General features: G+C 40.0%; 1 long non-coding RNA gene across 1 annotated transcript; it reads left to right on the top strand.

The window, feature by feature from the left end:
- Positions 1 to 7,981: 7,981 nt before the first annotated feature.
- LOC139764964 (uncharacterized) lies at positions 7,982 to 42,651 on the top strand. The gene is made up of 3 exons (XR_011716526.1): positions 7,982 to 8,187; positions 41,871 to 42,000; positions 42,161 to 42,651. It is a non-coding gene; the product is annotated as an uncharacterized lncRNA (long non-coding RNA).
- The last annotated feature ends 23,768 nt before the right edge of the window (positions 42,652 to 66,419 follow it).

Here is a 66,419-nt window from a genome sequence, read left to right as displayed (position 1 = left end):
CCCCGATCATACAAGATCTTTTTCACTCCATCTTTCCACCTCCAATTTGGTCTCCCACTTCTCCTCGTTCCCTCCACCTCCGACACATATATCCTCTTGGTCAATCTTTAATCACTCATTCTCTCCATGCACCCAAACCATTTCAAAACACCTTCTTCTGCTCTCTCAACCACGCTCTTTTTATTTCCACACATCTCTCTTACCCTTACGTTACTTACGCGATCAAACCAAAGACAAGGGAGCAAATGGGAACTTCAGTGAAGGGGGCTAATGGGGAGGTGATAACAAGTAGCGGTTTGAGGGTTTGTTGAATGTGTTTGATGATAGAGTGGCAGATATAGGGTGTTTTGGTCGAGGTGGTGTGCAAAGTGAGAGGGTTAGGGAAAATGATTTGGTAAACAGAGAAAAGGTAGTAAAAGCTTTGCGGAAGATGAAAGCCGGCAAGGCAGCAGGTTTGGATGGTATTGCACTGGAATTTTGTAGAAAAGGGTGACCCTATTGTTGACTGGTTGGTAAGGTTATTCAATGTATTTATGATTTATGGTGAGGTGCCGGAGGATTGGCGGAATGCTTGCACAGTGCCATTGTACAAAGGCAAAGGGGATAAGAGTGAGTGCTCAAATTACAGAGGTATAAGCTTGTTGAGTATTCCTGGTAAATTATATGGGAGGGTATTGATTGAGAGGGTGAAGGCATGTACAGAGCATCAGATTGGGGAAGAGCATTGTGGTTTCAGAAGTTGTCGAGGATGTGTGGATCAGGTGTTTGCTTTGAAGAATGTATGTGTGAAGTACATAGAAAAGCAAGTGGATTTGTATATAGCATTTATGGATCTGGAGAAGGCATATGATAGAGATGATGGAGATGCTCTGTGGAAGGTATCAAGATTATATGGTGTGGGAGGCAAGTTATTAGAAGCAGTGAAAAGCTTTTACTGAGGATGTACGGCATGTGTACGTGTAGGATGAGAGGAAAGTGATGAGTTCTCAGTGAATGTAGGTTTGCGGCAGGGGTGTGTGATGTCTCCATGGTTGTTTAATTTGTTTATAGATTGGGTTGTTAGGGAGGTAAATGCAAGAGTTTTGGAAAGAGGGGCAAGTATGCAGTCTGTTGTGGATGAGAGAGCTTGTGGAGTGAGTCAGTTTTTGTTCGCTGATGATACAGCGCTGGTGGCTGATTCATGTGAGAAACTGGAGAACCTGGTGACTGAGTTTGTTAAAGTGTGTGAAAGAAGAAAGTTAAGAGTAAATGTGAATAAGAGCAAGGTTATTAGGTAAAGTAGGGTTGAGGGTCAAGTCAATCGGGAGGTAAGTTTGAATAGAGAAAAACTGGAGGAAGTAAAGTGTTTTAGATATCTGGGAGTGGATCTGGCAGCGGATGGAACCATGGAGGCGGAAGTGAATCATAGGGTGGGGGAGGAGGCGAATATTCTGGGAGCCTTGAAGAATGTGTGGAAGTCGAGAACATTATCTCGGAAAGCAAAAATGGGTATGTTTGAAGGAATAGTGGTTCCAACAATGTTGTATGTTTGCGAGGCGTGGGCTATGGATAGAGTTGTACGCAGGAGGGTGGATATGCTGGAAATGAGATGTCTGAGGACAATATATGTTGTGAGGTGGTTTGATCGAGTAAGTAATGTAAGGGTAAGAGAGATGTGTGGAAATAAAAAGAGTGTGGTTGAGAGAGCAGAAGAAGGTGTTTTAAAATGGTTTGGTCACATGGAGAGAATAAGTGAGGAAAGATTTACCAAGAGGATTTATATGTGAGAGTTGGAGGGAACGAGAAGTTGGAGACCAAATTGGAGGTGGAAAGACGGAGTGAAAAAGATTTTGAGTGATCGAGGCCTGAACATGCAGGAGGGTGAAAGGCGTGGAAGGAATAGAGTGAATTGGAACGATGTGGTATACCGTGGTCGACATGCTGTCAATGGATTGAAACATTGCATATGAAGCGTCTGGGGTAAACCATGGAAAGTTCTGTGGGGCCTGGACGTGGAAAGAGAGCTGTGGTTTCGGTGCATTATTACATGACAGCTAGAGACTGAGTGTGAACGAATGTGGCCTTTGTTTTCTTTTCCTAGCGCTACCTCGCACACATGAGGGGGGAGGGGGTTGTTATTCCATGTGTGTCGGAGTGGCGATGAGAATAAATAAAGGCAGACAGTATGAATTATGTACATGTGTATAGATGTAAATATCTGTGTGTGTATATATATGTACACGTTGATATGTATAGGTATGTATATTTGCATGTGTGAACGTTTATGTATATACTTGTGCATGTGGGTGAGTTGGGCCATTCTTTCGTCTGTTTCCTTGCACTACCTCGCTAGCGCGGGAAACAGCGACAACACTAAATAAAGATATATATATATATTTTTTTTTTTTGCTTTGTCGCTGTCTCCCGCGTTTGCGAGGTAGCGCAAGGAAACAGACGAAAGAAATGGCCCAATCCACCCCCATACACATGTATATACATACGTCCACACACGCAAATATACATACCTACACAGCTTTCCATGGTTTACCCCAGACGCTTCACATGCCTTGATTCAATCCACTGACAGCACGTCAAACCCGGTATACCACATCGCTCCAATTCACTCTATTCCTTGCCCTCCTTTCACCCTCCTGCATGTTCAGGCCCCGATCACACAAAATCTTTTTCACTCCATCTTTCCACCTCCAACTTGGTCTCCCTCTTCTCCTCGTTCCCTCCACCTCCGACACATATATTCTCTTGGTCAATCTTTCCTCACTCATTCTCTCCATGTGCCCGAACCATTTCAAAACACCCTCTTCTGCTCTCTCAACCACGCTCTTTTTATTTCCACACATCTCTCTTACCCTTACGTTACTTACTCGATCAAACCACCTCACACCACATATTGTCCTCAAACATCTCATTTCCAGCACATCCATCCTCCTGCGCACAACTCTATCCATAGCCCACGTCTCGCAACCATACAACATTGTTGGAACCACTATTCCTTCAAACATACCCATTTTTGCTTTCCGAGATAATGTTCTCGACTTCCACACATTCTTCAAGGCTCCCAGAATTTTCGCCCCCTCCCCCACCCTATGATCCACTTCCGCTTCCATGGTTCCATCCGCAGCCAGATCCACTCCCAGATATCTAAAACACTTCACTTCCTCCAGTTTTTCTCCATTCAAACTCACCTCCCAATTGACTTGACCCTCAACCCTACTGTACCTAATAACCTTGCTCTTATTCACATCTACTCTTAACTTTCTTCTTCACACACTTTACCAAACTCAGTCACCAGCTTCTGCAGTTTCTCACATGAATCAGCCACCAGCGCTGTATCATCAGCGAACAACAACTGACTCACTTCCCAAGCTCTCTCATCCCCAACAGACTTCATACTTGCCCCTCTTTCCAAAACTCTTGCATTCACCTCCCAACAACCCCATCCATAAACAAATTAAACAACCATGGAGACATCACACACCCCTGCCGCAAACCTACATTCACTGAGAACCAATCACTTTCCTCTCTTCCTACACGTACACATGCCTTACATCCTCGATAAAAACTTTTCACTGCTTCTAACAACTTGCCTCCCACACCATATATTCTTAATACCTTCCACAGAGCATCTCTATCAACTCTATCATATGCCTTCTCCAGATCCATAAATGCTACATACAAATCCATTTGCTTTTCTAAGTATTTCTCACATACATTCTTCAAAGCAAACACCTGATCCACACATCCTCTACCACTTCTGAAACCACACTGCTCTTCCCCAATCTGATGCTCTGTACATGCCTTCACCCTCTCAATCAATATCCTCCCATATAATTTACCAATAATACTCAACAAACTTATACCTCTGTAATTTGAGCACTCACTCTTATCCCCTTTGCCTTTGTACAATGGCACTATGCACGCATTCCGCCAATCCTCAGGCACCTCACCATGAGTCATACATACATTAAATAACCTTACCAACCAGTCAACAATACAGTCACCCCCTTTTTTAATAAATTTTGATAAATTTAATAAATTTACCAAAAGAAGGAACAGAGAAGTGGGACAAGTGAGGATATTCCTCTGCTTCTATTTTTTGATATTATTCGCCATTCCCGCGTTAGCGAAGTAGCGTTAAGAACAGAGGACTGAGACTCTGAGGGAATATCCTTGCCCCGCCTCTATTCCTTCTTATGGAAAACTAAAAAAGGAAGAGGAGGATTTCCAGTTTACAGGTCCACTCCCTTTTAGTCGTCTTCTACGGCACGCAAGGAGTACATGGGAAGTATTCTTTCTCCCCTATTCCCAGGGATGATATATATATATATATATATATATATATATATATATATATATATATATATATATATATATATATATATATATATATATATATATATATATATATATATATATATATATATATATATATATATATATATATATATATATATATATATATATATATATATATATATATATGTATATATATATATATATAATATATATATATATATATATATATATATATATATATATATATATATATATATATATATATATATATATATATATATATATATATATATATATATATATATATATATATATATATATATATATATATATATATATATGTATATATATATATATATATATATAAATATATATATATATATATATATATATATATATATATATATATATATATATATATATATATATATATATATATATATATATATATTTTTGCAGGGAAAAAATGCAATTGAGTGGGAGAAGTATAAAAGAAAGAGACAGGAGGTCAAGAGAAAGGTGCAAGAGGTGAAAAAAAGGGCAAATGAGAGTTGGGGTGAGAGACTATCAGTAAATTTTAGGGAGAATAAAAAGATGTTCTGGAAGGAGGTAAATAGGGTGCGTAAGACAAGGGAGCAAATGGGAACTTCAGTGAAGGGCGTAAATGGGGAGGTGATAACAAGTAGTGGTGATGTGAGAAGGAGATGGAATGAGTATTTTGAAGGTTTGTTGAATGTGTCTGATGACAGAGTGGCAGATATAGGGTGTTTGGGTCGAGGTGGTGTGCAAAGTGAGAGGGTTAGGGAAAATGATTTGGTAAACAGAGAAGAGGTAGTAAAAGCTTTGCGGAAGATGAAAGCCGGCAAGGCAGCAGGTTTGGATGGTATTGCAGTGGAATTTATTAAAAAAGGGGGTGACTGTATTGTTGACTGGTTGGTAAGGTTATTTAATGTATGTATGACTCATGGTGAGGTACCTGAGGATTGGCGGAATGCTTGCATAGTGCCATTGTACAAAGGCAAAGGGGATAAGAGTGAGTGCTCAAATTACAGAGGTATAAGTTTGTTGAGTATTCCTGGTAAATTATATGGGAGGGTATTGATTGAGAGGGTGAAGGCATGTACAGAGCATCAGATTGGGGAAGAGCAGTGTGGTTTCAGAAGTGGTAGAGGATGTGTGGATCAGGTGTTTGCTTTGAAGAATGTATGTTAGAAATACTTAGAAAAGCAAATGGATTTGTATGTAGCATTTATGGATCTGGAGAAGGCATATGATAGAGTTGATAGAGATGCTCTGTGGAAGGTATTAAGAATATATGGTGTGGGAGGCAAGTTGTTAGAAGCAGTGAAAAGTTTTTATCGAGGATGTAAGGCATGTGTACGTGTAGGAAGAGAGGAAAGTGATTGGTTCTCAGTGAATGTAGGTTTGCGGCAGGGGTGTGTGATGTCTCCATGGTTGTTTAATTTGTTTATGGATGGGGTTGTTAGGGAGGTAAATGCAAGAGTTTTGGAAAGAGGGGCAAGTATGAAGTCTGTTGGGGATGAGAGAGCTTGGGAAGTGAGTCAGTTGTTGTTCGCTGATGATACAGCGCTGGTGGCGGATTCATGTGAGAAGCTGCAGAAGCTGTTGACGGAGTTTGGTAAAGTGTGTGGAAGAAGAAAGTTAAGAGTAAATGTCAATAAGAGCAAGGTTATTAGGTACAGTAGGGTTGAGGGTCAAGTCAATTGGGAGGTGAGTTTGAATGGTGAAAAACTGGAGGAAGTGAAGTGTTTTAGATATCTGGGAGTGGATCTGTCAGCGGATGGAACCATGGAAGCGGAAGTGGATCATAGGGTGGGGGAGGGGGCGAAAATTTTGGGAGCCTTGAAAAATGTGTGGAAGTCGAGAACATTATCCCGGAAAGCAAAAATGGGTATGTTTGAAGGAATAGTAGTTCCAACATTGTTGTATGGTTGCGAGGCGTGGGCTATGGATAGAGTTGTGCGCAGGAGGATGGATGTGCTGGAAATGAGATGTTTGAGGACAATGTGTGGTGTGAGGTGGTTTGATCGAGTAAGTAACGTAAGGGTAAGAGAGATGTGTGGAAATAAAAAGAGCGTGGTTGAGAGAGCAGAAGAGGGTGTTTTGAAATGGTTTGGGCACATGGAGAGAATGAGTGAGGAAAGATTGACCAAGAGGATATATGTGTCGGAGGTGGAGGGAACGAGGGGAAGAGGGAGACCAAATTGGAGGTGGAAAGATGGAGTGAAAAGGATTTTGTGTGATCGGGGCCTGAACATGCAGGAGGGTGAAAGGAGGGCAAGGAATAGAGTGAATTGGAGCGATGTGGTATACAGGGGTTGACGTGCTGTCAGTGGATTGAATCAAGGCATGTGAAGCGTCTGGGGTGAACCATGGAAAGCTGTGTAGGTGTGTATATTTGCGTGTGTGGACGTGTGTATGTACATGTGTATGGGGAGGGTTGGGCCATTTCTTTCGTCTGTTTCCTTGCGCTACCTCGCAAACGCGGGAGACAGCGACAAAGTATAAAAAAAAAAAAAAAAAAATATATATATATATATATACATATATATATATATATATATATATATATATATATATATATATATATATATATATATATATATATATATATATATATATATATATATATATATATATATATATATATATATATATATATATATATATATATATATATATATATATATATATCATCCCTGGGAATAGGGGAGAAAGAATACTTCCCATGTACTCCTTGCGTGCCGTAGAAGACGACTGAAAGGGAATGGACCTGTAAACTGGAAATCCTCCTCTTCCTTTTTTAGTTTTCCATAAGAAGGAATAGAGGCGGGGCAAGGATATTCCCTCACAGTCTCAGTCCTCTGTTCTTAACGCTACTTCGCTAACGCGGGAATGGCGAATAATATCAAAAAACAGAAGCAGAGGAATATCCTCACTTGTCCCACTTCTCTGTACCTTCTTTTGGTAAATTAGAATAACGAGAGGGGAGGACTTCCAGCTCCCTGCCCATCCCCTTTTAGTCGCCTTTTACTATAAACAGGGAATACGTCAGAAGTACTCTTTGAAGGTATGTTAGAAGGTATAATGATCCAATGGATTTTGTATGGATGCGTGGCAGGGACTTTGGATGAGAATGTACGAAGGGGGATGCATGTGTTGGAAATGAGATATTTGAGGACAATATGTGGTGTGAGAAGGGTTGATCGATTAAACAATAATTGGGTAAGAGAGACATGTGGTAATAAGAAGAGTGTTGTTCAGAGCTGATGAAGGTCTACTCAAATGGTTTGGACTTATGGAGAGAATGAGTTAGGAAAGGTTGACAGAAGAGGATTTATATATCATAATGGAGGGGACAAGGAGAAAGTTGACACTAAATTGGAAGTGGAAGGATGGTGAGAGAAAATAGCTGAAGTGTTCCCTTCCTGAACATGCACAGGATAAAGTGAATTGGAGTGACGTGGCTTACAAGGGGCGACATGGTGTCAGTAGACTGAACCAGGACATATTAAGCATCTGGGGGAAGCCATGGAAAGGTCTATGGGGCGTTGTTGTTGTCTCTGGTTTCTGCACATTGCACATGACAGCTACAGAATGGATGTGAGCAAATGAGGCGTTTACTTCGTCTTTTACCGGGCTTACCTCGCTAACGCGGGAAAAGGCGAACAAGTATGAAGGAAAGAAAGAATTTCCTATCATCAGACAATAAAAAAGGATTCGATTACATATACAGATTATGAATACATAACCCATATACTCTTCTGTTTCAGGTGAATGCTACTTTTATGGATCTAAAGAGGAATTCCTGCCTTTGATAGGATCCATGATCACCCAAAAAGACAGCCCTCTTCTTCCAGCTCTTAATGAGAGGTACCATCATTTTATATAATTAAATACTCATCTAAGTGGTGTCAAGACAAATATCATTGTTTCGTTCGTGTTAAGATTTTAATCAGACTCTTTGTTAACCATAACACATATAATCGTTTTGCCCATAGGTCTGTTGTGTAGAGATGTGCAAATAACATCTTGAATACACTTAGTTAATGCTGTGCAGAATCTATCTCGAGAAGCCGAGAAAGAGGGCCTGATATCGCTTCAACAAAGCGGTAGCTAAATTTCCAATCGTATCCTGAGTTTAGTCCGAGACTGTGTAACATGGAAAATAATGTAATCTGCTCCAAAACAGATGAAGTATTATGCTACTTTTTGCAAGGAATACTAAATATATTTCACTGCAATTTATTACCATGCGAGAGGTTGCTGTTACGCCCAAGATGGAACAGATTTTGATGTTATTCATAGTTGTATTGGAGCAGGCCGGAAGAGGACATTAAATGTGAATGCTAGGGAAAAATTTTAAAAATATAGTAACTTTTTACTAACCCCTATTTGTGGATACAGGCGGAAATGCTACCGCCTGTTGCACGGGGGTCCCGCGTTCGATCGTGGCTGTGGGAGGTTTGTATGTTCTATAAAGGTGCGCGTTCATATGCACTTTATTCGAACATATATATATATATATATATATATATATATGACGGGGAAGATGGGAACTTTTTCGTGTTTCATTTTCCCCGTGGACTCATAGGAATATATATATATATATATATATATATATATATATATATATATATATATATATATATATATATATATATATATATATATATATATATTATTTTATTTATTTTGCTTTGTCGCTGTCTCCCGCGTTAGCGAGGTAGCGTAAGGAAACAGACGAAAGAATGGCCCAACTCACCCGCATACACATGTATATACATACACATCCACACACGCAAATATACATACCTATACATCTCAACGTATACATATATATATACACACACAGACATATACATATATACACATGCACATAATTCGTACTGTCTGCCTTATTCATTCCCATCGCCACCCCGCCACACATGAAAATAACCACCTCCTTACCCAAAATGTGCGCGAAATAGCGCTAGGAAAAGACAACAAAGGCCACTTTCGTTCACATTCATTCTCTAGCTGTCATGTAATAATGCACCGAAAGCACAGCTCCCTTTCAACATCCAGGCCCCATAGAACTTTCCATGGTTTACCCCAGACGCTTCACATGTCCTGGGTCAATCCGTTGACAGCACGTCGACCCCGGTATACCACATCGTTCCAATTCACTCTAGTCCTTGCACGCCATTCATCCTACTGCATTCTCGGGCGCTGATCACTCAAAATCTTTTTCACTCCATCTTTCCACCTTCCAATTTGGTCTCCCACTTCTCGTTCCCTCCACCTCTGACATATATATCATCTTTGTCAATCTTTTCTCATTCATTCTCTCCATGTGACCAAACTATTTCAACACACCCTCTTCTGCTCTCTCAAGAACATTCTTTTTATTGCTACACATCTCTCGTACCCTATTATTACTTACTAGATCAAACCACCTCACATCACATATTGTCCCCAAACATTTCATTTCCAGCACATCCACCCTCCTGCGCACAACTCTATCTATAGTCCACGCCTCGCAACCATATAACATTGTTGGAACCACTATTCCTTCAAACATACCCATTTTTGCTTTCCGAGATAATGTTCTCGACTTCCACACATTCTTCAACGCTCACAGAACTTTCGCCCCCTCCCCCACCCTATGATACACTTCCGCTTTCGTGGTTCTACCCGCTGCCAAATCCACTCCCAGATATCTAAAACGCTTCACTTCCTCCAGTTTTTCTCCACTGAAACTTACCTTCCAATTGACTTGCCCCTCAACCCTACTGTACCTAATAACCTTGCTCTTATTCACATTTACTCTCAGCTTTCTTCTTTCACACACTTTACCAAACTCAACCACCAGCTTCTGCAGTTTCTGACAAGAATTAGCCATCAGCGCTGTATTATCAGCGAACAACAACTGACTCACTTCCCAAGCTCTCTCATCCACAACAGACTTTATACTTGCCCCTTTTTCCAAAACTCTTGCATTCACGTCCCAAACAGCCACATCCATAAGCAAATTAAACAACCATGGAGATATCACACACCCCTGCCGCAAACCTACATTCACTGAGAACCAATCACTTTCCTCTCTTCCTACACGTACACATGCCTTACATCCTAGATATAAACTTTTCACTGCTTCTAAAAACTTGCCCCCCGCATCATATATTCTTGATACCTTCCAAAGAGCATCTCTATCAACCCTATCATATGCCTTCTCCAGATCCATAAATGTTACATACAAATCCATTTGCTTTTCTAATAATTTCTCACATACATTCCTTAAAGCAAACACCTGATCCACACATCTTCTACCACTTCTGAAACCACACTGCTCTTCCCCAATCTGATTCTCTGTACATCCCTTCAACCTTTCAATCAATACCGTCCCATATGATATCCCCGGAATACTCAACAAACTTATACATCTGTAATTTGAGCACTCACTCTTATCCCCTTTGCCTTTGCACAATGGCACTATGCAAGCATTCCGCCAATCCTCAGGCACCTCACCATGAGTCATACATACATTGAATAACCTTGTCAACCAGTCAACAATACTGTCACCTTCTTTTTTAACAAATTCCACTGCTATACCATCCAAACCCGCTGCCTTGCCGGCTTTCATCTTCCGCAAAGCTTTTATTACCTCTTCTCTGTTTGCTAAATCATTTTCACTAACCCTCTTACTTTGCACACCATCTCGACCAAAACACCCTATATCTGCCACTCTATCATTAAACACATTCAACAAACCTTCAAAATACTCACTCCATCTCCTCACATCAACAATACTTGTTATCACCTCCCCACTTGCCCTCTTTATTGAAGTTCCCATTTGTTCCCTTGTCTTACGCACTTTATTTACCTCCTTCCAAAACATCTTTTTATTATCCCTGAATTTTGATGGTACTCTCTCACCCCAATTCTCATTTGCCCTCTTTTTCACCTCTTGCACCTTTCTCTTGACCTCCTGCCTCTTTCTTTTATACATCTCCCACTCATTTGCATTATTTCCCTGCAAAATTCGTCCAAATGCCTCTCTCTTCTCTTTCACTAATAATCTTACTTCTTCATCCCACCACTCTCTACTCTTTGTAATCTGCCTACCTCCCACACTTCTCATGCCACAAACATCTTTTGCGCAAGCCATCACTGCTTTCCTAAATACATCCCATTCCTCCCCCACTCTCCTTACGTCCACTGTTCTCACCTTTTTCCATTCTGTAGTCAGTCTCTCCTGGTACTTCCTCACAAAAGTCTCCTTCCCAAGTCCACTTACTCTCACCACTCTTTTTACCCCAACATTCTCTCTTCTTCTCTGAAAACCTCTACAAATCTTCACCTTAGTCTCCACAAGATAATGATCAGACATCCCTCCAATTGTACCTCTCACCACATTAACATCCAAAAGTCTCTCTTTCGCGGGACTATCAACTAACACGTAATCCAATAACGCTCTCTGGCCATCTCTCCTACTTAAATACGTATACTTATGTATATATCTCTTTTTAAACAAAGTGTTCCCAATCACCATTCCTTTTTCAGCACATAAATCTACAAACTCTTCACCATTTTCATTTACAACACTGAACACCCCATGTACACCAATTATTCCCTCAACTGCCAATCACTTTCCCCTCTTCCTACACGTACGCATACCTTACATCCTCGATAAAAACTTTTCACTTCTCGTAACAACTTGCCTCCCACACCATATATTCTAGATACCTTCCACAGAGCATCTCTATCAACTCTATCATATGCCTTCTCCAGATCCATAAATGTTACTTACAAAACCAACAGAGGGTTAGAAACCCTCCCCTCCTTGTGTTTTATCTTTCTAAAAGGAGAAACAGAAGAAGGAGTCACGCGGGGAGTTGAGGTTTTGGCTCTGAGTGAAAAAAAAAGCTCAAGTGTAAAAGGGAAGAGCGGTTTGAAATGTCTTGGGTGTAAAGTCAGGGGTTAGTGAGAGGATAAGAGCAAGGGAAGGAGTACCACTACTCCTGAAACCGGAGTGGTGGGAGTATATTATAGAGTGTAAGAAAGTAAACTCCAGATTGATTTGGGTAAAACTGAAAGTGGATGGAGAAAGATGGATGATTATTGGTGCATATGCACCTTGGGCATGAGAAGAATGATCATGAAAGGCAAGTGTTTTGGGAGCAGATTAGTGAGTGTGTTAGTAGTTTTGATGTACGAGACCGAGTTATAGTGATGGGTGATTTGAATGCAAATTTGAGGAATATGGCAGTTGAGGAAATAATTGATGTACATGGGGTGTTCAGCGTTGTAAATGGAAATGGTGAAGAGCTTGTAGATTTATGTGCTGAAAAAGGAGTGGCGATTGGGAAAAACTGGTTTGAAAAGAGTGATATATATAAGTATACATATGTAAGTAGGAGAGATGGCTAGAGAGCGTTATTAGATTACGCGTTAATTGATAGGCTCGCGAAAGAGAGACTTTTGGATGTTAATGTGCTGAGAGGTGCAACTGGAGGGATGTGTGGTCATTATCTTGTGGAGGCGAAGGTGAAGATTTGAAGATGTTTTCAGAAAAGAAGAGAGAATGTTGGGGTGAAGAGAGTGGTGAGAGTAAGTGAGCTTGGGAAGGAGACTTGTGTGAGGAAGTACCAGGAGAGATTGAGTACAGAATGGAAAAAGGTAAGAACTAAGGACGTAAGGGGAGTGGGGTAGTAATGGGATTCATTTAGGAAAGCAGTGATGGCTTCCATAAAAGATGCTTGTGGCATGGGAAGCAGGGGAGGTGGGCAGATTAGAAAAGGTAGTGAGTGGCGAAATGAATAAGTAAGATTATTAGCGAAAGAGAAGAGGCATTTGGACGATTTTTGAAGGAAAACTATGCAAATGACTTGGAAATACAGAAATGAAATAGGGAGGTCAAGAGAAAGGTGCAAGAGGTGAAAAAGAGGGCAAATGACAGTTGGGGTGAGTATCATTAAATTTTAGGGAGAAAAAAAGATGTTTTGGAAGGAGGCAAATAAAGTGCGTAAGACAAGGAAACATATGGGAACTTCAGTGAATGGGGCTAATGGGGAGGTGATAACAAGTAGTGGTAATGTGAAAAGGAGATGGAGTGAGTATTTTGAAGGTTTGTTGAATGTGTTTGATGATAGAGTGGCGGATATATATATATATATATATATATATATATATATATATATATCAGATTGGGGAAGAGCAGTGTGGTTTCAGAAGTGGTAGAGGATGTGTGGATCAGGTGTTTGCTTTGAAGAATGTATGTAAGAAATACTTACAAAAGCAAATGGATTTGTATGTAGCATTTATGGATCTGGAGAAGGCATATGATAGTGTTGATAGAGATGCTCTGTGGAAGGTATTAAGAATATATGGTGTAGGAGGCAAGTTGTTAGAAGCATTGAAAAGTTTTTATCGAGGATGTAAGGCATGTGTACGTGTAGGAAGAGAGAAAAGTGATTGGTTCTCAGTGAATGTAGGTTTGCGGCAGGGGTGTGTGATGTCTCCATGGTTGTTTAATTTGTTTATGGATGGGGTTGTTGGGGAGGTGAATGCAAGAGTTTTGGAAAGAGGGGCAAGTATGAAGTCTGTTGTGGATGAGAGAGCTTGGAAAGTGAGTCAGTTGTTGTTCGCTGATGATATAGCGCTGGTGGCTGATTCATGTGAGAAACTGCAGAAGGTGGTGACTGAGTTTGGTAAAGTGTGTGAAAGAAGAAAGTTGAGAATAAATGTGAATAAGAGCAAGGTTATTAGGTACAGTAGGGTTGAGGGTCAAGTCAATTGGGAGGTAAGGTTTGAATGGAGAAAAACTGGAGAAAGTAAAGTGTTTTAGATGTCTGGGAGTGGATCTGGCAGTGGATGGAACCATAAAAGCGGAAGTGGATCATAGGGTGGGGGAAGGGGCGAAGTCGAGAACATTATCTCGGAAAGCAAAAATGGGTATGTTTGAAGGAATAGTGGTTCCAACAATGTTGTATGGATGCGAGGCGTGGGCTATGGATAGAGTTGTTCGCATGATGGTGGATGTGCTGGAAATGAGATGTTTGAGGACAATGTGTGGTGTGAGGTGGTTTGATCGAGTAAGTAACGTAAGGGTAAGAGAGATGTGTGGAAATAAAAAGAGCGTGGTTGAAAGAGCAGAAGAGGGTGTTTTGAAATGGTTTGGGCACATGGAGAGAATGAGTGAGGAAAGATTGACCAAGAGGATATATGTGTCGGAGGTGGAGGGAACGAGGAGAAGTGGGAGACCAAATTGGAGGAGGAAAGATGGAGTTAAAAAGATTTTGTGTGATCTGGGCCTGAACATACAGGAGGGTGAAAGGAGGGCAAGGAATAGAGTGAATTGGATCGATGTGGTATACCGTGGTTGACGTGCTGTCAGTGGATTGAATCAGGGCATGTGAAGCGTCTGGGGTAAACCATGGAAAGCTGTGTTGTTATGTATATTTGATGTGTAGACGTGTATGTATATACATGTGTATGGGGGTGGGTTAGGCCATTTCTTTCGTCTGTTTCCTTCCGCTACCACGCAAACGCGGGACTCAGCGACAACGGAAATAAAAAGAAATATATATATATATATATATATATATATATATATATATATATATATATATATATATATATATATATATATATATATATATATATATATATATACATAATATATATATATATATATATATATATATATATATATATATATATATATATATATATATATATATATATATATATATATATATATATATATATATATATATATATATATATGTATATATTTGTATATATACATACGTATATATATATATATATATATATATATATATATATATATATATATATATATATATATATATATATATATATATATATATATATATATTTGTATATATACATACGTATATATATATATATATATATATATATATATATATATATATATATATATATATATATATATATATATATATATATATATATATTTTTTTTTTTTTTTTTTTATACTTTGTCGCTGTCTCCCGCGTTTGCGAGGTAGCGCAAGGAAACAGACGAAAGAAATGGCCCAACCCCCCCCCCATACACATGTACATACACACGTCCACACACGCAAATATACATACCTACACAGCTTTCCATGGTTTACCCCAGACGCTTCACATGCCTTGATTCAATCCACTGACAGCACGTCAACCCCTGTATACCACATCGCTCCAATTCACTCTATTCCTTGCCCTCCTTTCACCCTCCTGCATGTTCAGGCCCCGATCACACAAAATCTTTTTCACTCCATCTTTCCACCTCCAATTTGGTCTCCCTCTTCTCCTCGTTCCCTCCACCTCCGACACATATATCCTCTTGGTCAATCTTTCCTCACTCATTCTCTCCATGTGCCCAAACCATTTCAAAACACCCTCTTCTGCTCTCTCAACCACGCTCTTTTTATTTCCACACATCTCTCTTACCCTTACGTTACTTACTCGATCAAACCACCTCACACCACACATTGTCCTCAAACATCTCATTTCCAGCACATCCATCCTCCTGCGCACAACTCTATCCATAGCCCACGCCTCGCAACCATACAACATTGTTGGAACCACTATTCCCTCAAACATACCCATTTTTGCTTTCCGAGATAATGTTCTCGACTTCCACACATTTTTCAAGGCTCCCAAAATTTTCGCCCCCTCCCCCACCCTATGATCCACTTCCGCTTCCATGGTTCCATCCGCTGACAGATCCACTCCCAGATATCTAAAACACTTCACTTCCTCCAGTTTTTCTCCATTCAAACTCACCTCCCAATTGACTTGACCCTCAACCCTACTGTACCTAATAACCTTGCTCTTATTCACATTTACTCTTAACTTTCTTCTTCCACACACTTTACCAAACTCAGTCACCAGCTTCTGCAGTTTCTCACATGAATCAGCCACCAGCGCTGTATCATCAGCGAACAACAACTGACTCACTTCCCAAGCTCTCTCATCTCCAACAGACTTCATACTTGCCCCTCTTTCCAGGACTCTTGCATTTACCTCCCTAACATATATATATATATATATATATATATATATATATATATATACATATATATATATATATATATATATATATATATATATATATATATTTTTTTTTCTTTCAAACTATTCGCCATTTCCCGCGTTAGCGAGGTAGCGTTAAGAACAGAGGACTGGGCCTTTTTTGGAATATCCTCACCTGGCCCCCTCTGTTCCTTCTTTTGGAAAATTAAAAAAAAAAAAAAAACGAGAGGGGAGGATTTCCAGCCCCCCGCTCCCTCCCCTTTTAGTCGCCTTCTACGACACGCAGGGAATACGTGGGAAGTATTCTTAATCCCCTATCCCCAGGGATAATATATATATATATATATATATATATATATATATATATATATATATATATATATATATATATATATATATATATAAATATATATATATATATATATATATATATATATATATATATATATATATATATATATATATATATATATATATATATATATATATATATATATATATATATATAGATAGATATGTAAATATATATATATATATATATATATATATATATATATATATATATATATATATATATATATATATATATATATATATATATATATATATATATATATATATATATATATATATATATATATATATATATATATATATATATATATATATATATATATATATTCATATATACATATATGTATATATATATATATATATATATATATATATATATATATATATATATATATATATATATATATATATATATATATATATATGTATATATATATATATATATATATATATATATATATATATATATATATATATATATATATATATATGAATAAAGTGCATATGAACGCGCACCTTCGTAGTACATACAAACCTCCAACAGAGGATCGAACCTGGGACCCCTGTGAAAATGGAAGGCATGTAACCGCTAGGCTATGGGACCGTATAATAGGAAACAACTATTCGAAATACTGAGTACTCGAATACCCTTCGTCTCACAATGGTGAGCAACGGGGTCTTGTTCGGAAACAACCAAGTATTATTCCTATTATAAAGTCCCATAGCCTAGCGGTTAGCATGCCTGCCTATTGCACAGGGGTCCCATGTTCGATCCTGCCTGTTGGAGGTTTGTATGTTCTATGAAAGTGCGCGTTTATATGCACTATATATGTATTCATATACCTCCGCATTATACAGTTAGGTTCGCCAAAACGCTATCAGCTGGCTATGTGTGTCTGTTCGGAAACAACCAAATATAGACCCCGTTGCTCACCATTGTGAGACGAAGGATATTTAAGTACTCAGTATTTCGAATAGTTGTTTCCTATTATACAGTCCCATAGCCTAGCGGTTAGCATGCCTTCCATTTGCACAGGGGTCCCAGGTTCGATCCTGGCTGTTGGAGGTTTGTATGATATATATATATATATATATATATATATATATATATAGTAGTATGTTTGAGGAAAGGAACATGGATGTTTTGGCTCTGAGTGAAACGAAGCTCAAGGGTAAAGGGGAAGAGTGGTTTGGGAATGTCTGGGGAGTAAAGTCAGGGGTTAGTGAGAGGACAAGAGCAAGGGAAGGAGTAGCAATACTCCTGAAACAGGAGTTGTGGGAGTATGTGATAGAATGTAAGAAAGTAAATTCTCGATTAATATGGGTAAAACTGAAAGTTGATGGAGAGAGGTGGGTGATTATTGGTGCATATGCACCCGGGCATGAGAAGAAAGATCATGAGAGGCAAGTGTTTTGGGAGCAGCTGAATGAGTGTGTTAGTGGATTTGATGCACGAGACCGGATTATAGTGATGGGTGATTTGAATGCAAAGGTGAGTAATGTGGCAGTTGAGGGAATAATTGGTGTACATGGGGTGTTCAGTGTTGTAAATGGAAATGGTGAAGAGCTTGTAGATTTATATGCTGAAAAAGGACTGATGATTGGGAATACCTGGTTTAAAAAGCGAGATATACATAAGTATACTTATGTAAGTAAGAGAGAGGGCCAGAGAGCGTTATTGGATTACGTGTTAATTGACAGGCGTGCGAAAGAGGGACTTTTGGATGTTAATGTGCTGAGAGGTGCAACTGGAGGGATGTCTGATCATTATCTTGTGGAGGCTAAGGTGAAGATTTGTATGGGTTTTCAGAAAAGAAGAGTGAATGTTGGGGTGAAGAGGGTGGTGAGAGTAAGTGAGCTTGGGAAGGAGACCTGTGTGAGGAAGTACCAGGAGAGACTGAGTACAGAATGGAAAAATGTGAGAACAATGGAAGTAAGGGGAGTGGGGGAGGAATGGGATGTATTTAGGGAATCAGTGATGGATTGCGCAAAAGATTCTTGTGGCATGAGAAGAGTGGGAGGTGGGTTGATTAGAAAGGGTAGTGAGTGGTGGGATGAAGAAGTAAGAGTATTAGTGAAAGAGAAGAGAGAGGCATTTGGACGATTTTTGCAGGGAAAAAATGCAATTGAGTGGGAGATGTATAAAAGAAAGAGACAGGAGGTCAAGAGAAAGGTGCAAGAGGTGAGAAAAGGGCAAATGAGAGTTGGGGTGAGAGAGTATCATTAAATTTTAGGGAGAATAAAAAGATGTTCTGGAAGGAGGTAAATAAAGTGCGTAAGACAAGGGAGCAAATGGGAACTTCAGTGAAGGGCGCAAATGGGGAGGTGATAACAAGTAGTGGTGATGTGAGAAGGAGATGGAGTGAGTATTTTGAAGGTTTGTTGAATGTGTTTGATGATAGAGTGGCAGATATAGGGTGTTTTATCGAGGTGGTGTGCAAAGTGAGAGGGTTAGGGAAAATGATTTGGTAAACAGAGAAGAGGTAGTGAAAGCTTTGCGGAAGATGAAAGCCGGCAAGGCAGCAGGTTTGGATGGTATTGCAGTGGAATTTATTAAAAAAGGGGGTGACTGTATTATTGACTGGTTGGTCAGGTTATTTAATGTATGTATGACTCATGGTGAGGTGCCTAAGGATTGGCGGAATGCGTGCATAGTGCCATTGTACAAAGGCAAAGGGGATAAGAGTGAGTGCTCAAATTACAGAGGTATAAGTTTGTTGAGTATTCCTGGTAAATCATATGGGAGGGTATTGATTGAGAGGGTGAAGGCATGTACAGAGCATCAGATTGGGGAAGAGCAGTGTGGTTTCAGAAGTGGTAGAGGATGTGTGGATCAGGTGTTTGCTTTGAAGAATGTATGTGAGAAATACTTAGAAAAGCAAATGGATTTGTATGTAGCATTTATGGATCTGGAGAAGGCATATGATAGAGTTGATAGAGATGCTATGTGGAAGGTATTAAGAATATATGGTGTGGGAGGCAAGTTGTTAGAAGCAGTGAAAAGTTTTTATCGAGGATGTAAGGCATGTGTACGTGTAGGAAGAGAGGAAAGTGATTGGTTCTCAGTGAATGTAGGTTTGCGGCAGGGGTGTGTGATGTCTCCATGGTTGTTTAATTTGTTTATGGATGGGGTTGTTAGGGAGGTAAATGCAAGAGTTTTGGAAAGAGGGGCAAGTATGAAGTCTGTTGGGGATGAGAGAGCTTGGGAAGTGAGTCAGTTGTTGTTCGCTGATGATACAGCGCTGGTGGCTGATTCATGTGAGAAACTGCAGAAGCTGGTGACTGAGTTTGGTAAAGTGTGTGGAAGAAGAAAGTTAAGAGTAAATGTGAATAAGAGCAAGGTTATTAGGTACAGTAGGGTTGAGTTTCAAGTAAATTGGGAGGTGAGTTTGAATGGAGAAAAACTGGAGGAAGTGAAGTGTTTTAGATATCTGGGAGTGGATGTGGCAGCGGATGGAACCATGGAAGCGGAAGTGGATCATAGGGTGGGGGAGGGGGCGAAAATTCTGGGAGCCTTGAAGAATGTGTGGAAGTCGAGAACATTATCTCGGAAAGCAAAAATGGGTATGTTTGAAGGAATAGTGGTTCCAACAATGTTGTATGGTTGCGAGGCGTGGGCTATGGATAGAGTTGTGCGCAGGAGGATGGATGTGCTGGAAATGAGATGTTTGAGGACAATGTGTGGTGTGAGGTGGTTTGATCGAGTGAGTAACGTAAGGGTAAGAGATATGTGTGGAAATAAAAAGAGCGTGGTTGAGAGAGCAGAAGATGGTGTTTTGAAGTGGTTTGGGCACATGGAGAGAATGAGTGAGGAAAGATTGACCAAGAGGATATATGTGTCGGAGGTGGAGGGAACGAGGAGAAGAGGGAGACGAAATTGGAGGTGGAAAGATGGAGTGAAAAAGATTTTGTGTGATCGGGGCCTGAACATGAAGGAGGGTGAAAGGAGGGCAAGGAATAGAGTGAATTGGAGCGATGCGGTATACCGGGGTTGACGTGCTGTCAGTGGATTGAATCAAGGCATGTGAAGCGTCTGGGGTAAACCATGGAAAGCTGTGTAGGTATGTATATTTGCGTGTGTGGACGTATGTATATACATGTGTATGGGGGGGGGGTTGGGCCATTTCTTTCGTCTGTTTCCTTGCGCTACCTCGCAAACGCGGGAGACAGCGACAAAGTATAATAAAAAATAAAATGATATATATATATTATATATATATATATATATATATATATATATATATATATATATATATATATATATATGTATATATATATATATATATATATATTGCTTTGTTGCTGTCTCCCGCGTTTCCGAGGTAGCGCAAGGAAACAGACGAAAGAAATAGCCCAACCCACCCCCATACACATGTATATAGACCCATGTCCACACACGCAAATATACATACCTATACATCTCATTGTACACATATATATACACACACACATACATACATATATACCCATGCACACAATTCACACTGTATGACTTTATTCATTTCCATCGGCACCTCGCCACACATGGAATACCATCCCCCTCCCCCTTCATGTGTGCGGGTTAGTGCTAGGAAAAGACAGCATAGGCCTCATTCGTTCACACTCAGTCTCTAGCTGTCATGCAATAATGCCCGAAACCACAGCTCCCTTTCCACATCCAGGCCCCACACACCTTTCCATGGTTATGGTTTACTCCAGACGCTTCACATACACTGATTCAATCCAGTAACAGCACGTCAGCCCGGTATACCACATCGATCAAAGTCACTCCATTCCTTGCCCGCCTTTCACCCTCCTGCATGTTCAGGCCCCGATCACTCAAAATCTTTTTCACTCCATCTTTCCACCTCCAATTTGGTCTCCCAATCCTCCTCGTTCCCTCCAACTACGACACATATATCCTCTTGGTCAATCTTTCCTCACTCATTCTCTCCATGTGCCCAAACAATTTCAAAACACCCTCTTCTGCTCTCTCAACCACGCTCTTTTTATTTCCACACATCTCTCTTACCCTTACATTACTTACTCGATCAAACCACCTCACACCAAACATTGTCCTCAAACATCTCATTTCCAGCACATCCACACTCATGCGCACAACTCTATCCATAGCCCACGCCTCGCAACCATACAACATTGTTGGAGCCACTATTCCTTCAAACTTACACATTTTTGCTTTCCGAGATAATGTTCTCGACTTCCACACATTCTTCAAGGCTCCCAGGATTCTCGCCTCCTCCCCCACCCTATGATTCACTTCCGCTTTTATGGTTCCATCCGCTGCCAGATCAACTCCCAGATATCTAAAACACTTTACTTCCTCCAGTTTTTCTCCATTCAAACTTACCTCCCAGTTGACTTGACCCTCAACCCTAGTGTACCTAATAACCTTGTTCTTATTCACATTTACTCTTAACTTTCTTCTTTCACACACTTTACCAAACTCAGTCACCAGCTTCTGCAGTTTCTCATGTGAATCAGCCACCAGTGCTGTATCATCAGCGAACAACAACTAACTCACTTTCCAAGCTCTCTCATCCACTGCAGACTTCATTCTTGCCCCTCTTTCCAAAACTCTTGCATTCACCTCCCAACCAACCCCTCCATAAAGAAATTAAACAACCATGGAGACATCACACACCCCTGCCGCAAACCTACATTCACTGAAAACCAATCGCTTCCTCTCTTCCTACACGTACACATGCCTTACATCCTCGAAAAAAAACTTTTCACTGCTTCTAACAACTTGCCACCCACAACATATATTTTTGATAAATTCCACAGAGCATCTCTATCAGCTTTATCATATGCCTTCTCCAGATCCATAAATGCTACATATAAATCCATTTGCTTTTCTAAGTATTTCTCACATACATTCTTCAAAGTAAACACCTGATCCACACATCCTCTACCACCTCTGAAACCACACTGCTCTTCTCCAATCTGATGCTCTATACATGCCATCACCCTCTCAATCAATACCCTCCCATATAATTTACCAGGAATACTCAACAAACTTATACCTCTGTAATTTGAGCACTCACTCTTATCCCCTTTGCCTTTGTACAATGGCACTATGCACGCATTTCGCCAATCCTCAGGCACCTCACCATGAGTCATACATACATTAAATAACCTTACCAACCAGTCAACAATACAGTCACCCCCTTTTTTAAAAAATTCCACTGCAATACCATCCAAACCTGCTGCCTTGCCGGCTTTCATCTTCCGCAAAGCTTTTACTACCTCTTCTCTGTTTACCAAATCATTTTCCCCAACCCTCTTGCACACTACCTCGACCAAGACACCGTATATCTGCCACTCTATCATCAAACACATTCAACAAACCTTCAAAATACTCACTCCATCTCCTTCTCATATCACCACTACTTGCTATCACCTCCCCATTACCGCCCTTTACTGAAGTTCCCATATGCTCCCTTGTCTTACGCACTTTATTTACCTCCTTCCAGAACATCTTTTTATTCTCCCTAAAATTTAATGATACTCTCTCACCCCAACTCTCATTTGCCCTTTTTTTCACCTCTTGCACCTTTCTCTTGACCTCCTGTCTCTTTCTTTTATACATCTCCCACTCAATTGCATATTTTCCCTGCAAAAATCGTCCAAATGCCTCTCTCTTCTCTTTCACTAATAATCTTATTTCTTCATCCCACCACTCACTACCCTTTCTAATCAACCCACCTCCCACTCTTCTCATGCCACAAGCATCTTTTGCGCAATCCATCACTGCTTCCCTAAATACATCCCATTCCTCCCCCACTCCCCTTGCTTCCATTGTTCTCACCTTTTTCCATTCTGTACTCAGTCTCTCCTGGTACTTCCTCACACAAGTCTCCTTCCCAAGCTCACTTACTCTCACCACCCTCTTCACCCCAACATTCACTCTTCTTTTCAGAAAACCCATACAAATCTTCACCTTAGCCTCCACAAGATAATGATCAGACATCCCTCCAGTTGCACCTCTCAGCACATTTACATCCAAAAGTCTCTCTTTCGCGAGCCTGTCAATTAACACGTAATCCAATAACGCTCTCTGGCCATCTCTCCTACTTACATACGTATACTTATGTATATCTCGCTTTTTAAACCAGGTATTCCCAATCACCAGTCTTTTTTCAGCACATAAATCTACAAGCTCTTCACCATTTTCATTTACAACACTGAACACCCCATGTATAACAATTTTTGCCTCAATTGCCACATTACTCACCTTTGCATTCAAATAACCCATCACTATAACTCCGTCTCGTGCATCGAAACCACTAACACACTCATTCATCTGCTCCGAAAACACTTGCCTCTCATGATCTTTCTTCTCATACCCAGGTTCATATGCACCAATAATCACCCATCTCTCTCCATCAACTTTCAGTTTTACCCATATTAATCGAGAATTTACTTTCTTACATTCTATCACATACTCCCACAACTCTTGTATCAGGAGTACTGCTACTCCTTCCCTTGCTCTTGTCCTCTCACTAACCCCGGACTTTACTCCCAAGACATTCTCAAACCACTCTTCCCCTTTACCCTTGAGCTTCGTTTCACTCAGAGCCAAAACATCCAGGTTCCTGTCCTCAAACATACTACCTATCTCTCCTATTTTCACATCTTGATTACATCCACACACATTTAGACACCCCAACCTGAGTCTACGAGGAGGATGAGCACTCCACTCGAGACTCCTTCTGTTTCCCATTTTTTTAGAAAGATAAAGACACAAAGAGGAAAGTTTATTTATGTATATATATATATATATATATATATATATATATATATATATATATATATATATATATATATATATATATATATATATATAGATATATATATATATATATATATATATATATATATATATATATATATATATATATATATATATATATATATATATATATATATATATATATATATATATATATATATATATATATGTATCTATATATATATATATATATATATATATATATATATATATATATATATATATATATATATATATATATATATATATATATATATATACATAAATAAACTTTCCCATCCTAGGATCTCATTGTCTGGGGCACTTGCTGCAACTAGGAAGCTTACTATAGCCAGCAGGTGGGATCACAGGTCAAGAACTATGTTTTGTGTGTGTCTTTGAGAAGAAAATGCACGACAGTTGAGAAGTTGTTACTGGACTTCATCTGCATTAGGCTACACTGCAGATGTGAAGGCTCTTTTAGCGTGGTTGTATCCTTGTGACAGGACGAAGACCTCACAACAAAGGAAGCCATCATTTCTCTACTAATGATTTTAGTTCAACCTGGGAGCTTCAGAAGCTCTGTAAAAGTGATTATAAGGTTGTGTAACATTGATGATAAATTAATATACACCTGGGGTTATATATTATTATTAATAGAATAATGTACATGTGTATATATGTATATGTCTGTGTGTGTATATATATGTATATATTGAGATGTATAGGTATGTATATTTGCGAGTGTGGACATGTATGTATATACATGTGTATGTGGGTGGGTTGGGCCATTCTTTTGTCTGTTTCCTTGCGCTACCTCGCTAATGCGGGAGACAGCGACAAAGTAAAATGAATATGAATATAAATAAAATAAAAAGTTCACTGTCCAGTATGGAATTTGCATCTCAGGCATGGGGGTGGGGGTCCTTGTGATATGAATCAGTTTTTAATGTTGGAGAGATGGGTGGTGTTCAGAATGCAGATGAGAAAGTGTAACTTGTGTATGCCTTTGGAGTAGTTCATCTAGTGGATGTTAGGCCATCCTCCTGAGTGCTAAAAGAACCGTACAGAGAGGGATCCTGGGGAAGGAAAGAAAGGTGTTTATATATATATATATATATATATATATATATATATATATATATATATATATATATATATATATATATATATATATATATATATATATATATATATATATATATATATATATATATATATATATATATATATATATATATATATATATATATATATATATATATATATATATATATATATATATATATATATATATATATATATATATATATATATATATATATATATATATATATATATATATATATATATATATATATATATATATATATATATATATATATATATATATATATATATATATATATATATATATATATATATATATATATATATATATATATATATATATATATATATATGTATATATATATTTTTTTTTTTTTTTTGCTTTGTCGCTGTCTCCCGCGTTTGCGAGGTAGCGCAAGGAAACAGACGAAAGAAATGGCCCAACCCACCCCCATACACATTTATATACATACGTCCACACACGCAAATATACATACCTACACAGCTTTCCATGGTTTACCCCAGACGCTTCACATGCCCTGATTCAATCCACTGACAGCACGTCAACCCCGGTATACCACATCGCTCCAATTCACTCTATTCCTTGCCCTCCTTTCACCCTCCTGCATGTTCAGGCCCCGATCACACAAAATCTTTTTCACTCCATCTTTCCACCTCCAATTTGGTCTTCCTCTTCTCCTCGTTCCCTCCACCTCCGACACCTATATCCTCTTGGTCAATCTTTCCTCACTCATTCTCTCCATGTGCCCAAACCATTTCAAAACACCCTCTTCTGCTCTCTCAACCACGCTCTTTTTATTTCCACACATCTCTCTTACCCTTACGTTACTTACTCGATCAAACCACCTTACACCACACATTGTCCTCAAACATCTCATTTCCAGCACATCCATCCTCCTACTCACAACTGTATCCATAGCCCACGCCTCGCAACCATACAACATTGCTTGAACCACTATTCCTTCAAAAATACCCATTTCTCCTTTCGGACATAATGTTCTCGACTTCCGCACATTCTTAAAGGCTCCCAGAATTTTCGCCCCCTCCCCCACCCTATGATCAACTTCCGCTTCCATGGTTCCATCTGCTGCCAGATCCACTCCCAAATATCTAAAACACTTCACCTCCTCCACTTTTTCTCCATTCAAACTTACCTCCCAATTGACTTGACACTCAAACATACTGTACCTTTCTTCTTTCACACACTTTACCAAACTCAGTCACCAGCTTCTGCAATTTCTCACATGAATCAGCCACCAGCGCTGTATCATCAGCGAACAACAACTGACTCACTTCCCAAGCTCTCTCATCCACAACAGACTTCATATTTGCCCCTCTTTCCAAAACTCTTGCATTTACCTCCCTAACAACCCCATCCATAAACAAATTAAACAACCATGGAGACATCACACACCCCTGCCGCAAACCTACATTCACTGAGAACCAATCACTTTTCTCTCTTCCTACACGTACACATGCCTTACATCCTCGATAAAAACTTTTCACTGCTTCTAACAACTTGCCTCCCACACCATATATTCTTAATACCTTCCACAGAGCATCTCTATCAACTCTATCATATGCCTTCTCCAGATCCATAAATGCTACATACAAATCCATTTGCTTTTCTAAGTATTTCTCACGTACATTCTTCAAAGCAAACACCTGATCCACACATCCTCTACCATTTCTGAAACCACACTGCTCTTCCCCAATCTGATGCTCTGTACATGCCATCACCCTCTCAATCAATACCCTCCCATATAATTTACCAGGAATACTCAACAAACTTATACCTCTATGATTTGAGCACTCACTCTTATCCCCTTTGCCTTTTTACAATGACAATATGCACGCATTCCGCCAATCCTCAGGCACCTCACCATGAGTCAATAATACAGTCACCCCCTTTTTTAATAAATATCACTGCAATACCATCCAAACCTGCTGCATTGCCGGCTTTCATCCTCCGCAAAGCTTTCACTACCTCTTCTCTGTTTACTAAATCATTTTCCCTAACCCTCTCACTTTGCACACCACCTCGACCAAAACACCCTATATCTGCCACTCTGTCATCAAACACATTCAACAAACCTTCAAAATACTCACTCCATGTCCTTCTCACATCACCACTACTTGTTATCACGTCCCATTTGCGCCCTTCACTGAAGTTTCCATTTGCTCCCTTGTCTTACGCACTTTACTTACCTCCCTCCAGAACATCTTTTTATTCTCCCTAAAATTTAATGATACTCACTCACCCCAACTCTCATTTACCCTCTTTTTCACCTCTTGCACCTTTCTCTTGACCTCCTGTCTCTTTCTTTTATACGTATCCCATTCAACTGCATTTTTTTCCTGCAAAAATCGTCCAAATGCCTCTCTCTTCTCTTTCACTAATAATCTTACTTCTTCATCCCACCACTCACTACCCTTTTCTAATCAACCCACCTCTCACTCTTCTCATGCCACATGCATCTTTTGCGCAATCCATCACTGATTCCCTAAATACATCCTATTCCTCCCCCACTCCCCATACTTCCATTTTTCTCACCTTTTTCCATTCTGTACTCAGTCTCTCCTGGTACTTCCTCACACAAGTCTCCTTCCCAAGCTCACTTACTCTCACCACCCTCTTCACCCCATCATTCACTCTTCTTTTCTGAAAACCGATACAAATCTTCACCTTAGCCTCCACAAGATAATGATCAGACATCCCTCCAGTTGCACCTCTGAGCACATTAACATCCAAAAGTCTCTCTTCCGTGCGCCTGTCATTTAACACATAATCCAATAACGCTCTCTGGCCATCTCTCCTACTTACATAAGTATACTTATGTATATCTCGCTTTTTAAACAAGGTATTCCCAATATATATAGGTATTCCCCATATATACCTTTCTTTCGTTCATACTATTCGCCATTTCCCAAGATAGCGAGGTGGCGCTAAGAAAAGAGGACTGGGGCTTTGAGGGAATATCCTCACCTAGCCCCCTTCTCTGTCCCTTCTTTTGGAAAATTAAAAATCCGATAGAGGAGGATCTCCAGCCCCCCGCCTCCCTTCCCTTTTAGTCGCCTTCTACGACATATATATATATATATATATATATATATATATATATATATATATATATATATATATATATATATATATATATATATATATATATATATATATATATATATATATATATATATATATATATATATATATATATATATATATATATATACATATATATATATTCTTTCTTTCTTTCAAACTATTCGCCATTTCCCGCATTAGCGAGGTAGCGTTAAGAACAGAGGAGTGGGCCTTTGAGGGAATACCCTCACCTGGCCCAATTCTCTGTTCCTTCTTTTGGAAAATTAAAAAAAAACGAGAGGGGAGGATTTCCAGCCCCCCGCTCCCTCCCCTTTTAGTCGCCTTCTACGACATGCAGGGAATACGTGGGAAGTATTCTTTCTCCCCTATCCCCAGGGAATATATATATATATATATATATATATATATATATATATATATATATATATATATATATATATATATATATATATATATATATATATATATATATATATATATATATATCTTTCTTTCTTTCAAACTATTCGCCATTTCCCGCATTAGCGAGGTAGCGTTAAGAACAGAGGAGTGGGCCTTTGAGGGAATACCCTCACCTGGCCCAATTCTCTATTCTTTCTTTTGGAAAATTAAAAAAAAACGAGAGGGGGGGATTTCCATCCCCCCCTCCCTCCCCTTTTAGTCGCCTTCTACGACATGCAGGGAATACGTGGGAAGTATTCTTTCTCCCCTATCCCCAGGGAATATATATATATATATATATATATATATATATATATATATATATATATATATATATATATATATATATATATATATATATATAATCTTTTTTTTCTTTTTTTGCGTTGTCGCTGTCTCCCGCGTTTGCAAGGTAGCGCAAGGAAACAGACGAAAGAAATGGCCCAGCCCACCCCCATATACATGTATATACATATGTCCAAACACGCATAGTATACATACCTACGCAGCCTTCCATGGTTTACCCCAGACGCTTCACATGCCCTGATTCAATCCACTGACAGCACGTCAACCCCGGTATACCACATCGATCCAATTCACTCTATTCCTTGCCCTCCTTTCACCCTCCTTCATGTTCAGGCCCCGATCACACAAAATCTTTTTCACTCCATCTTTCCACCTCCAATTTGGTCTCCCACTTCTCCTCGTTCCCTCCACCTCCGACATATATATCCTCTTGGTCAATCTTTCCTCACTCATTCTCTCCATGTGCCCAAACCATTTCAAAACACCCTCTTCTGCTCTCTCAACCACGCTCTTTTTATTTCCACACATCTCTCTTACCCTTACGTTACTTACTCGATCAAACCACCTCACAATCAAACCACCCTCAGGCCCCGATCACACAAAATCTTTTTCACTCCATCTTTCCACCTCCAATTTGGTCTCCCACTTCTCGCTCCCTCCACCTCCGACACATATATCCTCTTGGTCAAAATTTCCTCACTCATTCTCTCCATGTGTCCAAACCACTAAAAAGCACCCTCTTCTGCTCTCTCAACCACGCTCTTTTTATTTCCACACATCTCTCTTACCCTTACGTTAATTACTCGATCAAACCACCTCACACCACACATTGTCCTCAAACATCTCATTTCCAGCTCATCCATCCTCCTGCGCACAACTCTATCCATAGCCAACGTGTCGCAACCATACAACATTGTTGGAACCACTATTTCTTCAAACATACTCTTTTTTGCCTTCCGACATAATGTTTTCGACTTCCACACATTCTTCAAGGCTCCCAGAATTTTCGCCCCCTCCCCCACCCTATGATCCACTTCCGCTTCCATGGTTCCATCCGCTGCCAGATCCACTCCCAGATATCTAAAACACTTTACTTCCTCCAGTTTTTCTCCATTCAAACTTACCTTCCAATTGACTTGACCCTCAACCCTACTGTACCTAATAACCTTGCTCTTATTCATATTTACTCTTAACTTTCTTCTTTCACACACTTTACCAAACTCAGTCACCAGCTTCTGCAGTTTCTCACATGAATCAGCCACGAGCGCTGTATCATCAGCGAACAACAAATGGCTCACTTCCCAAGCTCTCTCATCCCCAATATACTTCATACTTTCCCCTCTTTCCAAAACTCTTGCATTCACCTCCCTAACAACCCCATCCATAAACAAATTAAACAACCATGGAGACATCACACACCCCTGCCGTAAACCTACATTCACTGAGAACCAATCACTTTCCTCTCTTCCTACACGTACACATGCCTTACATCCTCGATAAAAACTTTTCACTGCTTCTAACAACTTGCCTCCCACACCATATATTCTTAATACCTTCCACAGAGCATATCTATCAACTCTATCATATGCCTTCTCCAGATCCATAAATGCTACATAAAAATCCATTTGCTTTTCTAAGTATTTCTCACATACATTCTTCAAAGCAAACACCTGATCCACACATCCTCTACCACTTTTGAAACCACACTGCTCTTCCCCAGTCTGATGCTCTGTATATGCCTTCACCCTCTCAATCAATACCCTCCCATACATATATATATATATATATATATATATATATATATATATATATATATATATATATATATATATATATATATATATATATTTTGGCTTTGTCGCTGTCTCCCGCGTTTGCGAGGTAGCGCAAGGAAACACACGAAAGAAATGGCCCAACCCACCCCTATACACATGTATATACATACATCCACACACGCAAGTATACATACCTACACAGCTTTCCATGGTTTACCCCAGACGCTTCACATGCTCTGATTCAACCCACTGACAGCACGTCAACCCCGGTATACCACATCGATCCAATTCAATCTATTCCTTGCCCTCCTTTCAGCCTCATTCATGTTCGTTCCCCGATCACACAAAATCTTTTTCACTCCATCTTTCCACCTCCAATTTGGTCTCCCACTTCTCCTCGTTCCCTCCACCTCCGACACATATCCTCTTGGTCAATCTTTCCTCACTCATTCTCTCCATGTGCCCAGACAATTTCAAAACACCCTCTTCTGCTCTCTCAACCACGCTCTTTTTATTTCCACACATCTCTCTTACCCTTACGTTACTTACTCGATCAAACCACCTCACACCACACATTGTCCTCAAACATCTCATTTCCAGCACATCCATGCTCCTGCGCACAACTCTATCCATAGCCCACGCCTCGCAACCATACAACATTGTTGGAACCACTATTCCTTCAAACATACCCATTTTTGCTTTCCGAGATAATGTTCTCGACTTCCACACATTCTTCAAGGCTCCCAGAATTTTCGCCCCCTCCCCCACCCTATGATCCACTTCCGCTTCCATGGTTCCATCCGCTGCCAGATCCACTCCCAGATATCTAAAACACTTTACTTCCTCCAGTTTTTCTCCATTCAAACTTAACTCTCAGTTGACTTGACCCTCAACCCTACTGTGCCTAATAACCTTGCTCTTATTCACATTTACCATTAACTTTCTTCTTTCACACTCTTTACCAAACTCAGTCACCAGCTTCTGCAGTTTCTCACATGAATCAGCCATCAGCGCTGTATCATCAGCGGACAACAACTGACTCACTTCCCAAGCTCTCTCATCCCCAACAGACTTCATACTTTATATATATATATATATATATATATATATATATATATATATATATATATATATATATATATATATATATATATATATATATATATATATATCCTCGATAAAAACTTTTCACTGCTTCTAACAACTTGCCTCCCACACCATATATTCTTAATACCTTCCACAGAGCATCTCTATCAACTCTATCATATGCCTTCTCCAGATCCATAAATGCTACATACAAATCCATTTGCTTTTCTAAGTATTTCTCACATACATTCTTCAAAGCAAACACCTGATCCACACATCCTCTACCACTTCTGAAACCACACTGCTCTTCCCCAATCTGATGCTCTGTACATGCCTTCACCCTCTCAATCAATACCCTCCCATATAATTTACCAGGAATACTCAACAAACTTATACCTCTGTAATTTGAGCACTCACTCTTATCCCCTTTGCCTTTGTACAATGGCACTATGCACGCATTCCGCCAATCCTCAGGCACCTCACCATGAGTCATACATACATTAAATAACCTTACTAACCAGTCAACAATACAGTCACCCCCTTTTTTAATAAATTCCACTGCAATACCATCCAAACCTGCTGCCTTGCCGGCTTTCATCTTCCGCAAAGCTTTTACTACCTCTTCTCTGTTTACCAAATCATTTTCCCTAACCCTCTCACTTTGTACACCACCTCGACCCAAACATCCTATATCTGCCACTTTGTCATGAGACACATTCAACAAACCTTCAAAATACTCATTCCATCTCCTTCTCACATCACCACTACTTGTTATCACCTGTTAGAAGCAGTGAAAAGTTTTTATCGAGGATGTAAGTCATGTGTACGTGTAGGAAGAGAGGAAAGTGATTGGTTCTCAGTGAATGTAGGTTTGCGGCAGGGGTGTGTGATGTCTCCATGGTTGTTTAATTTGTTTATGGATGGGGTTGTTAGGGAGGTAAATGCAAGAGTCTTGGAAAGAGTGGCAAGTATGAAGTCTGTTGGGGATGAGAGAGCTTGGGAAGTGAGTCAGTTGTTGTTCGCTGATGATACAGCGCTGGTGGCGGATTCATGTGAGAAACTGCAGAAGCTGGTGACGGAGTTTGATAAAGTGTGTGGAAGAAGAAAGTTAAGAGTAAATGTGAATAAGAGCAAGGTTATTAGGTACAGTAGGGTTGAGGGTCAAGTCAATTGGGAGGTGAGTTTGAATGGAGAAAAACTGGAGGAAGTGAAGTGTTTTAGATATCTGGGAGTGGATCTGTCAGCGGATGGAACCATGGAAGCGGAAGTGGATCATAGGGTGGGGGAGGGGGCGAAAATTTTGGGAGCCTTGAAAAATGTGTGGAAGTCGAGAACATTATCCCGGAAAGCAAAAATGGGTATGTTTGAAGGAATAGTGGTTCCAACAATGTTGTATGGTTGCGAGGCGTGGGCTATGGATAGAGTTGTGCGCAAGAGGATGGATGTGCTGGAAATGAGATGTTTGAGGACAATGTGTGGTGTGAGGTGGTTTGATCGAGTAAGTAATGTAAGGGTAAGAGAGATGTGTGGAAATAAAAAGAGCGTGGTTAAGAGGGCAGAAGAGGGTGTTTTGAAATGGTTTGGGCAAATGGAGAGAATGAGTGAGGAAAGATTGACCAAGAGGATATATGTGTAGGAGGTGGAGGGAACGAGGAGAAGTGGGAGACCAAATTGGAGGTGGGGGACGGCGACGGGGCAAAGTGAATAAATAGATAAATATATATAGGGGAGAAAGAATACTTCCCACGTATTCCCTGCATGTCGTAGAAGGCGACTAAAAGGGAAGGGAGCGGGAGGCTGGAAATCCTCCCCTCTCATTTTTTTTTAAATTTTCCAAAAGAAGGAACAGAGGAGGGGGCCATATGAGGATATTCCCTCAAAGGCCCAGTCCTCTGTTCTTAACGCTACCTCGCTAATGCGGGAAATGGCGAATAGTATGAAAAAAAAATATATATATATATATATATATATATATATATATATTTTTTTTTCATACTATTCGCCATTTCCCGCATTAGCGAGGTAGCGTTAAGAACAGAGGACTGGGCCTTTGAGGGAATATCCTCATATGGCCCCCTCCTCTGTTCCTTCTTTTGGAAAATTTAAAAAAAAATGAGAGGGGAGGATTTCCAGCCTCCCGCTCCCTTCCCTTTTAGTCGCCTTCTACGACATGCAGGGAATACGTGGGAAGTATTCTTTCTCCCCTATATATATTTATCTATTTATTCACTTTGCCCCGTCGCCGTCCCCCACCTCCAATTTGGTCTCCCACTTCTCCTCGTTCCCTCCACCTCCTACACATATATCCTCTTGGTCAATCTTTCCTCACTCATTCTCTCCATTTGCCCAAACCATTTCAAAACACCCTCTTCTGCCCTCTTAACCACGCTCTTTTTATTTCCACACATCTCTCTTACCCTTACATTACTTACTCGATCAAACCACCTCACACCACACATTGTCCTCAAACATCTCATTTCCAGCACATCCACCCTTCTGCGCACAACTCTATCCATACCCCACGCCTCGCAACCATACAACATTGTTGGAACCACTATTCCTTCAAACATACCCATTTCTGCTTTCCGAGATAATGTTCTCGACTTCCACACATTCTTCAAGGCTCCCAGGATTTTCGCCCCCTCCCCCACCCTATGATTCACTTCCGCTTCCATGGTTCCATCCGCTGCCAGATCCACTCTCAGATATCTAAAACACTTTACTTCCTCCTGTTTATCTCCATTTAAACTTACCTCCCAATTGACTTGACCCTCAACCCTACTGTACCTAATAACCTTGCTCTTATTTACATTTACTCTTAACTTTCTTCTTTCACACACTTTACAAAATTCAGTCACCAGCTTCTGCAGTTTCTCACATGAATCAGCCACCAGCGCTATATCATCAGCGAACAACAACTGACTCACTTCCCAAGCTCTCTCATCCACAACAGACTTCATACTTAACCCTCCTTCCAAAACTCTTGCATTCACCTCCCTAACAACCCCATCCATAAACAAATTAAACAACCATGGAGACATCACACACCCCTGCCGCAAACCTACATTCACTGAGAACCAATCACTTATATATTTCTTTCTTTCAAACTATTCGCCATTTCCCGCACCAGCGAGGTAGCGTTAAGAACAGTGGACTGGGCCTTTGAGGGAATACCCTCACCTGGCCCAATTCTCTGTTCCTTCTTTTGGAAAATTAATATATATATATAAAGGGTAATGGTGGGTTGAAGGAGTCAGATTGTTAGTGAAAGAGAAGAGAAAGGCAAGTGGATGATTTTTGCATGGAAATATTGCAAATGACTAGGAGATTCATTAAATAAAGAGGCAAGAAGCCAAGAAAAAGGTGTAAGTGGTGAAAAAGAGGGCAAATGAGAGTTGGGTTGAGAGAGTATCATAAATTTTCGTTAGAGTAAAAAGATGTTTTACAAGGAGGTAAATAAAGTGTGTAAGACAAGAGAACAATTTGGAACATCGATGAAAAGGGATAACGGGGAGGTAATAACAAGTAATGTTGAAATGAGAAGGAGATGGAGTGAGAATTTTGAAGGCTTGTTGAATGTGTTTGATGATTGAGTGGCAGATATAGGATCAGGGAGAATGATTTGATAAATAGAGAAGAGGTACTGAAAGCTTTCAGGAAAATGAAATCCGGCAAAGCGGCTGGTTTGCATGGTATTGCAGTGGAATATATTAAAAAAGGGTGGTGACTGTGTTGATAACTGGTTGGAAAGGATATTGAATGTATCTACTATTCATGGTGAAGTGCCTAAGGATTGGCGGAATGCATGCATAGTGCCATTGTACAAAGGCAAACGGGATAAAGGTGAGTGTTCAAATTACAGAGGTATAAGTTTGTTGAGTATTCCTGGGAAATTATATGGGAGGTTATTGATTGAAAGGGTCAAGGCATGTACAGAGCATCAGATTGGGGAAGAGCAGTGTGGTTTCAGAGGTGGTAGAGGATGTGCGGATGTTTGTTTTGAAGAATGTATGTGACAAATACTTAGAAAAACAGATGGGTTTCTTTATAGCATTTATGGATCTGGAGAAGGCATATGAGTTAATACAGATGTTCTGTGGAAGGTATAAAGTGTATATAGTGCGGGAGGCAGGTTGGTAGAAGCAGTGAAAAGTTTTTATCGATGATGTACGGCACGTGTATGAGTTGGAAGGGAGGAAAGTGATTGGTTCTCAGTGAGTGTCAGTTTGCGGCAGGGGTGCATGATGTCTCCATTGCTGGTTAATTTGTTTATGGATGTGGATGTTAGGGAGGTGAATGCAGGAGTTTTGGCGAGAGGGGCAAGTATGCAGTCTGTTGTGGATGAGGGGGCTTGGGAAGTGAGTCAGTTGTTGTTCGCTGATGATGCAGCGCTGGTGGCTGATTCGTGTTAGAAACTGCAGAAGCTGGTGACTGAATTTCGTAAAGTGCGTGAAAGAAAAAAACTGAGTATATGTGAACAAGAGCAAGGTTATTAGGTACTATAGCGTTGAGGACAAGTCAAGTGGGAGGTAGGTTTGAATGGAGAAAACTGGAGGAAGTAAAGTGTTTTAGATATCTGGGAGTGGATCTGGCAGCGGATGGAACCAAGGAAGCGGAAGTGAATCATAGGGTGGGGGAGGGGGCTAAGGTTCTGGGAGCGTTGAAGAATGTGTGAAGTGCGAGAATGTTATCTCGGAAAGCAAAAATGGGTATGTTTGAAGGAATAGTGGTTCCAACAATATATATGGATGAGAGGCATGGCTATAGATAGGGCTGTGCGGAGGAGAGTGGATATGCTCGAATTGAGATGGTGGAGGACAATATGTCGTGCGAGGTGGTTTGATCAAGTAAGTAATGAAATGGTAAGAGAGGTGTGTGGTAATGTAATGAGTTTGGTTGAGAGAGCAGAAGAGGGTGTATTGAAGTGGTTTGGTCACATAGAGAAAATGAATGAGGAAAGATTGACAAAGAGGATATATGTGTCAGAGGTGGAGGGAACGAGGAGAAGTGGAAGACCAAATTGGAGGTGAAAGGTTGGAGTGAAAAAGATTTTGAGCTATCGGGGCCTGAACATGCAGGAGGGTGAAAGGCGTGCAAGGAATAGAGTGAATTGGAACGATGTGGTATACCGGGATCGACGTGGTGCCTGTGGATTGAACCAGGGCATGTGAAGCGTCTGGGGTAAACCATGGAAAGTTTTGTTGGGCCAGGATGAGGAAAGGGAGGTGTGGTTTCGGTGCATTACACATGACAAACAGAGACTAAGTGTGAATGAATGTGGCCTTTGTTGTCTTTTCCTTGCGTTACATCGCACGCGCGCGTGGGGAGGGTGCTGCTATTTCATATGTGGTGGGGTGGCGACGTGAATTGATGAGGGCAGTGAGTATGAATACGTACATGTGTATATATGTATATGTCTCTGCATATACTGTATATGTATGTATGCGTTGAAATGTATAGATATATATATGTGCGTATGTGGGCGTTTATGTATATACATGTGTATGTGGGTGGGTTGGGCTATTCTTTCGTCTGTTTCCTTGCACTACCTCGCTAACGCAGGAGACAGCGACAAACTATGATAAAATATAATACGATATGCATTTTTTCGTGCATACCTGAGGAAAGCCATCAAGTGCTCACCTTCCAACTTCTACACAATGAACTTCGAAGTGTCCGGCATATGTTAATTAACACTAGCTCATCAAATACTGAATTTGATGCCATTGTGAAGAACCTGCTAAAGCAACATCTCGTGACAAGCAGATACCTTAACGCGACAACATCAAAGTTTATTACAGGAACACATTTACGACAGCATATCAAAAAGACAAGAAAGTCGTGCTAGATATGTGCCCAGAAACAGCAAAGCGACCGCTGAAGACAAGGATATCTGTCTGATGATATATTACAACGGAGAGAATCAGACGAGCCCAAAGTGACCTCAGCTCCCTAACCGGACAATAACGGCCCTACTTTGTGCATTTAGTGATGGAATTTCTATACTCGTTTAATACTGTTCCTCTGTGTTTCCTCAACTGTACGTTTTTCTATATTTGTCTCAACAATTTCTATTTAGATTATAATTCATACTACCCTTCATAATATCGTTAATTTGTTTCGCTTGTAGAACTTTCCTTTACTCTTATGTGCTATATACTATGTTTTTTCTAATTTTTTTTTATTTTGGATGCCTTATACATATCATATATGATTTTCGTGACGCAGTTGTTTCTCTTTTTGTAGATTTCTACAAAATCCCTCAGTGAGGGAGAAAGGTTAACTGAAATAAATGGATAACTTTGGACAACTGGCGTTTGAGCACCCACCTAATGGTAGAATGATACTGAAAAAAATAGAGAACATCAGAAAGAAGCTTAATAACGCTGAATATGCTGTTGTTTTCAATTCTATGTGTGGAAGGCAAGAACGTTAACTCGGAGAGCAAGAATGGGTATGTTTGAAAAAATGATGGTTCCAACATATGTTATATGGTTGCGAGGCGTGGGCTATAAACAGGGTTGTGCGGAAGAGAGTGTATCTGCTGGAAATGAGATGTTTAAGGACAATATGTGGTGTGAGGTGGTTTGATCGAGTAAGTAATGAAAGAGAGATGTGTGGTAATAAAAGAGCGTGGTTGAGAGAGCAGAAGAGGTTGTATTGAAATGGTTTGGTAACATGGAGAGAATAAGTAAGGAAAGATTAACAAAGAGGATATATTTGTCAGAGGTGGAGGGAACGAGGAGAAGTGGGAGAACAAATTGGAGGTGGAAGAATAGGGTGAAAAAGATTTTGAGCGATCACGGCCTAAACATACATGAGGGTGAAAGGCCTGCAAGGAACAGAGTGAAATGGAACGAAATGGTATACCTGGGTCGACGTGCTGTCAATGAATTGAACCAAGGCATGTGAAGCGTCTAGGGCAAACCATGAAAGGTTTTGTGGAACTTAGATGTGGAAAGGGAGCTGTGGTTTCGGTGCATTATACATGACAGCTAGAGACTGAGTGTGAACGAATGTGACCTTTGTTGTCTTTTCCTAGCGCTACCTAGCGCACATTCGGGGGAAGGGGGTTGTCGTTTCATTTGTGGCGGCGTGACGACGGGAATGAATAAGCGCAGACAGTATGAATTATGTACATGTGTATATATGTATATGTCTGTGTATATATATATATATATATATATATATATATATATATATATATATATATATATATATATATATATATATATATATATATATATATATATATATATATATATATATATATATATATGGGGAGGTGAAAACAAGTAGTGGTGATGTGAGAAGGAGATGGAATGAGTATTTTGAAGGTTTGTTGAATGTGTCTGATGACAGAGTGGCAGATATAGGGTGTTTTGGTCGAGGTGGTGTGCAAAGTGAGAGGGTTAGGGAAAATGATTTGGTAAACAGAGAAGAGGTAGTAAAAGCTTTGCGGAAGATGAAAGCCGGCAAGGCAGCAGGTTTGGATGGTATTGCAGTGGAATTTATTAAAAAAGGGGGTGACTGTATTGTTGACTGGTTGGTAAGGTTATTTAATGTATGTATGACTCATGGTGAGGTGCCTGAGGATTGGCGGAATGCGTGCATAGTGCCATTGTACAAAGGCAAAGGGGATAAGAGTGAGTGCTCAAATTACAGAGGTATAAGTTTGTTGAGTATTCCTGGTAAATTATATGGGAGGGTATTGATTGAGAGGGTGAAGGCATGTACAGAGCATCAGATTGGGGAAGAGCAGTGCGGTTTCAGAAGTGGTAGAGGATGTGTGGATCAGGTGTTTGCTTTGAAGAATGTATGTGAGAAATACTTAGAAAAGCAAAAGGATTTGTATGTAGCATTTATGGATCTGGAGAAGGCATATGATAGAGTTGATAGAGATGCTCTGTGGAAGGTATGAAGAATATATGGTGTGGGAGGCAAGTTGTTAGAAGCAGTGAAAAGTTTTTATCGAGGATGTAAGGCATGTGTACGTGTAGGAAGAGAGGAAAGTGATTGGTTCTCAGTGAATGTAGGTTTGCGGCAGGGGTGTGTGATGTCTCCATGGTTGTTTAATTTGTTTATGGATGGGGTTGTTAGGGAGGTAAATGCAAGAGTCCTGGAAAGAGGGGCAAGTATGAAGTCTGTTGGGGATGAGAGAGCTTGGGAAGTGAGTCAGTTGTTGTTCGCTGATGATACAGCGCTGGTGGCTGATTCATGTGAGAAACTGCAGAAGCTGGTGACTGAGTTTGGTAAAGTGTGTGGAAGAAGAAAGTTAAGAGTAAATGTGAATAAGAGCAAGGTTGTTAGGTACAGTAGGGTTGAGGGTCAAGTCAATTGGGAGGTGAGTTTGAATGGAGAAAAACTGGAGGAAGTGAAGTGTTTTAGATATCTGGGAGTGGATCTGTCAGCGGATGGAACCATGGAAGCGGAAGTGGATCATAAGGTGGGGGAGGGGGCGAAAATTTTGGGAGCCTTGAAAAATGTGTGGAAGTCGAGAACATTATCTCGGAAAGCAAAAATGGGTATGTTTGAAGGAATAGTGGTTCCAACAATGTTGTATGGTTGCGAGGCGTGGGCTATGGATAGAGTTGTGCGCAGGAGGATGGATGTGCTGGAAATGAGATGTTTGAGGACAATGTGTGGTGTGAGGTGGTTTGATCGAGTAAGTAACGTAAGGGTAAGAGAGATGTGTGGAAATAAAAAGAGCGTGGTTGAGAGAGCAGAAGAGGGTGTTTTGAAATGGTTTGGTCACATGGAGAGAATGAGTGAGGAAAGATTGACCAAGAGGATATATGTGTCGGAGGTGGAGGGAACGAGGAGAAGAGGGAGACCAAATTGGAGGTGGAAAGATCGAGTGAAAAAGATTTTGTGTGATCGGGGCCTGAACATGCAGGAGGGTGAAAGGAGGGCAAGGAATAGAGTGAATTGGAGCGATGTGGTATACAGGGGTTGACGTGCTGTCAGTGGATTGAATCAAGGCATGTGAAGCGTCTGGGGTAAACCATGGAAAGCTGTGTAGGTATGTATATTTGCGTGTGTGGACGTGTGTATGTACATGTGTATGGGGGAGGGGGCCATTTCTTTCGTCTGTTTCCTTGCGCTACCTCGCAAACGCGGGAGACAGCGACAAAGTATAAAAAAAAAAAAATATATATATATATATATATATATATATATATATATATATATATATATATATATATATATATATATATGTATACGTTGAGATGTATAGGTATGTATGTTTGCGTGTGTGGACGTGTATATATATACATGTGTATGTGGGTGGGTTGGTCCATTCTTTCTTCTGTTTGCTTGCGCTTCCTCGCTAAGGCGGGAGACAGCGGCAAGGTATAATAAAATAATATAAGTAAAATGATATATATAAAGGCAAGGGGGTGATTAAAGACTTATATGAAGATCGAGATATTTGGTTCTGGGTGAACCATTGTTCCAACCGTGTTGTGCAGTGCTACATGTTTGTTGTCGTGCCGATGTGACGTGGTTGTTAGATTTATATCTGTTTTCTCTCACAGGATAATGACTGTGATGGAGGCAGGACTATTCTACTACTGGATGAGAAGAGACGAACCAAATTCCACTATATGCTATAACTCTCCCACCAAGATAGCAGTGAAAACCCCTCTCGCACTCAGTAACATATGGGTACTGTATATCTAGAATACAATTCATGGGGTAAACCTCCGGCGTAAATAATACATCCCTAGAAAAAACTGAAAGAATTAAAGAACAACATGTTTATTGTACTAATCATCTGTTATACGCCTTTCCCCGGTGTTCATGGAGTCATTTCTCTGTATTTCAGGGGATGTTTGTCGTTCTGATGGTTGGGTATGCCCTCGGGCTCTTTGTTCTGTGTCTTGAGCGCCTCAGACGAATTATTGTGCGACCATCCAACCTATGATATGATGAAGTGATCTCTTCTTCACCAACGTTTATACGAACTTCCAGTGAACTAGGATGAACTTGCTAAGCGTTTCATATACGCTATTTTCTCCAGCCAAAGAGATTACGAAGTTTTCCTTTAGTCTTCCAATCAACACATTAAGTACATATTTTTCATTCTGTTCACCTTTTTTCTCATTCCTTTCCCAGCCTTTATTCTCAATTTTACCATGGCATTTTAACATATTTTTGGCTAATACCATTCATTTACAAGATAGAAGTTAATGGCAATGATATATTATTTCCTGTATCAAATTAAAAAGAGATTTCATGATTTTTGTTTTTCCTCCAAGGTATCATGCAATAATGGTCGAGTTCATTACATATGTAGTCGGTGTATTCTGTTTTTCAACCGATCTGTCAATTGATGTGATTATGAATCTCTTTAAGTAAAGAATAACAGTGTGTGTGTGTGTGTGTGTGTGTGTGTGTATATTTTTCGATGTATAACTTTACTTATACACCTTCCTATATACTTTATTTTCATTTTATATCTCTCGGTGAAAGAATAACAAGAAAATGCAAGCCATCTTGCTTACGTAGCGTTCGAAAACATTCACCAGACCAACAAAACAAGCCAAGGAAATCCTATTACTTTACTGAGAGTTCGTATGGCAAGACATGCTGAACACTACTGGAAAAAAAAATGTAGTTAACCAATGGGATGACAGCATGCCAAGCGTTGACCAATGGGGTGATAGCGTGACTTAATAGTCACCAGTGAAAACAGAGCATGCCAGACTCTGACCAACGGGATGTGAGCATGACAAATGACATAATAGGTGAGTGGCGATGCTGTTCACCAGTAAAATCCATGACAAGAGACAACACGGCTCACTCCTCCCCAGCTGCTGGCGGTGTCAACACTCTAGACCTACCCTCACACCACTTTTCCTGTAAGCTACTATCATGGATTTTGTACATTTGTGTAATGGATGTAAAATGGCTTATTTTCATCATCTGTTCTATTATGAGTGAATGAATAGGAATTAGGATTTTTTTCTGTGCGACGATAAAGATTTTCTTTCTTGTCAAAAAGAAAAAGAAAAAAATAACACATGCGGGTCTATTTGGTGTTAAGGTCAGTTTCATTGACCATGTCAGAACGGGCCCTCCTAGGTTCGGCCAAGCATGGGGCCGGCATTAATTCCACAGCCAACTCAGGTGATCTAGTAGATGCAAAATGACACAAGAGAATGAAACACGATGAGTTCCCAAGTGCACTTTCGTGTAATGATCACATTGTCAGGGGAGATGCAAGAATGATATAGAAGACGTAGATAAGTCAGTTGATATACAAGGAAGAGACGTAGCTTAGACACCTTTGGTAAACAAGCATTACCGGATGATGGTGTTCGGATTGGTGTGTTTGGGTCTGTCAAATTTTATTATGTGGACAAGAAAGGGAACTGTTTACAAATTTTGTCAACAATAAAGCTATCTAACATGTTTATACCTTCACAAATATCAATGTTACGTTTTCTTTTTTTATTTAATGATGGCAGATTCTATTTCTCGCAAAGGAGTTACATTTAATAACTGAATTAACATTACTTCCGTCAACACAATGGTCATAATTTCTAACGTGACTTAGGGAAGCATTTGATTCTTGTCCTGTTTTTATGATTATTTATTTTGCTTAATTCTAACATAAAGATCCTTACCAGTATACCCAACATGGAAAATATTACAATTTTACAAGGTATTGTGTAAACACAGCCCACAGAAGTTTCTGGTAAGATTTTGTTTAAGATATTCCTTTAAGTATTGCTATTGCTGAAGGTTACATTTACATCAAAGAATTTATGCAACATGGGAAGTAAAGTGAAATTATCACAAAAAGGAAGAACTAAAAAAATTTTGTGTCAAGAATTTTGAGTTTAACTCTGTATAATGATTTCTTTGCAAACTTAAGGTATATATCGATAGAAGATCTAGGATACTTTAACTTAAGTCTAATGATATATATCTTCTCAAACTCATCAGTAATTTCTGGACTGCACATACGTAATGCATGCCCCAAGGAATATCGACTGGAATGATAATGTAACTGTCAGGTCGAGTTAGTAATAATGAATATATGAAGAAACATTGGTGGGTTTGCTGTATGTACTAAACTTAAATATGTTTCTCTCCCTATGGATCACGCAGTCTAAAAATGGTAACATATTATTTTCCACTTCTACAGGAAAGTTGTTAGAATGCACAATATTGTTAAGTAAAGGGAGTAATGTTTTTGATATTGTTTATTGGCGAAACGCAATGAATATCATCTACATACCTAAACCAAATTTCCTTAGAGGGTAAGATATCTATTAGAAATTTTGTCTGAAGGAATTCCGTGTAAAGATTATTTAATACTGGTGAAACAGGGTTACCCATCGCTACACCAAAATTTTTGGGGATATTATTCTCCATTAGATTGAAATACACACATTTATACAAAATTTTGATAATTCAATAAAAACAGAATTTTGGAGCGTAAATCATTAGTATCCAAGACATCAATCAAATATTCTAAGAAGTCATCAACTGGAACTTTTATGAACAAGGATGAAGCATAAAAGATAATCGCTTTGAAATCAAATTCAACATGACTGTCATTAAGCTTGTTTTCTAGATCTCCATTGTTCATGATATTAGAACTTGATATCTTACCCATTAAAGGGCTTAATAAAGAAACTAACTACTTTGATAGTTTATATGTTTGAGCCTAATGAACTCTCTGTGGGTCTTCCTGGAAAATTTGTCATGTGTTTTTAAAAGTCCATACATATATGGCAATAAAGGGGACAATTTAATACAAAAATAAATTGTAACATACGAAATTGGATGGCTTTATCGTAGGCAAAATTTGTAAACAGCTCCCTTTCTTGTCCACATATCAAAAATTTGAACGGTATAGTGCCAGACCCGAACACACCAAACTGAACACCACGATACGGTAACTCTTGTTGACCAATGGCTACGTCTCTTCCTTGTGTATCAAGTGACCGTTCTACGTCTTCCATTTTATTCTTGTATCTATCCTGACGATGTATACATTATAGCAAAGTGCACTTGGGATCTTATTGTTTCATTTTCCTATGGTTCTATGCATATACTAGATCACGTGCAGCGCTGACCTCTTGCAGTATATATGTACATACATATATATATCTTTTTCTTTCTTTCAAACTATTCGCCATTTCCCGCATTAGCGAGGTAGCGTTAAGAACAGAGGACTGGGCCTTTGAGGGAATACCCTCACCTGGCCCAATTCTCTGTTCCTTCTTTTGGAAAATTAAAAAAAACCGAGAGGGGAGGATTTCCAGCCCCCCGCTCCCTCCCCTTTTAGTCGCCTTCTACGACACGCAGGGAATACGTGGGAAGTACTCTTAATCCCCTATCCCCAGGGATAACATATATATATATATATATATATATATATATATATATATATATATATATATATATATATATATATATATATATATATATATATATATATATATATATATATTTATATATATATATATATATATATATATATATATATATATATATATATATATATATATATATATATATATATATATATATTTTTTTTTTTTTTTTTTTTTATACTTTGTCGCTGTCTCCCGCGTTTGCGAGGTAGCGCAAGGAAACAGACGAAAGAAATGGCCCAACCCCCCCCCATACACATGTATATACATACGTCCACACACGCAAATATACATACCTACACAGCTTTCCATGGTTTACCCCAGACGCTTCACATGCCTTGATTCAATCCACTGACAGCACGTCAACCCCGGTATACCACATCGCTCCAATTCACTCTATTCCTTGCCCTCCTTTCACCCTCCTGCATGTTCAGGCCCCGATCACACAAAATCTTTTTCACTCCATCTTTCCACCTCCAATTTGGTCTCCCTCTTCTCCTTGCTCCCTCCACCTCCGACACATATATCCTCTTGGTCAATCTTTCCTATATATATATATATATATATATATATATATATATATATATATATATATATATATATATATATATATATATATATTTGCGTGTGTGGACGTATGTATATACATGTGTATGGGGGTGGGTTGGGCCATTTCTTTCGTGTGTTTCCTTGCGCTACCTCGCAAACGCGGGAGACAGCGACAAAGCAAAAAAAAAAAGTATATATATATATATATATATATATATATATATATATATATATATATATATATATATATATATATATATATATTATCCCTGGGGATAGGGGAGAAAGAATACTTCTCACGTATTCCCTGCGTGTCGTAGAAGGCGACTAAAAGGGAAGGGAGCGGGGGGCTAGAAACCCTCCCCTCTCGTTTTTTAATTTTCCAAAAGAAGGAACAGAGAAGGGAGCCAAATGAGGATGTTCCCTCAAAGGCTCAGTCTTCTGTTCTTAACGCTACCTCGCCAACGCGGGAAATGGCGAATAGTATGAAAAAAAAAAAAAGATATATATATATATATATATATATATATATATATATATATATATATATATATATATATATATATATATATTCTATTTTTACAAATTTATATATATATATATATATATATATATATATATATATATATATATATATATATATATATATATATATATATATATATTATTATTATTATTATTTTGCTTTGTCGCTGTCTCCCGCGATAGTGAGGTAGCGCAAGGAAACGAACGAAAGAATGGCCAAACCCACCCACATACACATATATATACATACACGTCCACACACGCAAATATACATACGTATACATCTCAATGTACACATACATATACACTCACAGAAATATACATATATACACATGTACATAATTCATACTGTCTGCCTTTATTCATTCCCATCGCCACCCCGCCACACATGGAATAACAACCGCCTCCCCCTTCATGTGTGCGAGGTAACGCTAGGAAAAGACAACAAAGACCCCATTCTTTCACACTCAGTCTCTAGCTGTCATGTAATAATGCACCGAAACCACAGCTCCCTTTCCACATCCAGGCCCCACAGAACTTTTCATGGTTTACCCCAGACGCTTCACATGCCCTGGTTCAATCCGCTGACAGCACGTCGGCCCCGGTATGCAACATCGTTCCAATTCACTCTATTCCTTTCACGCCTTTCACCCTCCTGCATGTTCAGGCCCCGATCACTCAGAATCTTTTTCACTCCATCTTTCCACCTCCACTTTGGTCTCCCACTTCTCCTCGTTCCCTCTACCTCTGACACATATATCCTCTTGGTCAATATTTTCTCACTCATTCTCTCCATATATATATATATCCCTGGGGATAGGGGAGAAAGAATACTTCCCACGCATTCCTCACGTGTCATAAGAGGCGACTAAAAGGGACGGGAGCGGGGGCTAGAAACCCTCCCCTCCTTGTATTTTAACTTTCTGAAAGGGGAAACAGAAGGAGGAGTCACTTAGGGAGTGCTCATCCTCCTCGAAGGCTCACATTGGGGTGTCTAAATGTGTGTGGATGTAACCCAGATGAAAAAAAAGAAGAGATAGGTAGTATATTTGAGGAAACGAACCTGTATGTTTTGGCTTTGAGTGAAACGAAGCTCGAGGGTAAAGGAGAAGAGTGGTTTAGGAATGTCTTGGGAGTAAAGTCAGTGGTTGGTTAGTGAGAGGACAAGAGCAAAGGAAGGAGTAGCACTACTCTTTGAAACAGGAGTGCTGGGAGTATGTGATAGAGTGTAAGAAAGTAAACTATAGATTGATATGGGCAAAACTGAAAGTGGATGAAGAGATGGGTGATTATTGGTGCATATGCACCTGGGCATGAGAAGAAAGATCATGAGAGGCAAGTGTTTTGGAAGCAGCTGAATGAGTGTGTTAGAGGTCTTGATGCACGAGACCGGGTTATAGTGATAAGCGATTTGAATGCAAAGATAAGTAATGTGGCAGATGAGGAAATAATTGGTATACATGGGGTGTTCAGTGTTATAAATGGAAATGTTGAGGAGCTTGTAGATTTATGTGCTGAAAAAGGACTGGTGATTGGGTATACCTGGTTTAAAAAGAGAGATATAGATAAGTATACGCATGTAAGTAGGAGAGATGGCCAGAGAGCGTTATTGGATTACGTGTTAATTGATAGGCACGCGAAAGAGAGACTTTTGGATGTAAAAGTGCTGAGAGGTGCAACTGGAGGGATGTCTAATCATTATATTGTGGAGGCTAAGGTGAAGATTTCTAAAGGTTTTCAGAAAACAAGGCGAGAATGTTATAGTGAAGAGAGTGGTGAAAGTAAGAGAGCTTGGGAAGGAGACTTGTGTGAGGAAGTACCTGGAGAGACTGAGTACAGAATGGAAAAAGGTGAGAACAAAGGAGGTAAGCTGAGTGGGGGTAGTAATGGGATGTATTTAGGGAAGCAGTGATGGCTTGCGCAAAAGATGCTTGTGGCATGAGAAGCGTTTGAAGTGGGCAGATTAGAAGTAAGATTATTAGTGAAAGAGAAGAGGGAGGTATTTGGACGATTTTTGCAGGAAAATAATGCAAATGAGTGGAAGATGTATAAAATAAAGAGGCAGGAGGTCAATAGAAAGGTGCACAAGGTGAAAAAGAGGGCAAATGAAAGTTGGGGTGAGAATCATCAAATTTTAGGGAAAATAAAAAGATGTTTTGGAAGGAGTTAAATAAACTCAGGACGACAAAGGAACAAATGGGAACTTCAGTGAAGGGGGCTAAAGGGGAGGTGATAACAAGTAGTGGTGATGTGAGAAGGAGATGGAGTGATTATTTTGAAGGTTTGTTGAATGTAATTGATGTATGAGTGGCAGATATAGGGTGTTTTGGTCGAGGTGGTGTGCAAAGTGAGAGGGTTAGGAAGGATGATTTGGTAAACAGAGAAGAGGCAGTAAAAGCTTTGCGGAAGATGAAAGCCGGCAAGGCAGAAGGTTTGGATGGCATTGCAGTGGAATTTATTAAAAAAGGGGGTGACTATTGTTCACTGGTTGGTAAGGTTTTTTAATGTATGTATGATTCATGTTGAGGTGCCTGAGGATTGGCGGAATGCGTGCATAGTGCCATTGCACAAAGGAAAAGGGGATAAAGGTGAGTGCTCAAATTACAGAGGTATAAGGTTGCTGAGTGTTCCAGGGAAATTATATGGGAGCGTATTGATTTAGAAGGTGAAGGCATGTAGAGAGCATCAGATTGGGGAATAGCAATGTGGTTTCAGAAGTGGTAGAGGATGTGTGGATCAGGTGTTTGCTTTGAAGGATGTATATGAAAAATACTTAGAAAAGCAAATTGATTTGTATGTAGCATTTATGGATCTGGAGAAGGCATATGATAGACTTGAGAGAATTGCTCTGTGGAAGGTATTAAGAATATATGGTGTGGGAGGCAAGTTGTTAGAAGCAGTGAAAAGTTTTTATCGAAGAGGTAAGGCACGTGTATGTGTAGGAAGAGAGGAAAGTTATTGGTTCTCAGTGAATGTAGGTGTGCGGCAGGGGTGCGTGATGTTTCCATGGTTGTTTAATTTGTTTATAGATGGGGTTATTAGGGAGGTGAATGCAAGAGTCTTGGAAAGAAGGTCAAGTATGCAGTCTTTTGTGGCTGAGAGAGCTTGGAAAGTGAGTCAGTTGTTGTTCGCTGATGATACAGCACTGGTGGCTGATTCATGTGAGAAATTGCAGAAGCTGGTGACTGCGTTTGGTGAAGTGTGTGAAAGAAGAAAGTTGAGAGTAAATGTGGATAAGCGCAAGGCTACTAGGTACAGTAGGGTTGACGGTCAAGTAAATTGGGAGGTAAGTTTGAATGGAGTAAAACTGGAGGAAGTGAAGTGTTTTAGATATCTGGGAGTGGATTTGGTAGTGGATGGAACCATGGAAGCGGAAGTGAATCAAAGGGTGGGGGAGGGGGCGAAAATTCTGGAAGCTTGTATATTTACGTTTGTGGACGTGTATGTATATACATGTGTATGTGGGTGGGTTTGGCAATTTTTCTCGACTGTTTCCTTGCGCTACCTCGCTAACGTGGGAGACAGCGACAAAGCAAAATAAATATATGAATAGATATATATAAAATTCAAAATTTGCTTTGTCGCTGTCTCACGCGTTAGCGATGTAGCCTAAGGAAAAAGACGAAAAGAATGGCCCAACCCACCCACATACATATGTATATACATACACGTCCACACACGCAAATATACATACCTATACATCTCAACGTATACATATCTATACACACAGACATATACATATATACACATGTATATAATTCATACTGTCTGCCTTTATTAATTCCAATCGTCATCCCGCCACATGTGAAAATAACAACCCCCTCCCCCCTCATGTGTACGAGGTAGCGCTAAAAAAAGACAACAAATGCCCCATTCGTTCACACTCGGTCTCTAGCTGTCATGTAATGATGCACCGAAACCACAGCTCCCTTTCCACATCCAGGCCCCACAGAACTTTCCATTGTGTACCCTAGACGCTTCACATGCCCTGCATTAATCCATTAACAGCACGTCGACCCTGGTATACCACATCGTTCCAATTCATTCCATTCCTTGCTCGCCTTTCACCCTCCTGCATGTTCAGGCCCCGAGCACTGAAAATCTTTTTCACTCCATCTTTCCACCTCCAATTTGGTCTCCCACTTCTCCTCGTTCCTTCCACCTCTGTCATATATATCCTCTTGGTCAATCTTTCCTCACTCATTCCCTCCATGTGACCAAACCAGTTCAAAACACCCTCTCCTGCTCATTCAACCACACTCTTTTTATTACCACACACCTCTCTTACCCTATTTTTGTTTACTCGATCAAACCACCTCACACCACATATTGTCCTCAAACATCTCATTTCCAGCACATCCACCCTCGCAACCATAAAACATTATTGGAACAACAATTCCTTCAAACATACCCAATTTTGCTTTCCAAGATAATGTTTTCGACTTCCACACATTCTTCAAGGCTCCCAGAATCTTCGCCCCCTCCCCCACCCTATGATTCACTTCCGCTTCCATGGTTCCTTCCGCTGCCAAATCCACTCCCAGATATCTAATACACTTCACTTCCTCCAGTTTTTCTCCATTCAAACTTACCTCCCAATTGACTTGACCCTCAACCCTACTGTACCTAATAACCTTGCTCTTATTCACATTTACTCTCAACTTCTTCTTTAACACACTTTACCAAACTCTATCACCACTTTTTGCAGTTTCTCACATGAATCAGCCACCAGTGCTGTATCATCAGCGAACAACAACTGACTCACTTCCCAAGCTCTCTCATCCACAACAGACTGCATATTTGGCCCTCTTTCCAAAACCCTTGCATTCACCTCCCTAATAACCCCATCCATAAAAGAATTAAACAACTATGGAGACATCACACACCCTTGACGCAAACCTACATTCACTGAACACCAATGACTTTCCTATCTTCCTACACGTACACATGCCTTACATCCTCGATAAAATCTTTTCACGGCTTCTAACAACTTACCTCCCACACGTATATTCTTAATACCTTCCACAGAGCATCTCTATCAACTATCATATGCGACATACAAATCCATTTACTTTTCTAAGTATTTCTCACATACGTTCTTCAAAGGAAACACTTGATCCACACATCCTCTACCATTTCTGAAACCATGCTGCACTTCCACAATCTGATGCTCTTTATATGCCTTTACCTCTCAATCAATACCCTCCCATATAATTTCCCAGGAATACTCAACAAACTTATACCTCTGTAATTTGAGCACTCACTCTTATCCCCTAAGCCTGTGTACAATGTCACTATGCAAGCATTCCGCCAATCCTCAGGCACCTCACCATGAATCATACATACAATATATAACCTTACCAACCAGTCAACAATACAGTCACCCCCTTTTTTAATAAATTTTATTGCAATGCTATCCAAACTCGCTGCCTTGCCGGCTTTCATCTTCCGCAAAGCTTTTACTACCTCTTGTCTGTTTACCAAATCATTCTCCATAACCCTCTCACTTTGCACACCACCTCGACCAAACCACCTTATATCTGCCACTTTATCATCAAACACATTCAACAAACCTTCAAAATACTCACTCTAGTCCATCTCCTTCTCACATCACCTCTACTTGTTATCACCTGCCCATCAGCCAACTTCACTGAAGATCCCATTTGTTCCCTTGTCTTAGGCACTTTATCTACCTCTTTCCAAAACATCTTTTTATTCTCCCTAAAATCTAATAATACATTCTCACAGCAACTCTCATTTGCCCTCTTTTTCACTTCTTTCACCTGGTTCTTTCTTTTATATATCTACCACTCCAAATTCCTCTCTCTTCTCTTTCACTAATAATCTTACTTCTTCGTCCCACCACTCACTACCCTTTCTAATCTGCCCACCTCCCACGCTTTTCATGCCACAAGCATCTTTTGCGCAAGCCATCACTGCTTTCCCAAATACATCTCATTCCTACCCCACTCCCCTTACGTCCTTTGTTCTCACCTTTTTCCATTCTGTATTCAGTCTCTCCTGGTACTTCCTCACACAAGTCTCCTTCCCAATCTCACTTACTCTTACCACTCTCTTCACCCTAATATTCTCTCTTCTTTTCTGAAAACCTCTACAAATCTTCACCTTCGCCTCCACAAGATAATGATCAAACATTCCTCCAGTTGCAACTCTCAGCACATTAACATCCAAGTCTCTCTTTCGCGCGCCTATCGATTAACACTTAATCCAATAAAGCTTTCTGGCCATCTTTCCTACTTACATATATATACTTACGTATATATCTCTTTTTAAACCAGTTATTCCCAATCACCAGTTCTTTTTCAGCACATAAATCTACAAGGTCTTCACCATTTCCATTTACAACACTGAACACCCCATATACACCAATTATTCCCTCAATTGCCACATTACTCACCTTTGCATTCAAATCACCCATCACTATAGCTTGGTCTCGTGCATCAAAACTACTAACACACTCACTCAGCTGCTCCCAAAACACTTGCCTCACATGATCTTTCTTCTCATCTCAGGTGCATATGCACCAATAATCACCCATCTCTCTCCATCCACTTTCAGTTTTGACCGTATCACTCTATAGTCTAATGTCTTACACTCTATCACATACTCCCACCGCTCCTGTTTCATGAGTAGTGCTACTCATTCCCTTGCTCTTGTCCTCTCACTAACCCCTGACTTTACTCCCAAGACATTCCCAAACTACTCTTCCCTTTTACCCTTGGGCTTCGTTTCACTCAGAGCCAAAACATCCAGGTTCCTTTTCTCAAACATACTACCTATCTCTCCTTTTTTTTCATCTTGGCTACATCCACACACATTTAGACATCTCAATCTTAACCTTCGAGGAGGATGAGCACCCCCCGCGTGATTCCTTCTTTTGTTTCCCCGTTTAGAAAGTTAAAATACAAGGAGGATAGGGTTTCTAGCCCCCAGCTTCCGTCCCCTTTAGTCTTTTTTTACGGCACTTGAGGAATGCGTGGGAAGTATTCTTTCTCCCCTATCCCCAGGGATATATATATCCCTGATTTCAGAAGTGGTAGAGGATGTGTGGATCAGGTGTTTGCTTTGAAGAATGTATGTGAGAAATACTTAGAAAAGCAAATGGATCTGTATGTAGCATTTATGGATCTGGAGAAGGCATATGATAGAGTTGATAGACATGCTCTGTGGAAGGTATTAAGAATATATGGTGTGGGTGGCAAGTTGTTAGAAACAGTGAAAAGTTTTTATCGAGGATGTAAGGCATGTGTACGTGTAGGAAGAGAGGAAAGTGATTGGTTCTCAGTGAATGTAGGTTTGCGGTAGGGGTGTGTGATGTCTCCATGGTTGTTTAATTTGTTTATGGATGGGGTTGTTAGGATATATGTGTTGGAGGTGGAGGGAACGAGAAGTGGGAGACCAAATTGGAGGTGGAAAGATGAAGTGAAAAAGATTTTTTGTGATCGGGGCCTGAACATGCAGGAGGGTGAAAGGAGGGCAAGGAATAGAGGGAATTGGAGCGATGTGGTATACCGGGGTTGACGTGCTGTCAGTGGATTGAATCAAGGCATGTGAAGCGTCTGGGGTAAACCATGGAAAGCTGTGTAGGTATGTATATTTGCGTGTGTGGACGTATGTATATACATGTGTATGGGGGGGGGGGGTTGGGCCATTTCTTTCGTCTATTTCCTTGCGCTACCTCGCAAACGCGGGAGACAGCGACAAAGTATAATGATAATGATAATATATATACATATATATATATATATATATATATATATATATATATATATATATATATATATATATATATATATATATATATATATATATGATGCTTGTGGCATGAGAAGAGTGGGAGGTGGGTTGATTAGAAAGGGTAGTGAGTGGTGGGATGAAGAAGTAAGAGTATTAGTGAAAGAGAAGAGAGAGGCATTTGGACGAGTTTTGCAGGGAAAAAATGCAATTGAGTGGGAGATGTATAAAAGAAAGAGACAGGAGGTCAAGAGAAAGGTGCAAGAGGTGAAAAAAAGGGCAAATGAGAGTTGGGGTGAGAGAGTATCATTAAATTTTAGGGAGAATAAAAATATGTTCTGGAAGGAGGTAAATAAAGTGCGTAAGACAAGGGAGCAAATGGGAACTTCAGTGAAGGGCGCAAATGGGGAGGTGATAACAAGTAGTGGTAATGTGAGAAGGAGATGGAGTGAGTATTTTGAAGGTTTGTTGAATGTGTTTGATGATAGAGTGGCAGATATAGTGTGTTTTGGTCGAGGTGGTGTGCAAAGTGAGAGGGTTAGGGAAAATGATTTGGTAAACAGAGAAGAGGTAGTGAAAGCTTTGCGGAAGATGAAAGCCGGCAAGGCAGCAGGTTTGGATGGTATTGCAGTGGAATTTATTAAAAAAGGGGGGTGACTGTATTGTTGACTGGTTGGTAAGGTTATTTAATGTATGTATGACTCATGGTGAGGTGCCTAAGGATTGGCGGAATGCGTGCATAGTGCCATTGTACAAAGGCAAAGGGGATAAGAGTGAGTGCTCAAATTACAGAGGTATAAGTTTGTTGAGTATTCCTGGTAAATTATATGGGAGGGTATTGATTGAGAGGGTGAAGGCATGTACAGAGCATCAGATTGGGGAAGAGCAGTGTGGTTTCAGAAGTGGTAGAGGATGCGTGGATCAGGTGTTTGCTTTGAAGAATGTATGTGAGAAATACTTAGAAAAGCAAATGGATTTGTATGTAGCATTTATGGATCTGGAGAAGGCATATGATAGAGTTGATAGAGATGCTCTGTGGAAGGTATTAAGAATATATGGTGTGGGAGGAAAATTGTTAGAAGCAGTGAAAAGTTTTTATCGAGGATGTAAGGCATGTGTACGTGTAGGAAGAGAGGAAATTGATTGGTTTTCAGTGAATGTAGGTTTGCGGCAGGGGTGTGTGATGTCTCCATGGTTGTTTAATTTGTTTATGTATGGGGTTGTTAGGGAGGTAAATGCAAGAGTTTTGGAAAGAGGGGCAAGTATGAAGTCTGTTGTGGATGAGAGAGCTTGGGAAGTGAGTCAGTTGTTGTTCGCTGATGATACAGCGCTGGTGGCTGATTCATGAGAGAAACTGCAGAAGCTGGTGACTGAGTTTGATAAAGTGTGTGGAAGAAGAAAGTTAAGAGTAAATGTGAATAAGAGCAAGGTTATTAGGTACAGTAGGGTTGAGGGTCAAGTCAATTGGGAGGTGAGTTTGAATGGAGAAAAACTGGAGGAAGTGAAGTGTTTTAGATATCTGGGAGTGGATCTGGCAGCGGATGGAACCATGGAAGCGGAAGTGGATCATATGGTGGGGGATGGGGCGAAAATTCTGGGGGCCTTGAAGAATGTGTGGAAGTCGAGAACATTATCTCGGAAAGCAAAAATGGGTATGTTTGAAGGAAAAGTGGTTCCAACAATGTTGTATGGTTGCGAGGCGTGGGCTATGGATAGAGTTGTGCGCAGGAGGATGGATGTGCTGGAAATGAGATGTTTGAGGACAATGTGTGGTGTGAGGTGGTTTGATCGAGTGAGTAACGTAAGGGTAAGAGAGATGTGTGGAAATAAAAAGAGCGTGGTTAAGAGAGCAGAAGAGGGTGTTTTGAAGTGGTTTGGGCACATGGAGAGAATGAGTGAGGAAAGATTGACCAAGGGATATATGTGTCGGAGGTGGAGGGAACGAGGAGAAGAGGGAGACCAAATTGGAGGTGGAAAGATGGAGTGAAAAACATTTTGTGTGATCGGGGCCTGAACATGCAGGAGGGTGAAAGGAGGGCAAGGAATAGAGTGAATTGGAGCGATGTGGTATACCGGGGTTGACGTGCTGTCAGTGGATTGAATCAAGGCATGTGAAGCGTATGGGGTAAACCATGGAAAGCTGTGTAGGTATGTATATTTGCGTGTGTGGACGTATGTATATATATGTGTATGGGGGGGGGTTGGGCCATTTCTTTCGTCTGTTTCCTTGCGCTACCTCGCAAACGCGGGAGACAGCGACAAAGTATAATAAATAAATATAAATATATATATATATATATATATATATATATATATATATATATATATATATATATATATATATATATATATATATGTATATATATTATTTTATTTTCTTTATTATATATATATATATATATATATATATATATATATATATACATATATATATATATATATATATATATATATATATATATATATATATATATATATATAATATATATATATATATATATATATATGTATATATATATATATATATATATATATATATATATATATATATATATATATATATATATATATATATATATATATATGTATATATATATTATTATTTTTATTATACTTTGTCGCTGTCTCCCGCGTTTGCGAGGTAGCGCAAGGAAACAGACGAAAGAAATGGCCCCACCCCCCCCCCCCCATACACATGTATATACACACGTCCACACACGCAAATATACATACCTACACAGCTTTCCAAGGTTTACCCCAGACGCTTCACATGCCCTGATTCAATCCACTGACAGCACGACAACCCCGGTATACCACATCGCTCCAATTCACTCTATTCCTTGCCCTCCTTTCACCCTCCTGCATGTTCAGGCCCCGATCACACAAAATCTTTTTCACTCCATCTTTCCACCTCCAATTTGGTCTCCCTCTTCTCCTTGTTCCCTCCACCTCCGACACATATATCCTCTTGGTCAATCTTTCCTCACTAATCCTCTCCATGTACCCAAACCACTTCAAAACACCCTCTTCTGCTCTCTCAACCACGCTCTTTTTACTTCCACACATCTCTCTTACCCTTACGTTACTCACTCGATCAAACCACCTCACACCACACATTGTCCTCAAACATCTCATCTCCAGCACATCCATCCTCCTGCGCACAACTCTATCCATAGCCCACGCCTCGCAACCATACAACATTGTTGGAACCACTATTCCTTCAAACATACCCATTTTTTCTTTCCGAGATAATGTTCTCGACTTCCACACATTCTTCAAGGCCCCCAGGATTTTCGCCCCCTCCCCCACCCTATGATCCACTTTCGCTTCCATGTTTCCATCCGCTGCCAGATCCACTCCCAGATATCTAAAACACTTCACTTCCTCCAGTTTTTCTCCATTCAAACTCACCTCCCAATTGACTTGACCCTCAACCCTACTGTACCTAATAACCTTGCTCTTATTCACATTTACTCTTAACTTTCTTCTTCCACACACTTTTCCAAACTCAGTCACCAGCTTCTGCAGTTTCTCACATGAATCAGCCACCAGCGCTGTATCATCAGCGAACAACAACTGACTCACTTCCCAAGCTCTCTCATCCCCAACAGACTTCATACTTGCCCCTCTTTCCAAAACTCTTGCATTTACCTCCCTAACAACCCCATCCATAAACAAATTAAACAACCATGGAGACATCACACACCCCTGCCGCAAACCTACATTCACTGAGAATCAATCACTTTCCTCTCTTCCTACACGTACACATGCCTTACATCCTTGATAAAAACTTTTCACTGCTTCTAACAACTTTCCTCCCATACCGTATATTCTTAATACCTTCCACAGAGCATCTCTATCAACTCTATCATATGCCTTCTCCAGATCCATAAATGCTACATACAAATCCATTTGCTTTTCTAAGTATTTCTCACATACATTCTTCAAAGCAAACACCTGATCCACACATCCTCTACCACTTCTGAAACCACACTGCTCTTCCCCAATCTGATGCTCTGTACATGCCTTCACCCTCTCAATCAATACCCTCCCATATAATTTACCAGGAATACTCAACAAACTTATACCTCTGTAATTTGAGCACTCACTCTTATCCCCTTTGCCTTTGTACAATGGCACTATGCACGCATTCCGCCAATCCTCAGGCACCTCACCATGAGTCATACATACATTAAATAACCTTACCAACCAGTCAACAATACAGTCACCCCCCTTTTTAATAAATTCCACTGCAATACCATCGAAACCTGCTGCCTTGCCGGCTTTCATCTTCCGCCAAGCTTTCACTACCTCTTCTCTGTTTCCCAAATCATTTTCCCTAACCCTCTCACTTTGCACACCACCTCGACCAAAACACCCTATATCTGCCACTCTATCATCAAACACATTCAACAAACCTTCAAAATACTCACTCAATCTCCTTCTCACATCACCACTACTTGTTATCACCTCCCCATTTGCGCCCTTCACTGAAGTTCCCATTTGCTCCCTTGTCTTACGCACTTTATTTACCTCCTTCCAGAACATCTTTTTATTCTCCCTAAAATTTAATGATACTCTCTCACCCCAACTCTCATTTGCCCTTTTTTTCACCTCTTGCACCTTTCTCTTGACCTCCTGTCTCTTTCTTTTATACATCTCTTACTCAATTGCATTTTTTCCCTGCAAAAATCGTCCAAATGCCTCTCTCTTCTCTTTCACTAATACTCTTACTTCTTCATCCCACCACTCACTACCATTTCTAATCAACCCACCTCCCACTCTTCTCATGCCACAAGCATCTTTTGCGCAATCCATCACTGATTCCCTAAATACATCCCATTCCTCCCCCACTCCCCTTACTTCCATTGTTCTCACCTTTTTCCATTCTGTACTCAGTCTCTCCTGGTACTTCCTCACACAGGTCTCCTTCTCAAGCTCACTTACTCTCACCACCCTCTTCACCCCAACATTCACTCTTCTTTTCTGAAAACCCATACAAATCTTCACCTTAGCCTCCACAAGATAATGATCAGACATCCCTCCAGTTGCACCTCTCAGCACATTAACATCCAAAAGTCTCTCTTTCGCACGCCTGTCAATTAACACGTAATCCAATAACGCTCTCTGGCCATCTCTCCTACTTACATAAGTATACTTATGTATATCTCGCTTTTTAAACCAGGTATTCCCAATCATCAGTCCTCTTTCAGCACATAAATCTACAAGCTCTTCACCATTTCCATTTACAACACTGAACACCCCATGTATACCAATTATTCCCTCAACTGCCACATTACTCACCTTTGCATTCAAATCACCCATCACTATGACCCGGTCTCGTGCATCAAAACCACTAACACACTCATTCAGTTGCTCCCAAAACATTTGCCTCTCTTGATCTTTCTTCTCATGCCCAGGTGCATATGCACCAATAATCACCCACCTCTCTCCATCAACTTTCAGTTTTACCCATATTAATCGAGAATTTACTTTCTTACACTCTATCACATACTCCCACAACTCCTGTTTCAGGAGTATTGCTACTCCTTCCCTTGCTCTTGTCCTCTCACTAACCCCTGACTTTACTCCCCAGACATTCCCAAACCACTCTTCCCCTTTACCCTTCAGCTTCGTTTCAATCAGAGCCAAAACATCCAGGTTCCTTTCCTCAAACATACTACCTATCTCTCCTTTTTTCACATCTTGGTTACATCCACACACATTTAGGCACCCCACTCTGAGCCTTCGAGGAGGATGAGCACTCCCCGCGTGACTCCTTCTTCTGTTTCCCATTTTAGAAAGTTAATACAAGGAGGGGAGGATTTCTGGCCCCCCGCTCCCGTCCCCTCCAGTCGCTTTCTACGACACGCGAGGAATACGTGGGAAGTATTCTTTCACCCCTATCCCCAGGGATAATATACATATATATATATACATATACACATACACACATATATATATATCTTTTTTTCTTTCAAACTATTCGCCATTTCCCGCATTAGCGAGGTAGCGTTAAGAACAGAGGACTGGGCCTTTGAGGGAATACCCTCACCTGGCCGAATTCTCTGTTCCTTCTTTTGGAAAATTAAAAAAAAAAAAAAAAACGAGAGGGGAGGATTTCCAGCCCCCCGCTCCCTCCCCCTTTAGTCGCCTTCTACGACACGCAGGGAATACGTGGGAAGTATTCTTTCTCCCCTATCCCCAGGGATATATATATATATATATATATATATATATATATATATATATATATATATATATATATATATATATATATATATATATATATATATGCATATATATACATATATATATATATATATATATATATATATATATATATATATATATATATATATATATATATATATATATGTATATATATACATATATATATATATATATATATATATATATATATATATATATATATATATATATTTTTTTTTTCCTTTGTCGCTGTCTCCCGCGTTTGCGAGGTAGCGCAAGGAAACAGACGAAAGAAATGGCCCAACCCACCCCCATACACTTGTATATACATACGTCCACACACGCAAATATACATACCTACACAGCTTTCCATGGTTTACCCTAGACGCCACCTCCGACACATATATCCTCTTGGTCAATCTTTCCTCAATCTTTCCTCACTCATTCTCTCCATGTGCCCAAACCATTTCAAAAAACTCTCTTCTGCTCTCTCAACCACGCTCTTTTTATTTCCACACATCTCTCTTACCCTTACGTTACTTACTCGATCAAACCACCTCACACCACACATTGTTCTCAAACATCTCATTTCCAGCACATCCATCCTCCTGCGCACAACTCTATCTATAGCCCACGCTATATATATATATATATATATATATATATATATATATATATATATATATATATATATATAACTTTTTAAAGGGGAAGTAAATGTTTATAGTTGTGTTACTGGAGTGATAGTTTTCATGCATGGTGTTTTGACAAGAAAATAGTGAAGTTGGAGAAAAATGTAGCTTAGACATTGAAGCTTATTGATTCAGTGGTGAAATTGATGAGAACTGCTATTGACGTTTGTGTGAATAAATTGTACATTTCCTTTTCCATAGCCAGAGGTTGAACCATTATGTGACGTTCATTTTTTCATTCATTTCAAGCTAAAAGTTTGTTTTCTAAATTGTTTCTTACATTTTTCATATGTATATATATGTATGTGTGTGTGTGTGTGTGTGTGTGTGTGTGTGTGTGTGTGTGTGTGTGTGTGTGTGTGTGTGTGTATATATATATGTATATTATCCCTGGGGATAGGGGTGAAAGAATACTTCCCACGTATTCCTCGCGTGTCGTAGAAAGCGACTAGAGGGGACGGGAGCGGGGGGCCGGAAATCCTCCCCTCCTTGTATTAACTTTCTAAAATGGGAAACAGAAGAAGGAGTCACGCGGGGAGTGCTCATCCTCCTCGAAGGCTCAGAGTGGGGTGCCTAAATGTGTGTGGATGTAACCAAGATGTGAAAAAAGGAGAGATAGGTAGTATGTTTGAGGAAAGGAACCTGGATGTTTTGGCTCTGAGTGAAACGAAGCTCAAGGGTAAAGGGGAAGAGTGGTTTGGAAATGTCTGGGGAGTGAAGTCAGGGGTTAGTGAGAGGACAAGAGCAAGGGAAGGAGTAGCAATACTCCTGAAACAGGAGTTGTGGGAGTATGTGATAGAATGTAAGAAAGTAAATTCTCGATTAATATGGGTAAAATTGAAAGTTGATGGAGAGAGGTGGGTGATTATTGGTGCATATGCACCTGGGCATGAGAAGAAAGATCATGAGAGGCAAGTGTTTTGGGAGCAGCTAAATGAGTGTGTTAGCGGTTTTGATGCACGAGACCGGGTTATAGTGATGGGTGATTTGAATGCAAAGGTGAGTAATGTGGCAGTTGAGGGAATAATTGGTATGCATGGGGTGTTCAGTGTTGTAAATGGAAATGGTGAAGAGCTTGTAGATTTATGTGCTGAAAAAGGACTGATGATTGGGAATACCTGGTTTAAAAAGCGAGATATACATAAGTATACTTATGTAAGTAGGAGAGATGGCCAGAGAGCGTTATTGGATTACGTGTTAATTGACAGGCGTGCGAAAGAGAGACTTTTGGATGTCAATGTGCTGAGAGGTGCAACTGGAGGGATGTCTGATCATTATCTTGTGGAGGCTAAGGTGAAGATTAGTATGGGTTTTCAGAAAAGAAGAGTGAATGTTGGGGTGAAGAAGGTGGTGAGAGTAAGTGAGCTTGGGAAGGAGACCTGTGTGAAGAAGTATCAGGAGAGACTGTGTACAGAATGGAAAAAGGTGAGAACAATGGAAGTAAGGGGAGTGGGGGAGGAATGGGATGTATTTAGGGAATCAGTGATGGATTGCGCAAAAGATGCTTGTGGCATGAGAAGAGTGGGAGGTGGGCTGTTTAGAAAGGGTAGTGAGTGGTGGGATGAAGAAGTAAGAGTATTAGTGAAAGAGAAGAGAGAGGCATTTGGACGATTTTTGCAGGGAAAAAATGCAATTGAGTGGGAGAAGTATAAAAGAAAGAGACAGGAGGTCAAGAGAAAGGTGCAAGAGGTGAAAAAAAGGGCAAATGAGAGTTGGGGTGAGAGACTATCAGTAAATTTTAGGGAGAATAAAAAGATGTTCTGGAAGGAGGTAAATAGGGTGCGTAAGACAAGGGAGCAAATGGGAACTTCAGTGAAGGGCGTAAATGGGGAGGTGATAACAAGTAGTGGTGATGTGAGAAGGAGATGGAATGAGTATTTTGAAGGTTTGTTGAATGTGTCTGATGACAGAGTGGCAGATATAGGGTGTTTGGGTCGAGGTGGTGTGCAAAGTGAGAGGGTTAGGGAAAATGATTTGGTAAACAGAGAAGAGGTAGTAAAAGCTTTGCGGAAGATGAAAGCCGGCAAGGCAGCAGGTTTGGATGGTATTGCAGTGGAATTTATTAAAAAAGGGGGTGACTGTATTGTTGACTGGTTGGTAAGGTTATTTAATGTATGTATGACTCATGGTGAGGTGCCTGAGGATTGGCGGAATGCGTGCATAGTGCCATTGTACAAAGGCAAAGGGGATAAGAGTGAGTGCTCAAATTACAGAGGTATAAGTTTGTTGAGTATTCCTGGTAAATTATATGGGAGGGTATTGATTGAGAGGGTGAAGGCATGTACAGAGCATCAGATTGGGGAAGAGCAGTGTGGTTTCAGAAGTGGTAGAGGATGTGTGGATCAGGTGTTTGCTTTGAAGAATGTATGTGAGAAATACTTAGAAAAGCAAATGGATTTGTATGTAGCATTTATGGATCTGGAGAAGGCATATGATAGAGTTGATAGAGATGCTCTGTGGAAGGTATTAAGAATATATGGTGTGGGAGGCAAGTTGTTAGAAGCAGTGAAAAGTTTTTATCGAGGATGTAAGGCATGTGTACGTGTAGGAAGAGAGGAAAGTGATTGGTTCTCAGTGAATGTAGGTTTGCGGCAGGGGTGTGTGATGTCTCCATGGTTGTTTAATTTGTTTATGGATGGGGTTGTTAGGGAGGTAAATGCAAGAGTCTTGGAAAGAGGGGCAAGTATGAAGTCTGTTGGGGATGAGAGAGCTTGGGAAGTGAGTCAGTTGTTGTTCGCTGATGATACAGCGCTGGTGGCGGATTCATGTGAGAAACTGCAGAAGCTGGTGACGGAGTTTGGTAAAGTGTGTGGAAGAAGAAAGTTAAGAGTAAATGTGAATAAGAGCAAGGTTATTAGGTACAGTAGGGTTGAGGGTCAAGTCAATTGGGAGGTGAGTTTGAATGGAGAAAAACTGGAGGAAGTGAAGTGTTTTAGATATCTGGGAGTGGATCTGTCAGCGGATGGAACCATGGAAGCGGAAGTGGATCATAGGGTGGGGGAGGGGGCGAAAATTTTGGGAGCCTTGAAAAATGTGTGGAAGTCGAGAACATTATCCCGGAAAGCAAAAATGGGTATGTTTGAAGGAATAGTAGTTCCAACAATGTTGTATGGTTGCGAGGCGTGGGCTATGGATAGAGTTGTGCGCAGGAGGATGGATGTGCTGGAAATGAGATATTTGAGGACAATGTGTGGTGTGAGGTGGTTTGATCGAGTAAGTAACGTAAGGGTAAGAGAGATGTGTGGAAATAAAAAGAGCGTGGTTGAGAGAGCAGAAGAGGGTGTTTTGAAATGGTTTGGGCACATGGAGAGAATGAGTGAGGAAAGATTGACCAAGAGGATATATGTGTCGGAGGTGGAGGGAACGAGGAGAAGAGGGAGACCAAATTGGAGGTGGAAAGATGGAGTGAAAAGGATTTTGTGTGATCGGGGCCTGAACATGCAGGAGGGTGAAAGGAGGGCAAGGAATAGAGTGAATTGGAGCGATGTGGTATACAGGGGTTGACGTGCTGTCAGTGGATTGAATCAAGGCATGTGAAGCGTCCGGGGTAAACCATGGAAAGCTGTGTAGGTATGTATATTTGCGTGTGTGGACGTGTGTATGTACATGTGTATGGGGGGGGGTTGGGCCATTTCTTTCGTCTGTTTCCTTGCGCTACCTCGCAAACGCGGGAGACAGCGACAGAGTATAAAAAAAAAAAAAAAAATATATATATATATATATATATATATATATATATATATATATATATATATATGTATGTATATATATATATATATATATATATATATATATATATATATATATATATATATATATATATATATATATATATATATATATATATATATCTTTCTTTTCTTTCAAACTATTCGCCATTTCCCGCGTTAGCGAGGTAGCGTTAGGAAAGAGGACTGGGCCTTTTTTGGAATATCCTCACCTGGCCCCCTCTGTTCCTTCTTTTGGAAAATTAAAAAAAAAAACGAGAGGGGAGGATTTCCAGCCCCCCCGCTCCCTCCCCTTTTAGTCGCCTTCTACGACACGCAGGGAATACGTGGGAAGTATTCTTAATCCCCTATCCCCAGGGAAAATATATATATATATATATATATATATATATATATATATATATATATATATATATATATATATATATATATATATATAATTTGTTTATGGATGGGGTTGTTAGGGAGGTGAATGCAAGAGTTTTGGAAAGAGGGGCAAGTATGAAGTCTGTTGGGGATGAGAGAGCTTGGGAAGTGAGTCAGTTGTTGTTCGCTGATGATACAGCGCTGGTGGCTGAGTCATATGAGAAACTGCAGAAGCTGGTGACTGAGTTTGGTAAAGCGTGTGGAAGAAGAAAGTTAAGAGTAAATGTGAATAAGAGCAAGGTTATTAGGTACAGTAGGGTTGAGGGTCAATTCAATTGGGAGGTGAGTCTGAATGGAGAAAAACTGGAGGAAGTGAAGTGTTTTAGATATCTGGGAGTGGATCTGGCAGCGGATGGAACCATGGAAGCGGAAGTGGATCATAGGGTGGGGGAGGGGGTGAAAATTCTGGGAGCCTTGAAGAATGTGTGGAAGTCGAGAACATTATCTCGGAAAGCAAAAATGGGTATGTTTGAAGGAATAGTGGTTCCAACAATATTGCATGGTTGCGAGGCGTGGGCTATGGATAGAGTTGTGCGCAGGACGATGGATGTGCTGGAAATGAGATGTTTGAGGACAATGTGTGGTGTGAGGTGGTTTGATCGGGTAAGTAACGTAAGTGTAAGAGAGATGTGTGGAAATAAAAAGAGCGTGGTTGAGAGAGCAGAAGATGGTGTTTTGAAATGGTTTGGGCACATGGAGAGAATGAGTGAGGAAAGATTGACCAAGAGGATATATGTGTCGGAGATGGAGGGAACGAGGAGAAGAGGGAGACCAAATTGGAGGTGGAAGGATGGAGTGAAAAAGAT

This window comes from Panulirus ornatus, chromosome 52 (genome assembly GCF_036320965.1).
Source record: "Panulirus ornatus isolate Po-2019 chromosome 52, ASM3632096v1, whole genome shotgun sequence".
Classification (NCBI taxonomy): Eukaryota; Metazoa; Arthropoda; class Malacostraca; order Decapoda; family Palinuridae; genus Panulirus; species Panulirus ornatus.
This window is presented reverse-complemented; position numbering and strand designations above follow the sequence as displayed.